The 60,948-nt window shown below is 38.7% G+C and overlaps 1 protein-coding gene across 1 annotated transcript; it reads right to left on the reverse strand.

Annotated features, from left to right (window-relative positions):
* Positions 1-25,328: 25,328 nt before the first annotated feature.
* LOC117973200 (phospholipid phosphatase 3-like) lies at positions 25,329-60,421 on the reverse strand. Its single transcript, XM_059035120.1, has 6 exons — positions 59,809-60,421; positions 43,247-43,404; positions 41,266-41,546; positions 41,009-41,066; positions 36,011-36,187; positions 25,329-29,591 (listed from the first exon to the last, which is right to left on the reverse strand). The coding sequence occupies exons 1-6, from the start codon at positions 59,948-59,950 to the stop codon at positions 29,463-29,465; spliced, it is 945 nt and encodes a 314-aa protein (XP_058891103.1). The 5' UTR covers positions 59,951-60,421; the 3' UTR covers positions 25,329-29,462.
* Positions 60,422-60,948: the final 527 nt, after the last annotated feature.

The raw sequence follows: 60,948 nt of genomic DNA on the forward strand, positions 1-60,948 counted from the left end.
AGGGCACAGTAATGATAAAGGGGTACAATCCTCTTTATCGCAAATACAAACTAAGGACAACCAACAGCACTCTTCCTATTACTCTGCTGCTGCATGGTGCCCCATGTATTAGTGATATATTTTGAGTGTGCCTATGCAATATCCTCTATGAAATATATTATGTGGCAGATTAGGAGCTATCCTGTTTTCCACAGTATATTTCAGGAAGGATGCAGTTGCTTCTGAAAATACTCGTGTACTGCAGACTATAGTGCTTATTTTAAAAATTAGAAGAGAGATAAACTCGTGAATAACCCTCTGAGGAATAGGAAGTGTCAGAGAGCTGATCCTGGGATGCGTGACGTAGAGGATGCCCCCATATCAGCGTTATCGACTCCACATCAATACAAGGGGACCTCAATCATGCGCTGTTCGAACCACAACTTTATTCGCTTGGAGGATCTCCAACATCTGGGTCACGGCTGTAAGTAAACCTTCTATAGCGTGGATTTCAAACAAAGGAAATCCTACTTATCTCTTTCCTTTACCAATGGCTGATGGCACCATTGTACCACAGCAACTCCCTTAATAAACCATAAACATTAAAAGGATCTATTGTACATGGTGAGAACTGTGGTACATCAAGTAGACAGACATTGATGGCATTAGCCAAAACAATTGACTATGTTAGCCAAAATGATATCTGGGAGTGAGGGTAGTGAGCAAACATTGTCTTGCGCACTGAATCAATCCTGCTGTTTGAAGTGTACTGTGAGTTCAGTTTTAAACAAGACTTGAATGCTCTGCAATCATACATTTGGAATTATACAAGATTATGTTACTAAACCGTGGGTAGATTGATTTTCTACAGAAACACATTGCTGACGAAACCAGGCAAGGGTTAAAAAGGATTAAAGTGCAGTGCCGGATTTCTTATCTGTGTCTACTTCTCTAGCTGTACTGTTGTGGTTGTTTTTCCTTCCTATAATAAACGATAAGGATTTAATGTCATATCATTTCTTTGTACTTTCCAGAAAAACAACAATTGCTTCTGAATGTAACTATTGTCCAATATGTTAAACAGATCATATCTGAATGCAAAGCTGACTACAGGGGCTAAATGGCTCTGCATTTATCTCTTTACTTTAATCTTTGTCAGTTCAGCTAATCTGTAATGACTCTTTTAAGCATACAGTAGGCAATACACTAATGGTTCCTTTTGATAAGAGGGCACTGAAAACTTACTACTACTTATTTTAAGTAAGTGTCTGATACAGGATTTGATTATATTGCCATTGCCTTCATGCAAGTGGAAGACGATTAAATTTTCTTACAGGCAAGTTAGTAAGCAATGGAAGATATAGCTCTTCAAATACATAACCAAACTACATGTGTAAAACATGGAAATGCAGGCTTGTTGTAGTCTTTAGATACATGTTACACTTCTTACACAAATCTATTTCTATATCTTCGATGGATTAAATCGTAGCCGTATCCATCCAGAGATGATAGACAAAGAGAAGGAGATATGATACCTTTTATTTGACTAGACGTCTTTCCCAGTGTCTACAATGATCTGCTGGGTATCCAGTAGGAAACCAGTAATGCTTGCTCCACTTCCCAACTGTTTCTGGTCACCAGCACCCAGGAACTTTCAGCAGGAAAGTAAAGTAAAGTACAGGTCCAATTTACTGTCAGCATGGATCAACTGTGAATAAACTGACTTAGTGAAGGAGAATGGGAACCACATGACAAACTTTAATAAGAGATCCCTGCCAAATGACATCGTCAGCTCTGCAGATTTTGTAAATTCCCCAAAATAAAATGTGCCTAATACATTGTAATTTTCCATCAATGTATTTTCTGTAACAAGTTTAATGGGATGATTGATATTGACAAAGAGATAAAGCATGCAACCAATGCCTCAGTAATGATGCATTAATAAGAGACACGGCTGCTTCTTCGGATATTGTACAACATGTACTTTAGCTTCTGCAAGTAGCTTTCATTTCCCAGCAATGCAGAGAAAGCTGTTGCATACTTTGCCTTGTATTGATCAGGTTCCAGAATGTTTTCCATTCATTTATTGATTGTTCTGCATGTTTCATGGTCTGGGGGAGTCAGTCAGCTTGTTTGATTTATGCTTATATGCCTTCCGGTCATTTATTATTTAGGTGATAACAGCCCTGACTCTCACTTAATTCCACTGAACCAAAAAAACTAAAAGATGAACTTCATCAGTATTTTAAGGTAACCTTTTAAGAATTAAGAAGACAAAGTATTTAATTTTAAAAGCTATGTATTTGTTAATATGTTGTTAAGTTCAATGGTGTTAGTGGTCACTTTAGAAATGGAGAATGCTCTCTAGACCTAGAAATACAGGTTCAGACAGTGACCATAAGTGGTGCCTGTAAGTATTGAAAACCTCGGTCCATAATCGGGAAGAATGTAAAACTGAACTAAACTGAAACCAAAAAACTCATTTCATGTGTGACTCGAGCTAGTGTTACCATATGACTCCATGCACACTAGGACAGTTTGAGACACTTCTTATGGAATGTTTAGCAATGATAGACAACCTGTTACATCTGTATTGTTTAATATACAGTACATTGTGCAATTAGTTAGTAGTCAAAATTAGCTTCCATACTGTAGTTTACAATGACAGCTGAACAGTATCATGTAGGCTATGTACACAGTAGCCATTTATTATGTGTATGAAATGTCCTTTTAAAATCACTGTGGTTACAATTTAATGACATTAATATACCCAATGCCAAAAAACATAAACATATATTGTCTTTACATGGGAAACGCTACCAAATACCATAACCCACATAGATGAGCAATGATTTTCATCTACAGTAGGTCTGTTTTCAATATATTTCAAGGGTCTCTTAATAACTAACAAACAAAACAACATCCAATCTGATTCTCATTTTCAGACATGCCTAGCAGTTGCAATTCAAAATAATCTTGAGGTCACAGCATCCAATTCACGTCTAGCTTGAACTTAATCAACATACGCAGTAACACTATCCTTGTACTTGAACCCTCATTGATTAGAATTTGATCTTTACTGTGCACATGGTTCAGAGTCAGTGACCTGTTATAGAACTTACACCCAAGTGTGTCCCAGTAGACATGTTGTCCTCCTGAGCATTTAGTGCATTTTAAAACGATTTTCACTCCCTATATACTGTATCACATGTTTATTCTTTATAGATATTATACCGAAATAGTAACCAGGCAGTCTGAAATGGTAAAATTGTATATTCAATACTAAACCAATGTTGCACCCTTTAATTAATTAATGATAGAGCTTTGAACACAGGTCATGTCCTGTTCAAGGTCATAGGTCAGTCCTTCCTAAGTGCATTTGCAGAGCTGCTCAGTAATAATCTCCACATGGCAGAAGAAAGAGAATGGCATGAAAACTGCCTTGTGTCTCTAACAGTCCCAGAAACCATTGGAACCATCAAAAAGGCTTTAACACATGATTCCATAAGTACTTGATATAATGTTGTAATCATTTTTTTTATTAACTTTTGGGTAAAATTGCTTTTAGAGACAAACATTTTTTTAAAATTTCAGTTTTAGTTTTACTTTTTAAATATGATTTCAGTAAAAATAAATGGTTAAATGGAGTTACTTTTTTAAATTATTATTTTTTTTAGCTTGTGTTTTCCATTTTTAACCCCTCTCATCCCCTCCCTTGAAAAAGGCTGCCCTCAAACAACCTTCCCTAATTGGTAAGAGCTGGATAAAGATGTGTAGAGTGTCCTCCAGCAGTAGTCCAGAGTTGTAACTGCAACTTGATTGGAAGGTTTGGGGACTGATTTATTATGGGTTGCTGAGCTGCAACATCAAAACTAACCTTTAAGGGTGAATGAGGACACTGCAGTCAAACAGTCCAAAACTCCCTATGACTATTACAAATATAGCTGGATTTATTGTACATGCTATATATGGAAGAGGTGATATTAATAAAACATAATAAATAAATGAATAAGGAGTGATACCTTCTACATCCACAAATTACGGAATGATTTTTTTTTGGCAGGTTATTTGCCATATTGGTATATGATTTCTGGTAATTCCGGATGGAGAGATAATTATTGCAATTATGAGCCCTATTCATAAAAATTTCAGGACTGTTTTTTAAAGAAAGTTAAACAGTGTTTTGAACAATGGGAATAAATGAACAGGTTTCATGATCCGTAAACCTTTAGTAACTAATCTAAATGGACTTTAAAAGATATTAAAAGAGTATTATATATATTCTCTAGATCCGTGCACATGGAATAGATGTTATACCCAGTTATACTACTCACTGCATCACAAGAAAGCACCCCCTTCTTTAAAAGATGTTATACACAGTTATACTACTCACTGCATCACAAGAAAGCACCCCCCCTTCCCTCTTTATTTTGATGCAAAATAAGTTGAAGTTTTGACGCTAAATGACTCGTCTGAAGGCCAAACTTTATTATCTGTAATAATCAATACGCAATACACTCCCCACCTCCTGGAGAATGTGTGAAATGAGGAATGATGAAAACGAACCTGCTGAGGGGCTAGCAATGCCAAGGTACAGCTGCCTCGTTTCAGCAGACCTTTCCACTCACTCAGAGTGCCCAGCTGTCAACCCCCAATTTAGCAACTCATTCACACTTTCAAAAGTGCTGACGCCTGCATTCAGATAACCTGGTGTTAAACCAATGGACTTTGAAGTAAAGTGGTACAATACTGAAAAAAGATATATAATGTTCAAATAAAATAAATAAATACATTAAAAAACTAAAAACTAAAATCTCTTTACTACAAATCCTTTGGGCTCACAAGGACAACATTAGCACAATTTGTTTTTCACTGCCCTATGCTGACATGTAAATTTTTTTTAAGTAAAGGTTTACCTGGGTTGTTCTCATTCTTGCTTGGGGTTGGGGGGGTCCTCCTACATTATGTTTGATTGAACCATAAAACTGGGTAAGGACACGGGTCATATAGCAATGCTGCAATTTAGTTCAGCAACTTTCCCTCTCGGTTTCACAGCGACATGCACTCCCAGCAAGGGCCCTGTGAAAGCTCTCATTATAGCTGCCCTCTTGACCAAAGCTGCTGCCTCACCTGCTTGCTGGTCTATAGCAGGGGTTTTTCCAACAGTTGCACTCTGCACCAGATATGTGTGCTCTAGGTCACCTGCAACAGGTGCTCTCTTTTTACAGCAGGTCTAAGTGAAAGCACTACTGCTGTGGTTCCAAATCTGTTCTCAAGACAACTGCTATTTTAAAACAGGTGAAGGAGGGGCTTGATCATTAACAAGGCAGGTCAAATTTCAAATCACTGTAGCAAATTAATCACATACATGCACCCTCTCTAGTAGCTGTTCATTTAAATAGTTTACATACCGGAACCCACGGCAAGTAAATAGCAGACAACCAACAAGACATAAAGTTAATATTTGCTCCATAGTTCAGAAGGGACTGTACACTATTCCCATTGCTCTTGTGATGAACTGCGTTCCAGTTGCCTACTCTGTGGTACGTTGTTTCTATGCAGTATGCTTTTAGCAATCTCTACCATAAGAACAGAAAATAGGAGGCACTTTTTTACACAGAGAATTGTGAGGGTCTGGAACCAACTCCCCAGTAATGTTGTTGAAGCTGATACCCTGGGATCCTTCAAGAAGCTGCTTGATGAGATTCTGGGATCAATAAGCTACTAACAACCAAACGAGCAAGATGGGCTGAATGGCCTCCTCTCATTTGTAAACTTTCTTATGTTCTTATGTTCTTATGTTCTTATGTTCTTATAACTGAGACACATTAATAATATAAGCATGCATCAGTAAACTACTGCTGGAATATGAGATGAAAATACAACATGATGTTATTGGACATATTTGTTAGCAAGATCAACAGAAAAACAGCCTACATTACAATGCTAAACTGTATATATTTTCCTCTAATAGGTAAATGTTAGATACAGCTTGTCAGGGGGTTGTATAAGTAACAAAGGAAGCCAATTACTTGTATAACAAAGACTTTTGGAGCAGGGTGTAATTCAACCCAACTGGAGCATGGCCCTGCTGCTTAACACTGGCAGCTGTTTCCACTTTTTATTAGATCCTTGGTGAAATAAATAAAAGCCGTCTTAACCTTTACCTTTCAACTTTGACAGAACATTAGAGGTGAGTTTGTTTGCAAAGGAGGGGGCCCTGAATTATCACAACACTAATTAGCGCCCTCTCAAAGAGACATGGGAAGGGTCTCCCGAGAGCTTACCTCCCAGCATCATGCTTGAAATGAGAGGGGAACGGGACAAAACTGTGCAAGAGAAGCTCTGATCCCTGTGAACCAGGCTTGAGTATATGTTGCTACCATTACCTGTCATGAAACATTAACGAAGTCTAGTATCAAAGTGTTAAATGGAGAAAAGCAAACAATCCCTCATCCATACAAGAACATATGCTAGTTGTAATGTTTAAATTATTGGCTATTATTGTGTTATTTAAATTGATAGTGGTTAAAGCACATTTATTTGTGTTTAATTTGTTTAAATGTGTCAGCAATATTAAATCACTATATAACAGGTGTTTACTGAGCATGAATGTTATTGTTTATGTTTAGGATAGCTGCTTCCAGGCTATTGAGGTTAATGTGTATCTATAAGTGACGTCAGTGCAAATACCCCACGGCCTTGTTCTCTTTAATAAGATAAGATTTTTAGCTATTAAATTACCAAGCAACATGAGTAGGACACATTTTATAGACTAAATAGCATAAATATATACCTATAGTCTGTCTGTGCTTTGTTTGGACAGAGATGTTGATGCTTTGGGCTTCCACTTTACCTAATCAAGTTGAAAATGCCCCTTGACTTAGGGTGCACCACAGTTTAGGAGAATGTATGACAATAAATGTCATTTCAGCTGAAAGGGAATATATGAAACAGATGTAATTACAGAAAATGCGATTATAGCATAATGACTAAATGTAGTAAGTCTTATGCCTTATCATTACAGCACAGAGAATAGGGAGTTGCAGTATGTTTCAGAGATAACAAAAGTACGTTATTTGTGACCTCGAGCTTGACTAAAATTCTTGAATGATAACTGCACCTAAAGGATTTCACAGTATAACAGGTTTCAATGTCTTTTTCTGTAGGGGCTTGGCGAGAGAGAGGGGACCGTGGATCTGTTTCTGTTTGGTTTGTTGGTTCCAATCTGCACAGCATGCCATACATTAAATCAAGAATGCATTCTGGTTTGGACCTATGGTTTATTAACCTTAAGTGGTTTGCATATGAAAATGATTAAATAATACGTTCAGTTAGAACAAGCAAATGCAAAAATAATGCTCTGTTTACAAGGATCATATTTTTCTGGCACTGCAATGCTTGACCCCTTTGAGAGCAACCACACGCGCTAGCTGAAATTAAAAGCAGCTTGGGGAAATGATTTACTGTATCTCCTCTGACATCGATAACTGTAAGGATATTTTATCCTCCCCTGTGTCTCGGCCCTGGGGTTTATTAGGAAATAGCATGTGTGATAATCATCTGTCTTATTCTTCCAAGGAAAAATTGTTATGCGTCAAAGAAGCAACATATACTATACAGTCGAACATTCTTTACATTTTGGGTCAGCGCTATCTCATTTTTTAAAATAATGTAGCAATGCTTTCTTTTTGTTTACGTCACAGCAGGTTGGTGGTATGGTTGTAGTTTCTAGTGAGTACGTTCTCCTGATCTGTCTTCTATAAGATGGGTACTATGCCTATTAGGGGGATGCTGATTTGTTGCTATTCATGTTTGCATTAAGTTCAGACAATCAGTGAGGTGTTAAAGCGTGACTCTTGTACTCATTTACACTCTCTGATTGTAACATTGTAGAAAAGATTCATTCAATTATTTCAGAAGGAACTGGCTGAATATTTAGTATTTGCTAGCACTCATGGTATTGTTTCTGCAGCTTTTGATTTGGTGTGCCATTAAATGGACCTTTCCAGTCATACAGTCTGCTCCCAGGAACAACATGTGGATGGCACTGTCTACATGAATCAGATTAAAATTTGTGTTCGGGATTAGCCCTCACCCTTCAAGGTAATATAATTCTATATTACATTTTATCAGGATTAGCCCTCATCCTTCAAGGTAATATAATTCTATATTACATTGTATCAGGATTAGCCCTCACCTTTCAAGATAATATAATTATATATTACATTGTATCAGGATTAGCCCTCACCTTTCAAGATAATATAATTCTATATTACATTGTACTGCTGTTCTCATCATTATACCTTTATAATACCTTCTAAGGAGTACTTTCTGACTTCTGCTCAGCTGGGTGCTTACCATGCAAGTTGTGCATTAGTTAAATAACGATGTGTGATTATACTGCAAAGTCGGCTGTAAAGCAGATAAGGTCTACTTCTGCATTTCTTATTCGAACACCATTCAATCAGTCTCACTACAAAGGCATGCGTTTCAAATGGGTTCAGTCTGGGGAGGGTGAGCAGACACCACAGTAGCCTTCATGAATAGCACAAGGATGAGAGGCATTAACCTGAAAGAACAGTTTCTTAGAAGATATTTTCTCTTCCATAAAGCCCTAATCTTCCCCCTCGCCACAGTGACGCCAATGGTCAATAGCAGACAGGGTCCGTGCAACTGTCCAATTTAAACATTTGCAGAGTCTGCTAGTGTAGCCATTCTCTAAGCTATTGCCTTTCAGGGATTTTGTTTTCCATGTAAATAAATAAATAAATAAATAAAAGACTATACAATATGCGCAGCCCCCCAGAGAAACATTTTGGTTGTCCTTTTTATTATCATTCTGCAATCTTCTGCTACTCAGCAACAGTGGTTCGATTCTTGTTTTGCGTTCTGTCTCACTGCACCGACAGATCAAGCAGACACAGGATTTCCGGTTGAATTGATTGCGATACCTGTCTTGGGGTAAAATGACAGTCGTTCTGTTTTGCTTATATTTTGAAGAAGGGGTGATTATCAGGATACTAAGTGGGGTATATAATTAAATGGGCATCATATGTGACACCACCAGCACCCCAGACTTAAACAGCACAGGTTTAAATGTTTTGGTTGGCCAAGGCATGTTCTTTCATCGCCATAACTTAAGACAAGCATGAGCTGCTAGTCAAAGATTTTTTAAATACTGAGAACCCTGATGTCGCCAAGTACAGAGCCAAGTTACCAGAGATAAGCTCTGAGAGGCAGTATACAACTTTTGAAGATATGGCTCACATCCCTGGTGCAGTTCCTCTACTTGTCCATCTTCCTTCCAGGTAAAGCAAGTCAGGGTGAAGCTTGCAACAAAGGGTCAGCAGTTCAATAACAGCCTTCAGTAAGGAAACCAGAGCACATTACTCAGTCTAGGATATTGCATCCTTTCTAGAGCTTTGTTGTGGGTCTACAGAATTGGTTTACACTTAAGGAGTTACATTCCTGAAGTGGGTGTCAACGGTGAGATGGAGTAGCTGTAATTTGAGCTTCACTTGGATAAACAGTTTACAGAACTGTGTTCACTGATTTAAAACACAAAGGCTGCAAGTCATTCTCCTCATCACCAGGATGAGTAATGTATACAGTATGTTGGCATGTTTAAGACAGAAGAGCTTAAACTGTGAGTAGTAAATTGTTGGCAAACCCATTTGATAAGATTTATTTGAAAACTGATTTGTTAAGATGCTTTTTGTTTGTTCTTTGTAGCTAAACTAAAAATGATCATTTTTTGAAATGACTCCCACGTGCACCTGGATGTATTTATTTATTCTATTTGGGGGGGGGGGGGGGGGGGGTTTCAACAACACGACTGTGCTAATTTTTATATATATATATATATATATATATATCAAAATTAGCACAGTCCTGTTGTAAATAGCAAATAACATATATATATAAGTGTATATCTATCTATCTATCTACCTATCTATCTATCTATCTATCTATCTATCTATCTATCTATATATATATATATATATAGATAGATAGATAGATAGATAGATAGATATACACTTGTAAATGCCCTTGTTTTCTTGTTTTAGTACAATCTCCCATATTTAACTCCCTCCCTCTTAACCCCATTATTATTATTATTATTATTATTATCAGGCATCCTCTAGAATGTCCTTCCCCTCTTAATGCCTGTTGGTTAATCACAGTATATATATATATATATATATATATATATATATATATATATATATATATCTTTTTAATTGTGGAATTCTGTGTCATTATCTGGTGTAAATCCTGTCGCAGCCCTGCACTCAGTCTGCAGACTGCAGGGAGGTCAGACGCACCTCAGCTACAGGGGGAGTCCCTGGGACACATTTAATAAAAACACATGACCTTTCACCTGCCCCTTCTGCTCCTTGCCTAAAACTCCACTGAATCCTGTCTGACAGTAAATATCAAGTTTGTTTGTTTTTACTCTTTTGAGAACAAAGTGTGGCCCCTCCCCTGGGGATACTCAGAACAGCGACAACACATGAAAGCAAGCGGGAGGATTAAAACCCAGGAGGGCAACGACTTCAGGCAACCCTGTATTATTTATTGCAAACTCGTTGCTTGCAAACTAAAGTATGTAACACCTGTGTCAATCAGACACAGAATGCAACTATACATGGGCTGTGGGATTTCTGATCTGAGAAAATGTTTAGTGCAGTCCTGGCACCTGCACCCTTCAAATTATACCATGCAAGAAAGGAAACTCATTATTTAAACTACAGAGGACTTTTATACGTGTCACTGTTAAGAGTTAACTTACTACTAATGTGCACATCTGGAATGTACAAGGCATAGCTAGTTCAGAATGATCACTTGTTCATAAAAGAAAAAAAGAAAAAAGTGTAACATTCACGCTATGTAGATAGAATAATTGCATTTTTTTAATGTGCTTAAATGCAGTGGTGTTTGTAAATGTGGGATTCATTGAGCCCCTCCACAACTTTTCCCACGCTCCACCAACCTCCCAAAGGGGTTTACTGTTTGGAATATAAAGTACAAAACGGTTCATTTTGTGGGAGCACAACCTCACACCATAGGTGTTTAATGAAGATTGGCTTTAGTAATCCAATACTAAACACACATGGATGCAGGGTTATTGATGGGCTATTGATTACAAAATCAAATAGATTAGTTAACAATGATATACCTTGCTGTGCTTGACAAGCTGGATAGATAATTAACTACAGTTAACTGGTTGGGTGTGGCTCTGTGAGTGAGGCTCAAGCCTGAGGGAGGAGGCTGGGAGACTGGGGAGGGAGGGAGGGAGGGAGGGGGTGGCGGGAGGGGTGGTTGGGACTCTCTGGGAGAGTCTCTAAAGGTTGAATTTATTTGAGTTGTGGTGTGACTGATTGGGTGATTGATGGGTTGATTGATTAACTGATGAATGGGGTGTAAATGACCTCTTCCCCCAAATGCAGTCCTTGTGTCTAATTCATAGTTTTGGACATTTCCAAGTCCCTGTTAAAAAAAAGATGATGAAATGACAATTGCTTATTTTACTGGTGCAGAAAGACAGCGCTTTTGTAGAGTGTACTGTTACACAACCCATGTGGTGAATCAGCTTATAAAGTGCACATTGTCCCCTGTGTTTAATATACAACACGTATGGTATAAATTGGATCAGTGTAACACAGTATGCTTCTGGTTGTGGACTGGTGGCCAGACTGGCCTCAGAAGTAAAGAGGTTAAAGGGACACATTGTCTCTCAGTCCTGGGTTCGAATCCCCTTGGTTTAAATCATTTTAAACAGGCGCCTAAATCTCTTCCATCTTGGGATAAGGCAAAGCATCTTAGTCTTATTAAGCTACAGACTCTGATCACGTGGTGTTTGTTCAAAAGCATTCTAGCGGTTTGAGATTTGAGATGAGTAGAATGGAGACGATTCAAGTCGACACAATGGCATTTTTAATCAAATGAATCAAAGATGCCTGCAATGACACATTTTTTTCTATGCTTGTTTTAACACGGTAAACCACATTTGCAATATTTATGCCTTTTTTCCCAGTCAGTCTTGAAATAAACCAAATAAAACTTCAATTAAAACACCACAGAGAACCTAATTTCAATTAACACATCACAGGGAGCACAAGTGTTATTTTTCCACATACGAAATAAGGAGTAGCGAAGGGGGGTTCCCGTGGCAACTGTGGTTACTTCATCTGACGAATGGCATTAGGATAAATAGTGTGGATAAAATAACAATTGATTTAGATTCAATAAGAACCACATGACAAAAAAAAAAGAAAACTCAGTCATATATCAAATTACTGCTCCAAAAAAAATACTGCAGCCTTTTTCATGTCAGTTTCAATCAAGCAGTGTTGCCGCTAGTAGATGTGTGAAGTTACAGGGAGGGAATCATTTCTGTACCCACTGATGATTTTTACAGACAAACTTCAAAATAAGTAGCGTTGGCTGTTCTTATGAACACCGTTTTCATTTAGTTTGAGGTTTTGTCTGTATTTATCAATTAAAACCTGAAATCTCAAGCCTGCAGGCCAGTAATGTGTTTTTCTGAATGCATAGTAAACCAAGTTCATGGGAGGTTTGCATTTTACTGAGTGATGGGTTGTTTGACTGGAAAGCCGCTCTCCTCCACTCAATTTACAAAAGAAAAAACAAATCTGCAGTAAAATACCCACAGACTGTAAACTAGTTAACCACTAAATCCAATGGAATTCAGTGCGTGGGGGACAGCTGCTCCCCTGAATTACCCCCAGAATAATGCAGTTCATTCTGTCAATTGAGTTTACACTCATAATCCTAAACATGGATGGAATGTTTTCTGAATCACAATGATTAAGCCCACAAATGACCAAATCAGCTGGGTAAATGGATCTTTTGTGACTGTAATTATGGAAATATCCGAGGACGCTGCTCATCTAATTGCTTTACAAGAAGTCTTTTTGTGACAAATATACATACCAGCACCCCATACTCTCACAGTGACTTCATGAGATTCTTTGTATTTTAGTAGTTATGTACAGAACAAGAAGCTATTTTGGTGCTGATGATGACCTCAGATAGATATATAAAGCCCTTCATATACAATGTTGTGGGCATCTGCTGCTTTTACCAATAGCCAAGCACAAAATGTTAACAATACAGACCCTTATGCACTAATAGCGTGTGTCCATCCGTCTGTCTGTCTGTCAGTCTCTACATGGTCAACACGATAACGGCCTTGATTTGGCATTAATCTTCATCAAGCTTTCATCGTACACTCCTAGCCTCCTAGAGTCATTTCAGATTGCATTTGTCTTTAACCCAATTAACTCTCAATTGTATGCAAATATTTTTTTTATTGCACAATCACTGTGTGAGTACCCTCTGTATGTACGTGCACTGTTTTTGCTCTCTACACTAAATTGTATTTACGGTGATGCTTTCTGGCCATGACTTGAAACAAACTTAAAAGAAATCCATTCCCTTCCCTATTAAATATGACAGGGGATTTTGCAAACTCCATATATGCATTTCCAGTAATAGATACAAAACACATTTTAAAGACTTTCTGCTTAGCCATTAATGAAGGTTAATGGAAATACAACCTAATACATTGTGAGGAAATGTCTGAATCATATATGGGACCCACTATGCAACTATGCAATTGACTGTGAAATTCCTGATTTAACTAAATTACACACTTATCTTACTGGGCTTCATGTTGTCGTCATTTTCTCTATACAGCAGCAAACGTCCACGACAGACAGACACCTCTCTGTTTTATAAAGTTATAGTATGTGTGAGTGTACTGTATTCTATTGATCTTAACAACGACAGATCTAAATGGGGCCTTTGTGTAGCAAAGGTTATGAAACACAAATGTTCAACAGTGTAATTAAGTATCTTTATGTCTGTGCTGAAAGCTATCAACTAACGCGTTTGAATTTTCATCCTTCTAATAAAATGTAAAATGAATGCACGAAACATCAGTTTTTTGCCTTCACCCACTTAATGTAGATTTAGTACAAGGCAGATAATTCGGTAGCGCTAGCAATATTGTCAGCCAACATGCAAACCACATGTGGAACACTTTTTCGATGGAAAGGTGGGCATTTTACTGAACACAAACTTTGGTCTGTTCCTAGAACAACAACAATAAAACACTCTCTGCCTTTCATCCACATCTGGCCACCACTGAAACACTGACCTATGGCGTCCCAGGATTCATACACCTCTGCCAAAAGAACCACAGGCAGGAGCTGGCCCGTCTCTGTTTATCATGGAGCTGGGGCTGTCACTGTGGAATGCCTGATGTGTGAGGGATGCATGTTGGTGAACACATGACGCGAGCTGTATTGTACTGTACGTTATTCACATGTCCCAGAAGAAAGAAAGTGAACCCTATTGACAAATAATGCTATAAAAGTAGGACTGGCCAATGGTCATACTGTAACTGTGCAACAGGGAAGAGGCTGGGTGCAAACTCTCAACCCCGAGCACCGCAAGTGAGCGTCTTAACCACAATGCCAAAGATCCTTCTGAATTCGTGGTTTTAGATCTTTTAATTTCATCTCATCTCACCGACAGGGGACTGGGCAGAATCCATAACTGCAGTGTATCACACAACACTATCCGTTACAGATGACCTGAAGATCAAGCCACACTGTATCGTTCTTCAGTGTTTTCAGTGTCTCTGCAGCACCAGCGGGATGCTGTCTGTTGAGGTAAACAGTCATTTTCTGTTCTCTGGGTTTAAATTGGGTTGTAAAAAGTGTGAATGGCAAATTTCGTAGACCACTAACAAGAACTTAAAGACGACTTCACTTTAACTATTTTCACCTATGGCATCGTTTTGGTTGCAAGTGCTCTAAGAATTGAGTCCAAGAAATGTGTCATCCCATAACTTCTATGACATCATCTGTCTGCAAATTTACTGTAGGAGGAATACCTAGTAAACAGCATTTTTATTGTTTTGAAGATTATAAATATGTCTCTGCTATCTACTCCCGCAGCAAACCAATTGCACTGGGAAGTTATTCAATGTCTAAAACAAGCTTTCCTGATTGAAGGTTTCAGCACGTATAACTAACTGTCTGCATAGGCTGTTAATGCCCAACATAGACAAAAAGTAGGTGACTCAACAATAGTCCAATAGACATTTTACTTAAAGAATTACAGTATGCATGAAACAACATATTTTGCAAGAACATCAATTGTCCAAAAGGGTAATTTGAATCACCAGAAGAACAAAACCCTTTGGTAAAGCATCCATTGCAAAGCAGACCTCTGTGTGGAATGAGTCATTGCTTTTCTAGTAATATTATCATTTTCCTGGAAGGACCTGGTGTGATCTTGAAGCAATAAACTTTGGGATATTTAAGAAGGATTCTAAGTCCCTGGGAAAATTCTTCTTTCCGGCTGGTGAAAATTGACGTGTTGCTTTGTAACCGAGTCAGTTTGCAACACAGTTAAGGGGTTCTCTAGTATCTGTAAAACACAAATGAATATGGAGAGTGTGCAATCACCAGGGAACCGGGTATGTTACTCCAGTCATCCCCCCCAAAAAATGATGTTGTAAATAATGTGCTACTTCAGTACAGAGTATCTGTTTCATAGATGTTTTCACAGGTCCTGGTTCCATTAAACCGTATAATGCACTGGAAAAAAAGCCAATCTCACTGTCACACTTGGTTTCTCCTAGATTTCAGAAGTCTACAACTGACCCTTTTGTCCATCGGGGTCCCTGTAAAGATAACTAAAAGCCCCTGTTGTTATTTTAAAATTTTAAATAATTGACATCAATTTAGGCAACTTGAATAGTTAGTCACACAAAGAAACTTCCTGCCCCCCTGGGCTGGAGAAGAGTCTAATTCTGGGAAAATTCATGAGCAGAAAATGTGTTTTGTTATCAGCTTTCACTCCATTGTAGGGAGCGTGAAATTGACCGTGAAGTACAGGCGCACTCGTAGAATGGATTCCATATTGGTAATTCAGCAGGGGCTAATGCGTTTTGCCTATATGCCAAATACAATTCAACTGAATAATCCTGTTGTGTCTTTGGCATAAAAAAATGTGTGTATTGGGGTTACAAGCACAGCTGTTTTTCAACAGTTGTCTCCAATGCCTTTAGCATTCTTCATTTGTATATTTTATATTTCATTCCTTTTTTTTAGTTGGAAAGATCGTTAAGCAGCCTCCTCTGGGACGATGAGATAACCTCATCACTTGAGACATTCCTCCAGCCATCTGGCCTTAGAGCAGCTGCCAGGGTTCTGCTTCCAGGATGAAGCCTCAACCTGCAGTATCACACACAATGCAGATGTCTTTGGTCATGATTTATTTTAGGTATTACTTTTTAACTGTTAACAGCTAACTTACCAACATGTTAACAAACGTTTTTTTTTTTTTTGCAAGAGTTTGTTTTAGTTAATATATAATAAACTAATATTTATTAAAAAAAAAAAAAAAAAAAAGATCAGCAAAAAAATGGTCAGCACGCATCAGACCCCTACTTTTTAGCAATTGTTTGCAGGATCAATTAGAACTCATGCACACACACACACATTGATCAATCAGGCAGATCGCACAGCAAAAGTAAATTACCGATGAAGAGCAGGTGCATTTTCTTTTGAAGAGATCTTTTACAAAAAGGATAGCCACTGGACTGTTTTGCTTACAATGTATTGAAACTATTCCAATCTTGTCTTTACACTGAACTTTCTTTTTCTGCTTAACTAAATACCGACCCCTCTTTGTTAGTCCGAAACCAACTGAAACCACTGGTAAGAGCCAGTGGGACTAAAATCTATAATAATTAGCAACTTTAACAAGGGTTAGGACAACCATCTCTGTAGCTTACCAAAGAGTCCAACACTCTACTTTATGAAGCTTCAAAACCCATAAGTTTGTTGTGGGGTGCAGGAACCAATTCAATTAAATATAGGATTATTCCTGTGCAATGTTCAGCAGTTGATGCGGTATCTTCAGGTTTTAGAAAGATTAATCACACCCTGATTAAACAGCAGAAGAACATTTTGGAATGTTACATGTAATGATGTAATTATAGAACAGGACAGCTCCGACAGTCAGGGTTCCCTGAGCCAAACACATTAAACACATGCTTTAATTTAGCTATGGACTGTGAGTCTGAAAGGGATACACTAGTTCCCCTATACAAAGCTGGAAAGACATATTGGACACCCGTAGAGACAAGAAGCAGAAAGATCAATCCTTTACTAAAAACTCCAGGCAAGCAAAAGAAAGACTAAGATGACTTGGCAGCTTCTTTATATTGTATATATGAACCAAGGCCTCACATTATCAAGAAACCCACACTTAGACTTTATTATCTTTAGCAAAGAATGGACACAAACTGTGTACAATGTACTGCAGAATTGGCAGTCCTTTAAGTTTGGCGATTAAACGGCCAATAGATATGAGCTCACGTGAAAAGGCATGCAGTTTGCAGAATATCAGCTGAACATAAAAACTCATTACAGTTACAAAATCTTAGTTCCTAAAACTTAACAGAGTGGGCCTTTCTATGCAGTGTATCAATATAGGGGACACTTTGGCCACTTACCCGAGATGATGTCATGAAAGTCAGAGTTCAAGAACATTTCATCAGACAGTAACATCATTAGGCTCTCCACTGAAGATCAGATCAGCAGAAAACATCGATACAACTTCAGAATGCTCAATTGGAATTAAACTATATGAATCCTAAAAGTAGCATACAAATGTACTGTTCACACATAGCTCTCACAGGCTGGGGCTACCCCTTCCTAACTAATATAAAAATACTTCTGTACAGCTCTTAATTAAAGTACTGAAGAAGGACCTAGACGAAGCGTTTCTACATAACGTCTACCTTAAACATGTGAAACCCACAGTCTGCAATGTATTAGCCTCTGATTGTAGGTGAGAAGGAATCGTTACAACGATGCTGGATCTTGTTGCTGTGCGTGAGTAGTCAGCCCTAGAGTATTGGGCCCGAAGCTGGAAAAGTGCCAGGATTTCATTAAAACTTCTCGTAAAGCCAATATACTCTCCTGTGAGGCCACATCTGTAGCAGGGGACGGGGGGAAGGTTGAGGGGATGCGGGGGGCAGGGACGGGGGATGAGGGGGATTGTGTTGGCCATCTACTTCCAGTCCAACAAAACGACATAAGTGTGAATAGACTGTGCTGTCCGCTCATCTGGGGTAACTTGTGAGTCAGTGTTTTGATGATTTATACAGGTCTGTGCATGATGACTTAATCCACTATACGAGCAGTTCTCAAACCACATCTGTAAACTTTAGCCTAGTTCTTGTTGGTCAGGATTCACATTGTCTTGTTTATATGGGGAGCGTTATAGAACCATGGGATGCAATGCTTTTAAGTGGCGGTGTGTGTTATATGTTTTGAATTGTTCCCCCCCTCTCCATCCCCATTATGTTAATGCACTATGTTTATTGAAAACACATTGGTCATTTGAAACTGAACCATTTGAATGCATTACCTAATTCAACTCTGAAAACATGCTTGATTCATGTCTTCTGCAATTACTCTAATGACGTTTAAGTATCACAAATATTACTGGATACTATATATATATATATATATATCAACTAGTCAGGACTCTACTGTGCAGTTAAAAGCTCTATAATCAAAATAGTTTCAAAATGTTAAAAGCCATTTCTTAACTATAAATCACAGCCGCATGGAAAACATTCACACTCTACCTACCCCAGCTATACTATGTACACGCAATACAATATGCTTTTACACCTGCATCTAAAAAAAAAGAGAATTTATAAAAATGTACTAGCAATCCAAGATGTGAATCAACATGAAATATTCAGGAGCAGAAGGTTGAATGGAAACAAACATATGCATTTGATCGAAGCAGTTAGCTTTAAAAGTTCATTTTAACAACCCCGGGGAACTGACTCGTGGAATTGGAGACTGTACAGGTTTCCTAGGGTAATGGAAAACTTGTCAATATGGATTTTCTTTTTTCATCATAAACTGTGTGTCCAAGATGGGGCTAATGGTCAGGCATACTGGTCATGTTACACACATAAACCCATTCACCATGCTGTGAGAGTTCTGTGCAATATGCTGAGGTGCTGTTGCTGTTGTTTTCTAATTGGGGCATTTACTGTAGGAGGCTCATCACTAAGTAAGTGGAAATGCCCACAATTAGTGGGGAGAACAAAGCAGGTATCCGAGGTGACATTACTTTAATGAGTCTAGAATCTGACCCACTCGACCCAACTTCACTGTTTGTCACAAAGCATTGCCACTGATTTTATTAGGTCCTGGGTTTGACCTGGGTTCAAAGGACTGCACTTTGAATGATAATCTGCAAGTTAACATCAACACCGTTCACACATAAGGTCTTTCATTCTAGCTCACTGAACCTTAAACTCCAAACCAGCTCATGAAATCTTTTCAGCCACAGCAGTTGAAAATATAGGAATGTTATTAAAAAAGACAAAGAGGTCAAGAAGATTCCCTTATAAAAGTTTACATGGTACATGTGTAGTTTACTATGTGCTTGCTAGTGATTTACTGCACATTGCATGGCTTTTACCCTGTACGTTACTAAACTTTGAAGACTTTACCCATGGTACACCGAAGATTACTTATACTGGTACTAGCATGTAATTGCGGTCAGGGCAAACTCCCAAACTGCATCAGCTGCTAAGCTGTACAGTGATCTTAACTAAGGGGGGCCAAGGAATACAGTTTTAATATAGAGCTTGTTTGCTTGGCCTAACTTATCACAGCTGTTTAGTTCCGTTAACCATCACAGCAGATGGTTTCAGCCACATGAAATATAATTACTACAGAACTTCATCAAAGAATAATAAAAGTTCTTATTTTCTCTCTGCTGTAAACCTTCTGTACTTTATGCAGTCACATTTTCAGTGAAATGTGAAGGAACAGGTTGGACCAAAAGGATGAGAAACTGATCAAATATGAATTTATCAAAGCATGACATACTGAATTCTATAAAACATAGGAAAAGCATATCTTCAGCAGAATACAGGAAATCGCACAGTTCAGGGTCAATTTAAAAATGAAATTCCCGGAAAGGGATTAGAGTGGAGAGATTCTGAATTCCAGCTGTTTAAAAGCTAGGCTTGAATAATAAAAACACGAACACATTCACATTAGAGCAGGATGTTTTTGCGATTCTTACCAATGTTTACATTGTTCAGTAATACATGACTTTGTGGCAAGATTAACCTCTGGAAAGATACACAGGGAAAGTGAGGATTAGGATTTTAACTGCCGACATTAAATTGTCAGACCATACTCTCCTGAGGCATTTCTGGTGTTTTAAATTTGACCATTTAAATAACTACCACCAAAGAGTACAGCCACTGCTCAGTGGTGGAGGAAGAGGAAGATGAGCCCTGGTGCAGGACCTTATTGTGGGTCTAACCTTTATGTATCGTATTTTGTCATATACTTGTACTTGCTAGAACCTAAGTCATTGTATTTTATCTTGCTCTTAATTGTATTAATACTTGTACTGTGATTCTTGAAATGAATAATATATTTTTGTTTATGACTGCAAGTCTCCCTGGTTAAGGGCGTCTGCTAAGAAATAAATAAATAATAATAATAATAATAATAATAATAATAATAATAATAATAATAATAATAATAATAATAATAATAATAATGTAATACTTTTATAAACATAAAACATGCCAAGTCAAGTATTCAGTTTTTAACAATATTTTATTTTCAGAATGTTAGCAGACATTCACAGAAATGTTCTTACACAGAAAATCTTTTTTTCCCCCCCAATAAGAAATACAGGCATGTTAATTTGCTTTAGTTTATTTTGGTCCCCAGCAGCCCTTGTTAACTAGTTTCCCCCTAAACTATAGGATAAATCATGCACACAGAATATAACTGCAAAAGACTGCTGAACAGTACCCCAAAAACTTCCATGAAGACTGTAGGAAATTGTTTTGCAATATTGAGAGACCACTAGGCTAAAATACAAGTGGTCGAGCAGTTCGAAAAAGAGATGCCAACGAATCATAAAACAGTGCCTCATAGCAGCATCCAAGCAAAAACAGTTATGAGGAGGAAAAAAAGTTAGGAAACTAATTTGTGAGTGCGTGGGCCCCTGTGCAGTTGCCCCGGCTGCACGGAGTATTCCTCCACCACTGCCACTGCTGGTCACCCTTCACTGGGTTGTGTTTTGCCATTTCCTGGCTGTCACTGGGATTGTGGTTCGTGGGTAAATCAATCAGTCAAGCAGGAGAGAAGGATTCATTAATGCTGATACCTGTAATTGACTCTGCTGGAGATAAATGAAATAATGAAGGACTTGGTTTGAACAAAGTCATGCAATGGAATGAACAGGAAGAGCCAAGGATGAAGTTGCAACTGAGATTGCGTCAGCAAAGACTAGTCAAGATTTCATTGAGGCTTAAATAAGTTAGGGACGAGGGTTCGATAGGAGAAGCAAGCCCCTGTGAGAAAAATAGAGACACATGCTGAAAGGCACAAAAGGAATAGCGGTCCTTAAATAGAGAATAAAAGCTTGAAATTAAATGTGTGGCATTTTAATAAATCCTTGCAAGAATCAACTTACACCCTAATAATAACTTCAGTCAGCTAATGAATGACCTGCGGTTCTAACATATGACAGCTGCTGTTTAATATATTGCACCCCCCCCACCCCTCCTTTTTCTCTCCATAAGCCAGCCTTACACACCTCATTTTTAAAGAAATCACACCAAATCCACGGGACGTTAGACGTTGCCAGGCAACATGGTGACTTTTCACAGTCTATTAATCAGACCGCAGTTCAGGCATGTGAAGCCGTCCCAATGACAGTTCGATGGCTATTAGCGGTTGTGCAGCTGCAAACCTGTTTTATTGCTGCTCAAAAAAACGTGCTTGTGTGTTGTTCTCAAAAGGAAAAAGTCCTGTTAGAAACCTAGAATACTTTTGATCTTTGTGTGCCTTGGCAAAATGAACGGTACTTTTAGACCTCTTTTTAAACAATAGCTGACACGTTTCTGTACTCAGGTATATGTACTAAGAATGAGAGAAGGGTTAGGGGAGGATTGTTCAAATGAAGCCTGAAGAATAATAACACAACAAAAAGCACTTTGGCATCATTTTTGTTTCTGTGTGGGAGAATAATTGGATTGAAAGTGAACTGTTTTCAAATGTAGGTGCCATTTTGTCATGTCTTCACCTGGAAAGTGTATAAACAGAGTAGGATTTAAAATGGAAATTTCCACAGAAGCTGTTCTTTTTGCTTTCTGTGTCCTGTATGTGATTACACCTGCATCATCAAAGAGCTTCAAACTGGGTTAAAAACACAGACGGGCAGCAGAGCAAGTTTTATTTTATTTATGTATTTATTTTTTCAGCCATAAAATATAAATAAACTCCCCTGGCTGGAATGTCATCTGTGCATAAATGCAGCTATTAAAAACAATCCCCCAGATATTACAGTGCGCAGATAAAAAGACACCTTTGTTCCATATTTGTTGAATTGAGGCTGCTTCTTGTGCTATCTCCAAATGCTTGAACAAACGCTCTGAGAAAGGCTGCTGTTTCCTGCTTAAGGAGGCACCCATGTTTGCATTAGAATTAAATAAATATCACTGCCTTTCCTTAATTTAATTTAAGATTGCAGCTTTCCCAGACATCTTCCCAGTGCTAACGCTGTCACTTCGGATGCTTCCACCCTCAGTTTATCGTCCCACTTGGAATGTCTATGATTTCCCTTTAGGAAGTGCTGGGGCCGGCCAAGGCTGTGTTCCTATACCTGGGTCTGTGAGACCGAGGCAACGCTCTTTACACTGTGACCTGCGCTGCTCCAACACCCAGGGTCCTCAGGGAGGAACCGGACCTTGATTCAAGTCTGTCTGCACTATAGCACCCATTTACAGGGAGTCTGGGTCTCTTCAGTTGTTTATGCCTCTGTGTTTGGCCCTGATTGTTTTGTTTAATTAGTCTCACTGCATGAGAGGTATGATTGTGATAAGCTTGGTTGAGTCTATTGATGACTGAGAGCCTCTGGTAATCATTAGATTGGATATTATGTGGGTATTACTTTACCTAACCCCGCGGCAGCTTCCTCAAGATGCCTACCCAGTAAGTTGTCTCAGACTTTGAGGGCTTCCACTCCTCTTTTGACAGTTTAGTCGACCCACCGATTAAATCCCAGACTGATAAACAGCTTCTAGCTTTGCTCAAATCCTCCGGATTAGCGGCTCATTTAGTTACAAATTATTCCTTCATCTGTTTGCGGTTTCACGCTAATCCTAGTCCATGATTAATTTATTACAGCCTGGATTTCAATTACATTGGACACCAGGGTATGTTTACTGTTTTATTACAGTTTATTATTATTGGTGGAGAACAAATATGATTAGCCCCTTGGCAGTGTTGTAGTCAGAGCCAATGGTCAAGGTTAACATGAGAAGACTCAAGTGTTTTTTTCTCAATATCCCATGCCCCTCAAACAACCTGTTATTATGTAGCAGGACCCCAGGGTCAGGCTTTAGCAGGACCTTGGTGACCTTTTCCCGGGCAGTGTGGGTGGCTTGGCAGCTGACAGTATTGACAACCTGCATTGTCAATGTGCAATATGCTGTGTCAAAGACTTCGGTGAGCTCACAGTGGCACAGCAGAATTGACTTCAACCGGTGAAATCCTTGTAAAAATATTCAAGCAGATGGATAACTAAAATAAATTAATAAATAAATAAATATTAATTTCTTAGCAGATGCCCTTATCCAGGGCGACTTACAATTGTTACAAGATATCACATTATTTTTACATACAATTACATTATTTTTACATACAATTACCCATTTATACAGTTGGGTTTTTACTGGAGCAATCTAGGTAAAGTACCTTGTTCAAGGGTACAACAGCAGTGTCCACCACCTGGGATTGAACCCACAACCCTCCAGTTAAGAGTCCAGAGCCCTAACCACTACTCCACACTGCTGCCATAATCAATGAATATTTCTGAAAGAAAAGCCTTATATGTCACCAAAGCAGAGGTGTGTAGAAATGCAAAATCATCCAAGAGAGAGATTTGAAAATATAATATAATTTAATGAGTGTAGTTACCAGGGCATCACAAGTCTATAAGCACCTCCACTGCTAGTTTTCAAACACACTATGCTGGCTAGTTCATTTTAATTCTGGTGTCTTTCTATGCGTGTGTTGTGAAAATAACACAACACAAAACGCAGTATCATTTTATTTCTTAATTCAGTGTTATCTTGTTGACTCCACCATGTAATACATATGTTTTTAAATATCTAATACACAAATGTAAAACTAATCAACAAAAAAAAGAAAAAAGTGGCTTATTAACTAGTGTTTGCTCTAAAGTACATGGCCAGATCCATTTTAATAGACATAAATAGATAATATAATATAGAGTTATATCCATATTCAGTATATATGTATATATGTTATTATAATAACATATATCTGTTACTTTACATTTGTACATTGAATGTTTCACTGGAAAATCGGAAAAAAATAGAAACTGATTTACATGGGATACAATAGTGTATTCGACTGTGCTTTAATCACATTAGCACACTGTGTGTGGGTCAGGAATGGTGTCCTTGCAGCTTGTTAGGACAGGCAATGCCTGATAAGAGCTCATTGTCAAGATGGGATGAAAGAGTAATATAACTGTTGAGGGTCACAGAACAAACTGATGAGTTGTATTCAGCTGCCATACCTGTCCAGGCATAGCAGTAGGCCAGTAGTCAATATTTAACTGTTGCACGAGAGAACCACGATTACTAGTATCTCTTTGCAGGCTCGTTTTCAAACCTTTTTTCTTACAGCATTGCATTGCCGCAACACTTTACACTGTCTCTAATTACTATGTATTTCCACAGTAGTTACTTAGTAAATCAATGTGTAATTACACATAATTATAATGTTATTATGCATAGTTACAATGTACTTAATGTGTGAATGTTTTTGCATGATATGTGTAAGTACACAATTGTATCAGAAAAGGGTCATGGTTAGGTTTAGAGTTAGGTTTAGGGTTATATAATGCACAAGGATTTACACATTAAGCACATTGTAACTATGCATAATAACACTGCAATTATGGGTAAGCACACTTGTATTTACTTAGTAACTACTATGTAAATAGACAGTAATTAAAGACACATGACGTAAAGTATTACCAAACTTACTTAATTCTCCTCAGCAGTGCTTTCATATTTTAGAATCATTAACTTTGAACCACTCAGTGACACTGTACCTCACTTCAGAGATATAGGACTCAGTTTTCCAAACTTTTGCTGCAGTCTATGAAACAGTAAAAAAAAAAAAAACATTTAAAGTCTGTTTTCATGTTATTATTTTTATTATTAATTTCTTAGCAGATGCCCTTATCCAGGGCGACTTACAATTTATCACATTATTTTTACATACAATTACCCATTTATACAGTTGGGTTTTTACTGGAGCAATCTAGGTAAAGCACCTTGCTCAAGGGTACAGCAGCAGTGTCCCCACCTAGGATTGAACCCACAACCCTCTGGTCAAGAGTCCAGAGCCCTGACCACTACTCCACACTGCTGTGAAAATGAAATATGATGCAAATTATTTGTGAGAACAGGGTCCCGGTGGGCTGCATTCTCAGAATTTTAAAGAGTTTTATGTTCCAGTGGTAGATTTTTTTTAAATTTGTATGAACAGGAATAAGGGAGTGGCCAAAAGACTGAATCATTGCTGGAAGGAGGCAGCTGTATTATATACACTCCAATACTCCAATTCGAGTTTTATGTAAATCGTTTTTTTCGGGGCTTTCGTTTTTGATATACTGTATGAAATTAGTGTTTTTTTCAGTTACTTTTCAAAATACGTGAGGATTTTTTTTTTTTTTTTTGTCGAAATTTGTATAGTAGTAACTCGACAGTACTTGCACACTTAAGTTGTACATTCTTTCCTTTGCTGTCTTCCACAACGAAATCTCTATGGTCACAGGCACATTCTTCTGGGGTTTTTGTGTGTGGGCATTTTTGTACATTTCGCCACAATTCTGTTTTAAGTCTTCCGTATCCACGCTACCAAGCCTCCATCCTGATTGTAATCTCGTTTTAAATCTTGCAAGCGGAGTCTCCAATAGAAATGTAGGAATGTGCTGCCCTTCAGTAGCTGGGGTGGGTTTAAAGTATTGAGAACGAATCAATGATAGATGCAAGTCAGGAAGGCAGGACATTGCCCAGCAGCACTGAGAAATGTATTTATTATTATTTTTGTAGTAGGTTTTATTTTTTAATGGGAATTTGGTAAAGTCAACGAGAATTGGTTACCCATTTCCACAGTTTTTCTGGTGCTTTCCGGTGTTTATTGGCTATCCACCGATTTCATTTTTTTTGTATCGGGGGTGTTTTATCGGTTAAAACCAAAAATCAGAAGCCCTAAATATAATGAACTAATTATTATTATTTATTGCTTAGCAGACACCCTTATCCAGAGCGACTTACAATTGTTACAAGATATCACATTATACATTATTTCACATTATCTTACATACAATTAGCCATTTATACAGTTGTTGTTTTTTTTTTTTTTTTTCTGGAGCAATCTAGGGAAAATACCTTGCTCACGGGTACAACAGCAGTGTCCCCCACTGGGGATTGAACCCACAACCCTCTGGTCAAGAGTCCAGAGCCCTAACCACTACTCCACACTACTGCCCTAATGAAGTTACTTTCTGTATAAACATTACATTTTCATAAAGGTTAACAATGAGAATAACCAAATTAACTCTCAAACAGTTGAAAGGGGTTTCATTAATTGCAAAACTGATTTAATAATTCAAAATGGCTTTGAATTTTTTCTTTTTTTTTAAGTTTCACAGAATCTGAGAAGCAAGTTTATTTAGTTTAAAAACTGCTGGGAAGGTTGAACACCACTCAATATATTGCACTACAGTGTCAGTATAAAATGAACCACACTTCCAGCCGGCAGTGCAATACCTATCACAGTTTATAAATACATATATATATGGACAACCTCCTGTTTCTCCACTGTGATGGACTCAAAAAATTCAATACATAAAATGTCATTGATAACAAGCTTCTTTTTTATTATTTAAAAAGCACATGTAGTATAGCTAAATACATTTAGCAGAAACACATTTTGCTAATATATTTCTTTTGTACAAAAAGAGACAATACAAAAATACTAAAAGTGTTTTTTTTTAATACAATTGTAGGTGTAATTTGATTTTTTTATTATTAAAAATGACTAACTCAAATCTACAATATTGTAGTAACTACATACAAAAAAAAAACCTTTCAATCAATGCTTCCTTTAAGCAGCATATTGTAAATAACACAGGTCATGAAAAACAGTTTTTATTATTCATAGTGGATACAATATCTAAAAAAGTTCACAAATAATATTTTACATAGTTAATTTTTAGTGTTCTATACATTATTTATATATTTATATAAAAACATAGCTTGCTGTGGTTGAAATGAGAGGACAGACTATACAATGAAAGGGATGCGCAATAGTTTGAGTGTTTAATGGTCTTCTATATGTATACTGTATATTGTGGTTAGCATTTTATTTGATATATATATATATATATTTTACCATATCCAGATTGTTAAAATCACAGAAATAACATTGTTTAATGTAAAAAAAGAAAGACATTTTCAGAAAACAGAAAATCCAGTTTTTGTAGATCTTTATATGTGTTGCGGGGCTGCCTGTTACTCTCTCGCAAAACATTTGTATGTGAATGATGACGTAGTCCAGCAACATATATGAACATATTAAAAAAAAAAACATGTTGCTACAAAAACACCAGTATATAAAGAAAACTTAAATGCCAATAAAACCTGTAGAAATTAGATGAAAAAAATTGTAAGTGCAAAAGTATTGACAGCTTGCCTTTTGGTTTCATTTATATCAGATTCTGTACAGGCTACTGTAGCTGTTCTTCATATAATATTGTGTCAAGAAAGATATATTTTTTTATTTTTTAACTCACAGTTTGCCGTTTACAAGTAAGGAATTGCATATTTATTAACGTCTTTGTGCAGGAGACACCACTCTTAACAGATCTGCAGGTGTAGCTGAACAGGATAGGTTCAAGTGGGTACATGACTTATAGTATTAAAAACATGTATTTTTTCTTCATCTTTACAACCTGGTATTGCCCACCGCTTTCCCACAGCCCAGGTCAACCTGCTCAACAGTCACAGGTCATCGCATGAGAAACCAAGCTACAGGTCATGAAAAACAAGCAGCTCTCAAAAGGCGGGTTCTTGTCGAAGCAGCAGTTGGGGTTGTGTGGTGAATACCTAGAATACGTGTAATTCTGTGCAAGTGTGAGGAGTGTCACAGGACTTTTCCTGCCAGCGGAAAATGCCCTGAAGCTGGTGTGTGCCTCCGAACCCCAGGGCTCAGCCCCAGACACGGCACGTCACAGCTCAGCACAAAGAATATGAGCAGGGCACAGCCCCCGTTCTACAGGTCTGTTTGTGATGGGATGTATTATGATAACTTCACGTCACCCTCAAACAAAAAAAAAAATGGTTTTAAGAAGTATCTTTTAGTCCACTTGATTGTATGCTTTTTTTTTTTTTTTTTAAACAGAACTCCCCGACCCTCCTAATCAGGTAGCATCAGCAGGCGACAATCCTTTGTGATGTGTTTTGACAGCTTTATATGCCAATTCATTTCTAAGTCTATAAAGATGGCATTAGGTGGCTCTCTGTGGTTACCTTTACGGTAAACAGCCGATGAAAGATAAACTTTTACATTCTTAGTTTGTTTGTTGCAGTTCTATGGGCAGGATTAAGCCTATGCTATCAACAGCTTGGTTTACTTACATTTAAAAATAATAAAAATAAAAAGTAACTTTCAATTCATGTTCTCTGGGTTTGGTATAAACCTTGCCATGGTCAAACCAATATACATAAACAAGCTTGGTTCTTAATAGTGGAGAGTGATGTGAGTCGACAAGGAGTTTGAATATAGTGCTATAAGTTATTTTATATTGATAATAGATCTGTGCTAGTAACATTGTAAAAAAAAAAAAAAAAAAGATTAAAAATCCATTCCTACAACTAAGGAATTTGTTGTCCAAAAATCAAGGCGGCCACAAAGTGTATTGCGTCCCAGTGAAAGAGCACATCCTCAGTTTGGGTCCATGCATATATATATATATATATATATATATATATATATATATATATATATATATATATATATATATATATATATATATATATATATATATTTGCTTTTCTTTCTATATGCTGGTTGAGATCCATTCCAGGTGAATTTGCAAGCTCTAGGCTCCAAATTCCACACCTTGCAGTCCATCTTGAATTGTGGGTTAAAAGTTTCTCTTCCCTACATTCTACTGTCAGATAAGGTTTGAGTGCAGCAGGCACTTGCTGTTCACCAGTCACATTGTTAGCTCTTGCCCCTTGATTGTCCTCCCAGGCTCTCTCACACCATGTTGTGGTGGTTGTTGCGCTCAATCATGTCCGTGCAAGGAAGGATCTCCTTTTTAATGGGTGGTGGTGGTGGAGGAGTTGTCTTTGTTTTAGGCTTGAAGAGGTCAGACACATAAAACACCTGCAAAACATAAGAATTTGTTTTTATTAAAAATACACAGACATTAGGGCTGGATTGTAGAGTGAAGCTTCAATTTGCTCAGTTCCTACGAGATTACGACTTTTGGGAGTTAGACAAAATAAGTCACCCTGGTTGCTTTGACACACACTTCTTGTGCTGATGTGCAAACACTTATAGAATAAATACAGGGCTCTTGTTAAAGTCATGCCAGCTTAAATTTTCAGTTGGAGATCTGTTGGATGCAGAGTTAAGATGGAAACATTTACACATTGACTAGTCACCTGGTTGACTTTTTAAAATGTTAAAGTCTATCTATAGATTGCAGTTGTCAGTTGGCCTCCTCCTGACACACAAAAGCCATGTAATGTTGTCAACAGAAAAGTTCACATGCCCTTTCTGATAACGAAGCCCTACCAGACAAGTGAGCAATACTCTGAAGGAAGGAAGGAAGTGATGAGAGTCGCTGCTGCTGCCCACTTGACGAGCCATTCTAACAGTCATGTGATCTTTCCACTGCTGCGCATTTGTAGATTAGGAACTGGGTCATCTTAAAAACAACCCCCAGACGGTGAGATTAACTTTTTTAATTAGTCATTCATTTCTCTCTCTCTCGGTTTTTTATATCATTAATATACCCCACTTCCCTCCGAGCATCAGAGGTCAGAGGTCACCAAGCTAGCTTCTAATCAGCTGCACATGGGAGAGGCAGGGAGGGAGGAAAAGATGCATAAAGGCTGCTTTTCCTGAATTCAACGACATCATACCCCGACAGGATGTGAAGGAACAGCTACCTGACAATACAGGCGGGGTGGGGTCAAACAGGAAAAGTACCATTGTTGGGAAAGGGTTACAGCTTCCCTGAAGCCTTAACATCTCAAGATTGTTTTTCCTAGTTCCTTCCCTGTTTTCTTTTCTATAGCTGTTAAGGGCTCTGCTCCTGTTCCTCAAGATATCCTCCCAATAATGCAGTAGAAAATAACAGAACCCTAACAGTTTTTATATACTAAAATATTCAACAAATTAGTTTTTTTTTTTTTAAACAAGGACTGAGTGTTTGTATTTATGTATGTATGTATGTATGTATGTATGTATGAATGAATGTATGAATGCTCGATCTTCAGCTGCCTTAAGGGCGACTTGTATGCATTGCCCTTTTAAAGATTCTCATAGAGCCAAATCTACTTGGCTAGACTGGTTTAAAACAGAACTAAAAAGATTTAGTTTTTGCTTCCAGCTATCTTGGCTGCAAAAAGTGCCAGTAATGTTTCTCTTTTCCTACAATACCCTCCTCACTGCATGCAATGTACTCGGCTGGTTTCTTGCTTATAAATGACATTTAAAGACACAATGTGAAATTTGAAAAAGCCTTGAGACATTTATTATCTGCAGGCACTCTATTCTTCCTGTAACGGCTCCCACCTATTGAGCACACCGGCTATGCCGACATGCCTTGAGCATTTAATCCCAGCATTTAACCAGTTCGAAACAGTGCCTTACAAATGCTTTCAGTACTTCAATGTGGATCTCCAAGACAACTCTTTTTTATAACGTGATTGAGTGCTGCATGACATCCTTTTTAAAAGATCAGGAAAAAATATATAAAAATCTTAACACACAAACATGCAGTGCCATTGTTTTATATCATTTTATTCATAACATTTTAGCTTTTTGTTTTTAATCGAATGTGACATGTCCAAAGAACAATAGTATTACAATTTCTTTAAAGTCCTAAGGCAATTGAAATGGAGATATTGTCTGTGATTCGTTTATTGATTTATTTATGTATGTATTTCTTTATTTACAGGCTACAGTGGAAGTGTGGGAGACTGGCCACTGTTAGTATCACAGATACTTTCACACTGTTTAGAATTTTGTTTCACAGAATGTATTTTAGTCTCTTATTATGTGTCCTTCATCTCTGCGTGTTTACAGTTACATACAATGCATGGAGAAAGCGGAAAGGTTGTCTATTTTTGTCAAGTCTGTGTGTTGGCTCAAGACGCTTGTCATGCTTCCTGCTGCAAGCCATCGCCCTTGTCAAGTCATTACCCTTGCCTGTCATAAAATGAACACTAAAAATGGAGTTCTCTTTCCTTTAATAAAATTAACAGGACCTTGTACGAGCCGACCATTTGTGTGGCAAAGCTGCAGATCCTGTGAAATTCTTCCCATAGCAGAATAGAGTTATTATTCTGAACACTGTGTTTTTTTTATTACGTGATACATACACCATAACCAGCTGGATGGCGACTTTCTGACAAATACGTATTCAAATTCAGCAGCATTTTAATACAATTAGCGTTTAGTGAGGGCAGCTGTTTCTTGGGTCTGCCTTTCAATTTAGATCATGATGTTGACCTCTGCCGCCCTTACGTAATGACAAGATGAATGAAATACAAGAGGTCTTCTCATTCTAAATGAGTAATTTGGGGCCTCAGCTGCAGAGTTTTGGGAAGCACGCGTCTATGAATCATCTATACAAGGGGTGAGCCCTCTCCACCACACACATCAGATCCAGCATAACAATATGGGATAACAATACGGGATAGGAACACGATGCTGGAGCAAACCCTTTATTAAATCAATACGGGATAGGAACACGATGCTGGAGCAAACCCTTTATTAAATCAATACGGGATAGGGACACGATGCTGGAGCAAACCCTTTATTAAATCAATACGGGATAGGAACACGATGCTGGAGCAAACCCTTTATTAAATCAATACGGGATAGGAACATGATGCTGGAGCAAACCCTTTATTAAATCAATACGGGATAGGGACACGATGCTGGAGCAAACCCTTTATTAAATCAATACGGGATAGGAACACGATGCTGGAGCAAACCCTTTATCAAATCAATACGGGATAGGAACACGATGCTGCAGCAAACCCTTTATTAAATCAATACGGGATAGGAACACGATGCTGGAGCAAACCCTTTATTAAATCAATACGGGATAGGGACACGATGCTGGAGCAAACCCTTTATTAAATCAATACGGGATAGGCACATAGAGCTGGAGCAAACCCTTTATCAAATCAATACGGGATAGAAACATGATGCTGGAGCAAACCCTTTATAAAATCAATACGGGATAGGAACACGATGCTGGAGCAAACCCTTTATTAAATCAATACGGGATAGGAACACGATGCTGGAGCAAACCCTTTATTAAATCAATACGGGATAGGAACACGATGCTGGATCAAACCCTTTATTAAATCAATACGGGATAGGAACACGATGCTGGATCAAACCCTTTATTAAATCAATACGGGATAGGAACACGATGCTGGAGCAAACCCTTTATTAAATCAATACGGGATAGGAACACGATGCTGGAGCAAACCCTTTATTAAATCAATACGGGATAGGAACACGATGCTGGAGCAAACCCTTTATCAAATCAATACATAAATGAAGAAAAATGTGATTAAACTCATGATAATCATTTAAGCACTTAAGAGCTCTTAACTCCTGCTGGTCTCATCTTGGGAGAAGCCCTCTACTTAGCACATTATATTGACAATAAACTCTTAAGGAATTATGGGATGCACAGGACAGGAAACACGGAGGCCTTTCAGCTCAGGGTTTCAATTTAAAAGAAGGCCAATGTCGACCTGCTTTTACACAGCTGCTTCCTAGACACTGTCCTTGTTCACTGTGCTGCAGGAAAAGCCCATGACTGCTAGTATCAACTCTACCCACCTACTGCCCCTACAGTACAGAGTATGCCATCTGTCCAGGGGCACAAAGGAAATACAGAGGAATCAATCCCAGCATCTAGAGCCCTGAAAAACAAAGAGTTCCTGCTGGACTGCAATGACCTTCCCTACCGTATCTATGTATTAATGAATTGCTACTGTATACAGGGCCACCTGTGAACTGACATTACTGAAGATGTTTATTATTATAGCATTCCCGCAGTCTATGCCTATTTCATACAACTGTGTAATAAAGTGCTTCCTGCCTTCTGTTCTAAGCTTCCTTTTATGCCCTCTTGTTCTCTCTGTGCTAAACTTGTAGTGTCTTGGGTTAACTTTATTGATACCATTTATGATTTTAAAGACCTCAATCAAGTCCCTTCTTTCTCTTCTTTAATTATTTTAACCTGTCTTCGTAGCTCCAGAACTATCCATTATCCTGTACTGGAACGGAATACATTAGATCCACAGTCTTCAACAAAATGTTTTCCCCTAACAATCTTTCACAATTGTGGCTAAGCACACAATGTACTGCAATACATTATTTGATTCATCATGTTTTTTAAAGTGAATACATCTGGGTGCGACTTATGCAATAGCTACGCAGTAATGTAATGTAACTCCACAGATGTGTGCTGTAGCAGCATCTCTCGCTCAAGACTTGGGAGACTCATTTCTCAATGAGATTGTAGAGAGGAATCGCAAACTTGTGCTGTGAATGTCCAAGCAATGTTTGATCCTCAATGAGTGAGTGGTTCTCTTGATACATCTACATGCTGTATGCAAGTGTGATGAGAGGTGCATGGATCTCTACGCCAGGGAAATGCATCCCCAGCAAGGAAGAATGAACAGCAGCTGCTGACGGCCACAGAACCACATGGGGCCATTACCGTGGCAGACTGGAAGTCGTGATTATGGGCTGGTTCTAAAATTGTGGAGAGATGCCAGTCTGATTGCTGTAACTGGAGGCAACCTCAAATAACTGTTAATATTGGGGACCAGCTTTCACTCCACACAAGGTTTTAATTGTACCATAGATAAAACCATTAATGGTCTGGAGTCTAGTTCGGCAATACTTCAAATATGCTGCGAGAAACTTAAGCTTAATTGCTGGTAAACTAGATTTTATGCTTTAATAACTTTTTACAGCTTGGTACTTAGTAAAAATAAAGAATGTAAATAGTTTACTGGCACATAAAAAGCTGATTTAATCCAAGACCTACAATCACTTATTTGATGAATCAATAAGCCAGCTTGAGTGAAAAGGTCACAGCAAACCATGGCCTGTCTAGTCAACAAGCTGCTACTACTGCTACTAGCGGGTAGAGACAATATTTGTAACATATCATATGTCAGTCGCAGACGTCATACCAAATCCATGCCACGCCTGCCAAGCTGAACTGTGCATTTGTGACCATAATGACACAAAAGCACGGGCTCACAATTAACAGGCTGCAATAACATTCTCATACCTCATTTTCTCTTCTTCAAAAGAAGAAAAAAAATAAGCTCAAAACTAGAACGCTGACCCCAAAACTTTGTCAGTGCTCCAGAAATGTAGAAACTAATTTTTCCATGCTATTAAGACCAGGAGGTTACTGCCAAAGCCCCCCTAAAAAAATGGGCAAAGTGACAGTAGCTCTGCCAAGACTGGCAGCAGCAACAACTTAAATAAATCTATATACTTTAGAGCTCTCGGTGAAAGCACACAGATTTTAGCAAACAATTTCCACATTTGTTTTGGCCTCCCCTCACGATAGAGTTTCTGCAGTGTGGTTCGTTTCCAAGGCATCTTAACTAAACCAGTTTGTTTAACAAAAAAAAACACACACACACACAAAATAAAAAAAGACCTGAAGCCATAAAGAAAAGACTAACAAACGAGCCACTTCATGAGATTTCTGACACACTAACACTTTACAGAATGATTCTGGATTTCAGCAGTGCCCACACATGCCCGCGGCATATAGCAGGCTTCTGCTAGCCTTCACTTAATCACAATTGAGCCCTTTGTGGAGCAGGTTCAGGACACAGGTGTGCGCTGCGGTTCTCCAAGCTATCTGTCCAGCAGCTCACAGAAAGGCTATCATAGATGCAATACTGTTACGACTGAAATGCTGTCAATATCTCGTGTGTTGCTGATCTGTTCCAAGCAATCTGCAATTAATTAGTGTGGATTTTATTTTCTACACTCAGCTAACATTAGGATTCCATAGAGGAATAAATTCCCTGATTAGTTGCCAGTGCACTTTGTGGTTAAGTTCATTGCTACAGCCAGCGACTAATCAGGAACATACTGCTCTGTTTTCTATCTATCTATCCATCTATGGCCAAAGGTTTTACATCACCTTATATAATTAACTAATTTTGCTTCATAAAGTCAAATGAAACCTGCTGAATAATGTTACGTTAATATATTGAATTACATACCGCTTTGTAGTTTTCCATATGGTTAACGAAAAACGGACAGAAAACTATTATGTATGGCCATAACTGTATATGTAAATAAAAAAATTCAACAGTAAGTGATATAACTTGTATTTAGTATTCTTTGCCATTAGAGATGCCATATCCCATTCATGGACAGAACCAGTGCGTACCCTGTTTTATGACTTGGTTCACCGAGTGATCAGATGCATTTCTGGAGCAATAATGAAACAATCCAGCCCCTCTGTTTTGGGTTGGAGATCGGGGAGGGTTTGTTGTACTTACTATGCAGTACGCCACCAGGGCCCCCTGTGCAAACCCTGCCAGTATGTCAGTGGGGTGGTGCTTGTGGTCGGAGACGCGGGACAGGCCAGTGTAGAACGCCATCATGATGAGGGTGAACTGGAGCAGTGGACGGAGCAGACGGGCTCCTCGCCATGTGAACCGGGACTGCAGGTAGAACTGGAATAAAAAACAAAAACAGAACACACACATGAGAATGCCGGCCATGCAACGAACAGCGCAACATGCCTTGCATTGTTGCATTGTGTCTTGCTTTTATTCTGCAATCAAAAACCTGCGGGGACTGGACTTGAGTCAGAGTGGTTTTCTATTACTGGAAATTACTGTTCACATTGCTATAGACATTTTATTTTCTGCATTGTCAGAAACCAACGTTGCAGTGCAAAAAGTAAAAATTCTCATTACAGTTTCAGCTCCTGATTGAAAGAGCAGTACTTTGAAGACAGGGCAAAGGGTGCCCATTATTCTTCTTCCTTCCTTCCTTAAAGTAATAAAAACTTACTTTAAAAACGAACAAGAAACAACTAAGGACTACAGTTGTGTTTTGCGTTTTATAATTTGTTACCTATCTTTGTAATTCAAACAGAGGCCAGTGTGTTTGCTGATCTTTATACTGTAGCGCTCACTTCTCTATCACATTTCAACACGTTTGTTTTGGCTACAGTGTTACAGAGAGAGGGGGTTCACTGTGTTCATGAAGCAGCTCAGATCTGAACGGGTCTAAACTCCTCATCAGCAAAGTGCCGTGACAGAGAAGCTTCAGCTCCAGATACAAGTTGCTCATGACGTCAAACAGAGACCCATTGTCTTTTATGATTTATCCCACACTCAACATCCGATGGAATCTGTAGGCATGCATGTTTCCAGGTTCCTGTGGGAATGCTACGGGAAGGGGCCAGCAGGAAACCCAACGATGATCCTCCATCTCATCTAAAAGGAAAGCATGGACAGACCCGTCCGAAGATGGAGGGGTCTTTGCGGGAGAGTGTCAGCTCATTCACACTGTCAGCTGTCTTGCTAGCCAGGGGTGTGGAGGGTGCGGGCAAGGTTAATGCTATTTTTATCAGAATCTCTTAAATGGATTTATATTTTGTGGGAAACCTTTCAACAACTTTCGTTTAGTCCCTTGATAAGCATATTGTTCAGGACGGTGGGGCTGTAATTAGTGTGTTTTAAGCACTCTGCTACAAAGCTGGGTGAAACCAAGGCTTGTAAGTCTGGAGTGTGCATGGGAGAAAGTGTTCCTCTGACAAACAAAACAAGATTTTGTTTAAAAGGGAAACAAACACACAAACAATTCTATGAACACACTGGAAACCACAGAGACAGGCAAGTTATCCATTCCACACTGATGCAGGCATCTAACTGCAACTCGTCTGTGCTTGCATGTCTGCCGGATTTAAAACATAATTTAAAAACCAAGAAATAAATAGTCATCTTTTTTCTTTTTAAAGATGTAAAGTGAGTGTTGGTCTTCTTGTAACATGTAATATTTCTCTTTGACCAAAGCACCCAAAGTGCATGTTATGAACTGAGACCCCAAGTGTTCTTTGGAGTTAAGCAAGCTCTTTGATCATTTATGGAGCATGCTTGTAGGAACACGTTTGAAACTGCTGACCCACTTCAAGCAGCCGTCCTTGCAGACTGGGGCGGCCAAGCGTTTCAGGATGCTGGCCAGGTGGAATGTGAGGGCAAGTAAACGTTACTGTTCACCCTCAGCAACGTCCGTAAATATTCTCTTATTCTGCTCCTGTCCCAAAGGACCATGGCTTTACAACCAAGTGAGCATGTCCTGCTATCTCAATTCAGACTGTTTAGTAATTAGCAACTGATAGGAGGACTTCTAAAATAATCACTCCTCCCTGCTCTTCAGCGCAGAACTCTTTTCTCAGTGATAATTGTACAAATTCAAAGCTAGAGACCTCGCTCCTTTTTAAGGGCTATTTAGGGTCTGAATGGAGTGTATGATTCTGTTATAGCTTAATAGAAGACTTTTCTTATATTTGCCAAGCTCCTCCTTTTAAACTTCCTGGCTGTTACTTCTGTAAAGCACTGTCCCTTTGCCAGAATTTCTAACTTTTAAATTGTTTACTAGGTTAAGTTTTGATTACTAGTTTCCTCTCTCCAGAGACAATTATGGTCACTAAAATCCCCATAGGAAACAATAATAAACATTCCTTGAATTCACAGCAATGAAACCCAGAATTCAACACTCTACAAAAGTAACACTGTGCGACACACTAAAGCAACCTGCCCACAAATGCAAAGCCCCGTGCTGTAGCCAGGATCTCTGAAGGAACTGCACATTTAAAAAATGAAATGTTTGAGCAATGCCTCCTTCCCTTAAATTCCCCTTTCTAGTTTTACACAGACCACTTAATGAATGTGATTTACAGCTCACTTGTCACACAACATATGCCTACTGGACCTAATCACATAAGCAGGCCCCAGGATCAAAAAGAGTCCAGCTCGGAAAGTTTAATCAGCTGTAATGATCAAGCACTCCCCCCCCCCCCCAATTACTTTGTACTACTGCTCAGAGCTGTCTGTAACTGTACTGCTTCAGACTCACAGTGTAAGCCCTGGGATAACATGGGCCTGTTGCGTCTCTAACCACAGCGACAAAATCAGGAGTGCCTTTCTAGAACACACAGCAGTCAACGATAAGGAGTACCGGAATGCTGGGCCACAAAAGCAAGTGGAGGAGCCCTTGCCAAGCCTCACATAGGCCATGGGACCTTCAACAACGCGGGGCTGGATAAGCAGCAGTGGACTGCCCTTCACGGCACATTAACAACTATTCATAATGTTTATTTCCAGCCTTTCCAGCATTAAATGGGAGCAGGGAGGCGGCCATTAGCAGGTGATGACAGAAATGCTTCCATATGGCCTGACAAAGGCAATCTCCAAAGCCTACAGAAGATAGCATCGTTTGAATGCGCACCAGAGGGCAGGCGTCACTCTCATGTCCTTGGCATATCTCAGCTGTGTCAAGTGGTGTGCAAAGTGCTGCGGGGACACAGGCTGTCGCAGGAGAGGAACTCTGCTTTGTTCTTCTCTTCAAGTACCCGAAAGAGGCTTTTTACACCTAGCGCGTATTAACTAAACACAGTGAGCAAACCTAAACCCAGGATTAAATCACTAGTGCTTACCCAGGCTGATATCACTTTCAATTTCCAGGTAGTTTTCGGAAGCAGAATTAAACTTAAGTATGAATTACAGTAACTGTCTAATCCATTCTGTTTTTTTTAACCAGACTTTCTATTTTCACTTTTTCTAGAAATCTCATTCTCATTCTAGAAGTCTAGGTTGCTTGTTCCTCTTTCGAATCACACACACACACACACACACACACACACACACACACACACACACTTGCGTGGTTACAGTTCAAATCCTTCCTGCAAATGCAATTTAGAGGATTGGCAAAAGCTTTCACATCACTGTGTGGTCAAGACACCCACAACCAAAAGACATATGCTGTAATGGTGAGCTTGTCTGTCTGGAGGTTACTACAAGGCTGGGAAATACCCAATATGCATGAGTTCTGAACCACACACACTGATGTCATCCTTATCATGGTTACACTATACTTAAAATAACTAGCAAGGGGATTCCAGTATTGGAAGATACAGGATCCTTTTCCTTTTAGTACCATGGCACTAGTTATATCTGCAGTGACTTATTTCAAAATGTATGTATTGGAAAGGCAGTGCAAGACCCAATTTAAAAAAAAAAAAAAAAAAAAAACACCATACATTTACATACAGCTTTACAACCGAATACAACACAAGACTAGTTCAAATCAAAGAGACACGCAAAAGAAAAAAAGAAGCCATATAGCTGATATGGGGACGGGGAGGGAGGGAAGAGACAATACTATTCTGTTTCTGCAAGACAGGAAGTAGATGCTAACACTGCTTTAATGACAGTGAGCCCGATCACTACTGTCATCTTCACTTTTGTCTTTCAGTAACAAGCTCCGAATGCAGGGAGGTCATTAGCGAGTATCCAGTGACAAGAATCCCTTTATAGGATAAATTACAGGCAAAATGCATTCATCATTCTCCGGGGCCTCCAGTGAAAACAATGGCTCGTTTCATAGCAGCCCCATCCCGGAAGAATGCCACAGCTTTCCAAAGCCGACAATTAGTATTTTAAAAGCAAGTAAAGCATTTGAGTTATTGCAGGCTTGCTGCCACTCGTGCAGGGGAGGCTGGGACTCTGTTTCAATGGCTTTGTAAATCACCTATTTCAGACGAGGTGGCTTGTAAACCCGGCTGGAACTCTCATGTGGATGACCCTGTAGTTTTTGTCTGACCTTTAGCCTTTCGACGGCTGCTTTTCTGAAGAACCCAAGTACCTCTCTCGGGTCTATGGGGAGTTTGTCTGGTAAGTGGAGTAAGAGATGTATACTGGAGAGGAATCAATTTGGAATTCTTTTTACTTTAAGCTAAAAAAAATATTTAAACTTTTACTCCACACACCTTATTTTATTTTCAATATTTTTTAGCCTTTAACTGCTATAATAGTACGCTTTTCCGGTTACTGTAATATTTATTACAGTTTCAGGTTTCACTTGGCGGCTCTTTCATAGTTAGCAAGTCAGTAATAAAATATTACTGCTTAAAATATCTTGAATCTGCTGTATGTACATTAAATAACAGGAATATAATGCAGGCGGGTTTAGATCCTGATCTGGCAGGGGTGTAACTTTACTGAGTACTCTCAACACACACATGGCAATACAGCAGGACCAGATGCTTGTCTAAGGTCATTTTTTGGCAAAACTGAACTCTTAAAGGAGTGGATGCATAAGAGTGAAGCTACAGCAAGGGATTACTGGATCCCACCCCCACAGCACAGGTGAGCAGGAGCACTGGGGAGCTGCACTCTTCCAAATCCTTAAAGCTTCGCAAACGGTAACAGAGTTCAGCAGATGGGAGAGTGGGAGTCTACGAGCAGAGAGAGAGGACTTACTGTGAGATACAGCATGGTGTACATGGAGAACGAGGCGTGGCCGGAGAAGAAGGATTTCCTGCAGGGAAAGAAATAGAAAGTATGAATATATAATAATAATAATAATAATAATAATAATAATAATAATAATAATAATAATTTCATTTTAAAATGATGTATTGAAGTTGCTGGGGTACGCTGGCTCGATCTTTCTGGTCTATCAGCTAAACTTGTTTGGCTATGTACTACAAGTAGTTTAACACAAGCGACAGACCCACCTTGCTTCCTGTATTTTGCTCTCGTCACCCAAACAGCTGTAGTTGTCAATGTAGCCCAGTGAGCAGTTGATTGTGGTGAAGTCTGGCTTGCACACTGCCAGGAAGTGAGGGCGCATGCGGCCGACTGACACTTTGGCAATGTCGGTGAAGGACTGGCTGATGGCACAGCCGAAGATGAAGACCCCGACTTGCTTGTAGAGGGTGGAAACATAGAGGTTGTTAATGAAGGACCTTGAGCTCTCTTTCAGGTAGCAAATCCGGTAACATTCCCCAATGATTATCTAGAAAGCAAAAATCAAGAGAGGTTTTAAAATTCTGCAGTGGATTTGTTTGTGCGCTTAGGTATACAAATCTTTTCTCATCCGCTGTGCTGTGGGACAGGTAAATAAAAATCATTCAAAACAAACAGGAAGTCTTTAACCCAGCAAGCTGAAATAGTGCTGATGTAAACCCATTTGATTACAAATGTACTGCAGGATTCTCAGGGTCTTTAAATAATTAACATACAATGAAGTCCACAAAGGTAACTATGTGGATACAGGGGTAATAATCCTCACCACGTTAATCTGACAATGAGCACCTAATTAGAGGAGAGTTCAAATACCAATGGCTGGCCTTTTTATTTGGTTTAAGGTTGACACATGGAACGAGAAGGTGAAACTCAAAAGAATTAAGGAGAGTTGAAACTGAAAGCATGACCTGGCTGTGTATGTGACTGCACTGTGGGTCACCATATAGATATTAAACTCTCCAACATCTTCAAGTTTCCAATTATCAGTAGAGTTATGTGAGCTGGTCTACAGAAGCAGCGCTGTAGCTGGATTACCAGGCAGCGGTGGTCATGCACAAATGGGGTCAAGACCTTTCAGCCAGCCAAGTTTCAAAGAAGCAGGCAGGCATAAAAACGTGCGCCCAGGTGCTCTTGGGGCATCACCTGGGCCACCAGAACAAGTAACCCAAAAAGTGTTGTGCTATACAGCTATTGTTCACAGGAAGGGTTTCCTATAATTCATGGGACTGAAGAAGTCCAGGCAAAACTTTTTACAGAAACGTGCGTTTCTTTTAGTAACGCTTAAAATGTAATGACTATTTAACTTCTAACGAACCCTATGATTTCATAATCCCTATGCTCTTTCTTTGGTGGTCTTTGTGAACATGAACAAAACAGGGCTGTATTAGTGTGTAACTGAGAATGCCTCCCCCAAGAGCAGGGGGCACAGGTGCATGCAGTTTCAGGGTATCCGACAGACAGCAAGCAACTGATCAATAAAGCGCAAAACAAAAAGAACATTATCGGGAATGAGAGCCACTGGGGTGTCTAATTCAGCACAGCTGTTTTAAAAAATGATACCACAGCAAGAGCTGTAACATAAACTAAACATGCAGCTTCCAAAATATGTTTTCAATAAGCAGAGTGCTGCAGTCTTAAGCATCCCCCCATGCCCTTATTATTATTATTATTATTATTATTATTATTATTATTATTATTATTATTAGCCTTTTCATTTTAATAATAAAGTTACCAAACCAGAAAAAAAGAACAACTCAAGACATTTCTAATGTGCACTTGTGAGTATTGTAAGTATTAAACTGACTTGCAGTACCACAAAGACAGCTGCACACAGAAAGCAGAGGCACACACAGCAGAACCCCACCCCCCCCCCCCCCAAAAAAAGAAAACATTAGTGTCATTCTTCTTCAAATGGGTAATAAAAGGTGTAGATGGGGAAAAAAAGTTCCAGATTAAATCAAACAATATTTTACATAAATATTATCAGATCTGTTCTGAAAAATCGTGGTACTCTCTGTGATGATGCCATTTTCTGGTATCATTGTCAATGTTATGATGTTATTTTTATTTCAGGCTTTGGAAATGTATTTTGTAATCTGCTACTTGTATTAAAATAATAAAGTAAAAAAGATAATGCCAGAACACATCTTGAAACAAAAAGGCAGTGAAATACATTGAAAAGAGACTTACAGAAAGGACAGCAATAAGAATGCCGGCCGCAGAAAGCAGTCCGTCGCTTATGGTGTCTCCATTTTTGTACGGGTACCGGATTGATTCGTCATTGCAGTAAAACCCCCGTTGGTATGGCTTGATAGTGCTAGTTTCAATGATCAGGAAGGGGAGGCCAGCTATTGAGACAGTGAAAGAAGAGACACAAGAACAAAACAAAATAAATCAATCAGGTTACAAGGAAAAAACACGAGACCACAGAGTGTACATTGTAGCTACAGGGAAATGCAAAGGAGACATTTCATTTCAGAGCAAAACATAGGGAATAATTAAAAGATGAACTCTATCTCAAAGAAGGGGAAGCTGGGTGTGTTCAACACCCACTGAGCAAACAAGCAATGAAACATCATGTTAACTTACCATTGGCAATGCTTATAGGACAGCATTAGTGCAAAGCACTGTAATACATTGCTGCTTATAACACAAGAAAACTGCATAACCGAACATTCAGTGCAATATATGAATGTTGCTGTGCATTAAATCAACGTCAAGCTGTGAATGTGTAATGTGCTTCTGGTAATTAAAACATTAAACAAAACAGTAACGGTCTTTATTCAATTTAACCATCTCTAACTAAAATTAAATAGGTAGAGGTATCGAAGTACTATACTTCAGGGACGTCCGTGGCATTAACTCTGCAATGACCTTACTCTGTCAGCTGGGATTGTGGGCACCAGGGTTGGATTCAATTCAAACCTTTCCTTTGCCGTCAAGATAAGTACCAACAGCAGCTTGATCTGTCCGCACGTTCATTGTCATCTTGGAACAATCTATACCTGATGACAAACTCTGGAGCCTAGAAAGGCGTAGCTTTCAACATGGAAACTCAAGGCCAAGCATCATCAGGATTATCATCATTCCTGCAGGAACTTCTTACATCCTTCTGATCTTACACTGCTTACTTCTTTGGGACTTGCATCCAGTTAGCAATGCATTGTGTATTAAGAGTTTAGTCTCAGAAGCGGATCAGTAATTGGCTGTAATACAGTATTGATATTTAATCTACAATGAGAAATGGAAAAACAGTTGTATTCTTGTTTTGGGTTGGTTTAGTGTATTTCAATTACCGTCCGATTTCTGTAATAACTTGATGACAAGTTGCACGCAGATGTGTATGTTTGCTAAACGAAAGATCCAAGAAACAGTGTTTTCCCAAGATCTGAACCTACTTAAACAAAACACTGAGGTTCTTCTGTTATGCCAATTTACCAGTAACATGTAATGTTAACCACCCTAAATTCTAGGTCTAGAGAGAACAGCAACCAAGACAATCTGTGTCACATGTTTTTGTTTTTCTCTCAACACAATTTTGTGGCATTTTATTCCCAGAAGGACTCGCAAGCACCAGGTTCACAGGCAGTGAAAGAGACGGAGGACACAAAGAACGACCATTTCAGTGATGTTTGGCATTCAAGATGTTGAAACAGTCTCTAACAGCAACAGCCTGATGCAGCACCGTACAATGCCAGAGCTAATCTTTTAGGGGGGTCTTGAAACACTGACCATTATACCCACCAACACCCCCTTCTCAGTCAAATTTCAGTGTTGACTTAATTTCTGTATGCTCCTTTGTCCTGTCCTAACTAACCGATTATTTGAATGTTTATTTTTTTATGGGTTTCTTTGTAAAGAATTAAACATTGTAACAAGTGTACAGGATAAAAACAAACACTGTGCTAAACACCCTGAAGTATATCAAGGCCCCAGTGTAAACTATACTGTACCTGTAAGGAATGTGTTTCACTAATACTAACAGTGTACATGATGTCAGTGAAAACCAAGTCTCCTCCCTCTCAAATCACAGGTTTAATTGAGGATGCTCATTGGGGGAATTAACCAAACCAATTAAATGCAAGTGGATTTGAGGCATCTCCTAGATCTTGGTATGTGGTACGGACGTATTTAAAAGTATAAAAAAATAAACTAAATCAAGAGAAGTATAAGACTATGAATGTGAAAGTACATTCCTGCTAAGCGAGTGGTGTCCAATAACACTGCACTGAAAAACATAAGCAATGCATTTCATCAGTGCAGTCTCGGGTATTTGGACACAATATCAAATTAGCTTTATGCTTTTTGATCGTCTATACATATAGCAGCTGGTTAAGCTCTGCTTACTCCCTTCATGCTCCTTAATAAATACAAATGCATATTATTTATGTGTTTGTGCAAAGTCTGCCAGGATCAGAAGGCTGCCACCTGCATAAATATAGCAGAGAACGTGGCTTTCTAATGAAACTCAAACCCAGAGACTGCAGGGGTCACAGAAAAGAACTGGAAAACACGAAGATGGGTGCAAAACATTATGCACTATGTAACTGCATGCTGTCTGATGGGCTCGGAGAGGACCTGGGATAAACGTAGTTGATTGATATCTTAATCAATGCACACCCTGAGTGCTTTTTTTCTGATTCAAATGAATTCCACACCGTCAGAATTTAATATATAGCAATACTTTGGAAGCATCGGCTAACACTGAAACTTCTAGAATCTTAAAAACAAACACTTCCAAGATTGTTCTTCATCTGGCACCGCTTGCTTTGTGCGTCAAGATATTCAGATCACAAGAGCTGGATATCCACTGACAAATGATGATGCAAATGAAGTGGTTAGGTTGAAAGATAATTCAGTAGAGGCGAGAGTTTCACAAGCACAACGGTACGCTCCGGACTGCAGAATGAGGAACTCAATGAAATAACGATGGGTTTTCACACTGAAAACTGTAGTGCCCTAGAGTGACAGCACAGGCAACAAAGCGAGCAAATCAAAGTGCACCCTGTCCCTTTAAGAATCAAATAAAGGCCAATTCCAACTTCCATTATGAGACCTTCAGCAACAATGGAGTGCCCTGCTGTTGAACAATATGTGAAAGGGACGTTATAAAAAGGGTCCAAGCAGCCTGAGGGAATGGCAGCCCCTTTCTCCGCATTGTGATTTCTTTTTACAAAAGCCCCACTGTTCTGCCCCACTCCTCTGCGAACAGAAGCCACAATGCCAGGGAACGCGGTTTCATTCTATCCGCCTATGGCATTGCCATGAGAGCTGCCTGGTATGTTAAGATTTCTTGAAAGGGGAAAACAACAAGTGTCTTTGTGTAATTCACAGAAACAAAACACACACACACACACACACAGACCCAACAAAAATGTTAAAGAGATTCCGCAAATCAAGGCTTTTAAGCTGTAGCGTTTTGAGGAGTGGGAAACGAGTGTGTGTGTAAGGAGTGGGGGGTGGGGGGTTTAAAAATAGGGAGGCTCAACTAGGCAGCCCTTTATACAAACAATGGATTACAGCATTGCTGTTTGTAAACTAGAAGAATACAAATATATAACTTAACTATAATTTATAAGTCGCTTAAGGCATTTGGATAAATCAACCCCACACTTGTGTTGAGACTGTGGTATTTATTGCAACAAACACGGAGTCGGAGAAATACATGCGAAAGAAAAACTTCTAAAATCATAGCAAACAGAAAGCAACGACAACCAGCTGGTTGCCATGAAGAAGTCCAGACCTAATAGCTGAAATGTTGGCTGGGTTTGTGTTTTTGTGAATTCATCCTCTGTGCTTCAATTAAATCAGTCCCCTCACGCCTGCTGTTATGAAAAAAATGAATAATGCAAGTGCCATAATTAGAGCTGAACCAACCCTAATGTAGTAAAAATGCGTGTTAAACCAAATATTGTTAAAAGGGAAAAAGCATGGGGCGGTTTGGATTTTCTTTGCATGTACAGCTCGTTTCAAAATAGGCAACACTGAAGAAATGAGCTCTTGCATAGCAACAAAACAACAAGACTAGACCGGGTAGACTCAACCATCAATGCATTTACAGTACGGTATGTATTTACATTATAAAACTTCAGCATGCATAATTACTATATTTGCTTATCAGCCCCCCGAATGCAATTGACTCTTTGTCAGACAGTGAAACATGTTTTTCTTAATCACGATTAAAGTTTATTTTCAAAAGCAGCGGAGTGCCCCGCTCGTTAGATGGTCATGCCTCTTGAAAATGCTGAATACTAAAAGTGAAACACATAAAATCTGGGAAATTAAGTTTGATTTTGGCAGAAGTTTATCTTGTGGAGTTGGAACTCGGCTGAGGCTGTGCGTGTGGTTCTGTGATAACATGCAAACCAGGTTCTTGCACAATGCAACTGTCGGGTGTGCAGGGGACTGGGGACCAGCACAGCCTTCTTTCACAGACCAGACCAGCCACTGGGGGGGGGGTAGGCAATGTTACTGGAGCATGTGAACCGAGAAACCCTTCAGAGAGTAAACAGCCAAAATAAATATCCTTCAGACCAAAGAATGCCCCATTATCAGCAAACAGTACTTTTTCTACTGTTATAGTTTACACTAACGCCTTAAATCAAGGGGGGGGGGGGGGGGGGGGGGGTGAATAAACTGAAACAAAAAGAAAAGAAGAGAAGAATATTTATTCTGAGACTTTTCTGGAATTCAAATTTCAAGCTAGGTGGCCGTGTTTTAGTTTAGCTGAACCATTTGTTTTTCCATGTTTGTGTCTCTGGATGCTATTCTTGTAACACCCTGTTAGGATATCCTCTTTTTATTCTTCCTTCTTTGACACTTTCTCCAGAAGAAAAAAACACACACACAAAACAAAAAACATTGCAATGGAAACATGGCATTCTGAACTCTGACAGTCTATTAACCCAGACATCCTTCTCACATCCCTGCCCGACAGCACAATGACTGATTAATCAGGTCATGGATCAAACGGTGACCTCACAGGCCTTCAGAAGGAAAAGGCCATGAACATGACCAGATATGCAGGTCCTCCACAGAGGTGCACTAAACCCGAGGAACTCTGTTCAAGTCTCTCCCTTTCCGTGACCCTTCAGTGTGAGTTTACGTTTAACCCTTTCTCTTTTCTCCAAGCAACCAGCTTCCCAACAGGGCGCCTTCCCACCACCACGCCACTATCCATATGACCTTTCACCTTTCAGCTGCACAGAAACAATGAGCAATAAATGGCCACTCTTTGTCTACCCGTCCCACTGCAGGCTGTGCGTTCACACACACGTTCTGTTCCGAGGTGTCATTTCAGCTCTGTACTGTACCTGTATATGGGTGCAGTGATCTCAGCTCCTCTAAAGCTAGCAGGGCAGGTTCAGCTGCTCATGTGACCTGAATCTGGTAACTGAGACCCTTATTTGTAACACGGATCAGAAGCCATCCAGCCTGTCAGTTGCTAGGAATGGAGAGAATAAACACACAGAAGGGCTGGCATTTTGTTGGAATGTGCTTAACTGCAACATTTTATGTTTGTGAAAGATATGAAGGGCCTCTGCCCAATTTCTGTTGTTTTCTACATTAAATTAAAAACAATTCAACCTTTTTTTCCCCAGTGATGATGACATTTCCTAGAGCTGGTTCTTAAATCCAATTCAAATGAATTTCACAAATTAAAAAAAAATAAAAAATAAAAATAAATAAATAAATAAATAAATAAAATCGGGCTTTTGACAAACTGTGAAGATTTTCTATTTGTGACAAGTATCTCACCAGAAAAATAAGCTACAAAATAGTGATTTGTGAGACATATTCGTTTTTAAATGTTGTTTTTTTCTTTATCATCATTAAATTACATTAATCAATGGCAATCTTTGTATTACACTAGTTCCCAGTGTCTGCTGCTGAGAAGCACTGGGATTTTTTTGGGTTGTAAATTGGCAGTATGCCAACAAGTTTCTTGTCAGTTTTTGCTTATTGTTAAGCACACCAACAGCTCAAAACCGAACAAAAGGGAGACTAAGGGAATGGAAGCTGGGAAATGTGCATTAATTAGTAAACTTCACAGACTTTAAAAGGGAATAACGAGGAGAAGGGACACGTGTTAAGTATCACCAGGACGCCTAGTCCTGACAAGGAAGGTGGTGCAGATTGAGACGTCTGCATCTTCTTGTGTCACATTCCGCATGTCGGAGAGACAGGCTCAGTAGGAAGATTAGCATGAGGAATCCATGTTGCGATTATGGGAGAGTGGATGGTAACTTCTACACCCAAACCCACAGATTAAATGTTGCTATGGCCCTGACCTCTCACCCCTCTGCTGAAAGTGGGTGGGTTTTAAGGAACTCCATTAAAAAGATAATTCTTTACTCAGCAGGACAGAGCGCTGGACTGATGTGACATGCTGGTCTTTGCGGCCTTTTAAACCTGAGGTTTACACCACCTTCACTGGAATGCATGGCAGGGTTTGCCCTTCACAGGAAACCAGTGCTTGTGTGACAGAATGCTAAGGTGACACTCCTCACAGGCAGGACAAAGTACGGCTTTGTTGAAGCATAACCACTAAAAGCACTGAATCAGATAAACACACGAGCCAGAAGGAAGGCTGAGCTGTATCACTGGTACACCAGCAAGAGAATTCTGCCGCCAAGATTAATTCCCACAAACAGAATCTTAAAAACCATTATAAACGGGTGTGTTACACTGGCTAGATCTCGAATGCCTCTGTGTTTATTGATTTTATTAGCTGGCTGAGCCAGGGGTATGGTTAGGAGCTGTGGTTTTGTTTCTTACAAATCACATGTGAAAAATCACTGGTAAGGATTTGTCAAAATTTCATTACATCTTATGCTTGTGTCTAAATGGCATTCCGTGCATAGAACACACAGCATAGTTCTAAAGGTAAAAAAAAAAGACAACACTTTCATTCTATGTTTAATAATGGTGGGAGGCAGCCAGTCCCTTCCTTTTGGATTCTCTCAATACATTAAACAGGATATAGGGCCAGTCCAGTCATGAAAACATTTGCTTACAAAGATATATATTATATATATATATATATATATATATATATATATATATATATATATATATATATATTGTAATAGAAATAAAAAAAAAAGTAGCTACCCGTTCACAGACCCCTATAGGTGGTTGTGTTGATTTAATGATACAGCTCTGTACAGTTTTATCTACACAATCTATCCACATGCATTCCCTTTAGTTAGATCTAGAGTGCTGCTTGCTGTTTTAGGCACAGTAGCACACGGAGGCTTAATACTAATCATTTTTTAAATGTTTGCCAAGTCATAATGCAATGCTAATGAATGCTGCAACCAACAGAATTGGACTGCCTAAGAACTGTTAAATAGATTTGAGTAGATACAAAAGTTCTACCAAAGAATTTGATCTATTAATCTCTATTCAATATTTACATAATCCTTTGCAACATTTGGTTCATTTTTATACAAGTATTTAGTTCTTTATTTTTGACACTGTAAACTCTATGCAGTATTCCCCATCCAGACGAAGACTTGCGTGAGAGAATATTTCTTGGAGTGCAGAACAGTCCTCAATCAATTACTGCATGCTGCCAGTCCTTCAATTGAAATGCCTTGGACATTCCCCAGTGAGGGAGAGTGTACCCTCTAAGACCCAGGACTCTTCACTAACCTGAACTCTTGCATGGTTCAGACATAGTGAAAGATGTCTTTGTCCCCCCCCCCCTTTCCAGTCCCTTTGCTGAGCAGGTGATTGCCTGCCTCTTCACTGCAACATCATCGCTCGCAACCCTAAGAACTTCAGCGCCAACGGTTTCCAGGGAATACAGTACTTTTTCATTTCAAGAAAAAAAAAAAAAAAAAAAAACTTCACGAAATGACTCCGAATTGTTTGCAGCACTACTTCTTGTGTGGCAGTTTAATAATAATTGCAGCTTTAATCAAAATACATAATACACTACAGAGGAGCACGCCAAGCAAAGTCTTATCAAGCGTTCAATTAGAACGGGACTGGATCTCTTTAATCTTGTTTGAAATGGCGTGAGAGATTTAGCATTTTTAGAAAATGGTTTTAATAATTTCATTTAACCTACTTTATTACGTCAATAGAGATAAACAGGATAATACTAACTATCAAGATAAAACATTGAAACCAGTAGAGTGTGTGTGTTCAACTATACAAGAATTAAAACTAATGAAACTTTCTGCTCGTACAGTAATTTAAACAGAGTAGAAATTCAATACTCGTGAAACTCTCTCCTTTAGTCCACAAGCAAAGTAAAATAGAAGTTTTTTTTTTAGGATAACAATAGTGTAATTTGTTGGATAAAGTACTGTGTGTTTAGGGGATATTAAGAATGTGTGTTTTTATTGTGTCAAGCAGTGTGTGCTTCAAAAAAATGGGGTCAAATGTATTTATAAAGCCATTAAGTATGAAATGTATTTTTCTTTGAAAAAAAAATAAAAATCAGAACACAAGCTGTTTTCATGTCATTTGATACATTGCATTTAGACTTAAATTTTGCGGTTAACAAAACCAGAGTATGTTATCATAACAATAGAGTTAAAGAGAAAATTGAAATAACAGGTAAGATGCCAGTTAAAAATGATGCTCCAAATACATTACAAAGTAACCTGTCCTCAGATGAGGACGATGGCACTGAGTGGGTTAAAGCAGTACTGAGGGGGGGAGATGTGTACAGTCTATTGCAACTTTTACTACTGTGAGGAACAGCTGGCAGCCTCCTCGGTTATATGGTCATTCCCACTTAATGTGCCAGAGGGTTCATGACCCTGAAACTAATTATTCTGGGACAGCATGCAATTCTGTCTGTGTGTGGCTGGAGATTAAAACCCTGCTTTGTCTTAACAATAATAATAATAATAATAATAATAATAATAATAATAATAATAATAATAATAATAATTAATTTATTTATTTACTGTTTTAAGAAAGTTCTCAGAACACACACACATAAGAAATCCCCTTCAATTGACACTGTTTTTCAGCTGCTAAATCTGTAAAGCCACAAATAAAAAACAAAAAAAACACACACATCTGAAAAGAAGGACAGTTCTCAAGCAAGCACTTCACTTTTCAAAAAAATTATGGAATTATCCTGGTCAGCCCATCCAAAAGGAATGCCTCAGATCTTTCATACAAAGCCACTGCATTCGTCTACTTAAAATGCTTAGAGTGATTTTGAAAATCAGTTACAATTGCCAAAGCACTACAGGCTTTGTGGGTAGAATTACAATTAGGGTTCAAAAAAAAAAAAACCCCCACAAGAGCAATTGTGAGTAGATGCTTTGTATCCAGATACAGATCTGTACAGTGAAACAGCTCTCTTCTACAACTGCAAGACAACTAGACAGAGATGCTGTACCATGGCAAGAAGAGCTGCTACTTCACCTGCCCTATCAAGTGATAAAAAACACAGTATGCCTACTTGGGCTGTATTGCCTTCTTGGGATGAAAAAACGTAACAAACTAATTTTTCAAAACGTGTGTTTCTAAATACTGTGTCTGCATCTGTCAATTTATAAATGGGAACCATATATTGTAATGTCTACAGGAAATTGGCAAACGAACATCAGATACAATTCCTGTGTGCCTGTTTTACATTCTTTTCATTGATACAGGGGCCACATTATGAATCGTGGGTCAGAGAACACAACAAATGGATCAATCGACAGACCTGCTGCTCAGATTCAATGTCTGCATTTGTGCAACCACTTCTTAACAATCTAGGATCGTTCTGCTAAAACCTTTGCTCAAATAGCTCTGATGATTGTTTAGCAATTAAAGCTATGGGAAAACCCTTGGTTCACCTTAGGTTTAGCCTGGTTTACAATGGGAGAAGTATGCGAGCCCCACATACCTAGACCCAGGTGGTCAGCAGGGATAATGACACTTTGCTCCTCTGATACAGCTAAGCTTCCAGAAGCAAACATAAAAAACATAGAAATCAAGCAATCGCAAAGCGGGACAATAGCTTGCGTCTGGGATGTCCCAAATGTTGGGTAAATTAGGGCCTCAGCTCCTGAATCTAGTAGATTGTTAAGATGAAATAATCCACAGCGTTCAATATTCTTGACTGGCTGCAAAACGTGATTGTGCAAACAGCTAAGGGAATGGACAGTGCGAACAGGTGGTGCTTTAAAACACTTGTTTAGAAGAAAAAGTAAAGATTGTATGATAACAATGGCTGTCACCAGTGATGCATCACAGAACCATTCAGGGCTTAATCAAAATAAATAAACGGCAGGGTTTAATGATTTGCGAAAGTGACCTCCTTTGAAACAATGAAGTGGATTTAGCAACAATAGCACATTAGCTTGTGCAGTGATTATGTTTGTGAAGGTGGGAAACTAAAGTGGCCACTTCCTTTTTCGTGGTAACTCCCTTTTACCACAACTTAACCAGAATTGCATGAAGGATGATGATTGATGTTGCTTATTGCCACTAGCAAGGGGGTGCACCCAGGGGCCTCTAAACCAAAAAGAAGAACTTTGCTTTAATTAAAGTGACTGATGTAAAAAGGGATGTCCTGCCTTCATTTTAGCTTGGGACTGCTGACAAGGTGCACAGCCCATTGATAAACTAATTAAGAGTCATTACATGGGCTGGGAAAGACAATCACCACCTTCACCCTTTAATATACAACTTTTTTTTCAGCTTCTGCTGATATGATAAAGCAGACATTCCACTGCCAAGAAGTGCTAAAGCAGAAAATAAATATATACACAGGTGAATAAGCCTTTGTCTGTAGCTCATGCTTTCGTTAATGTGAATCATGCATGCCATACAGAGAAAAAACAATGTTTAGATTTCTTAATGTAAAATTAACACAGACACACACGTCCTTCCTTTATGTTACCTATAAAGCTTGTTAGAATGAACAGGCTCTGATCTTTCTAGCTACATTCAGTTTTGCTGCAGCACATGCAAAAGCACACTGTATATTGAGCGAGTTGCAAATGCCATGCAAGAAACACTCTAATAAAAGGTTCTGAGTGATTAGCAGTGGCTGCTCTGAAATGAATATATCTGAGCTAAAGGCAGAGCAACATGGGGGCTATTTTCACATGCTAATGTAGGTAATTCACTATCTGTGACGACACAAAAGAATCCATTGTGTACATTGATGTGCCTCTAACTGTCCTCTGAGTTATTGTTCAGGGGACTGAATTCCACCGCTGTGATCCCAAAGGGGTAAGACAGTTTACTAATTTAAGGGATGCTGAGTCAACTCCTGAATCACACTGTCAAAGCATCAGCAATGAGTTATCTTTAGCTTGCAGCATTTCATCAACTAACACCAGGAAACTAATTCTTCTGTCATGGTGTACCTTTAGTTTCATTGAGATCGTTGACAGTCAAGAGGAAGATATCCAGGGTCTGCCGATTTCACTTTAGCCACACTGCTTTGCTCATGGTGTACTGAACTCTGTTCTGGACACAACCTTTCAGACCATGCTGTCGAGTCGGCTTGTGGTTTTTGCAAGCAAAGGCAGAAAAGGGCAACAATTCGTTTTGCAATCCGGCCAAACAATTTCTTTCCACTTCCTTTAAGGTCAAGTCTGGGTTTTTAGCAGATTTTTCTCCAAATGTAAAGATTTCTCTGGATCTTTATTGTCATGTTTTTTTTTTTCTCCCCAGATACATCTGCACCACTAGCCTCATGTTTCTGTGGCTGAAAGGGGTTACTGTCCACAGGTCAATGGTGTGGGCAACAAAATAAATAAATCTAGGAGTAAAATTGAGTTCTTGACAGGTGGCTAGAGGTCAACTAGGAGGGAATTCCATCGACACAGGGAAAACAACCGATTTAACCATGTTAAAAAAGATAAGAAAAATAAGAAATTGCAACATATCCCTAAAGAGCAGTTATTTATTTGTCTTATAAATAGTAGATAAAGCACGCTGCAACATTTACTTTCCATGACATTTACATTGGTTACAAGTTTTGAGTGCATTTCAGTTTCTAAAACCTTAAGAGGGTTATCAACCTTTTTTTAAAACAAGCTATTTTTTAGTGTGTGGTGTATAGAGTTTTTTTTTTAAAGGCACAATGTAAAACAATTGATTTGAAATTAAATCTAAAATCAAGAAACCTGTGCCTTCAAAGGATACCTGATATATTTTAAAAAGCAACGTTTTGCACCGTGGTCATGTCGATTAGCTGCGCTAAGAACATGTGGTCCTGGAACACCACTTATGTCACCTGTAACATTTCCTTGGTATCTAGACACGCTCATTCTCAACAGTGTTCAGAATCCTGAATACACCAGTATCTAGTAAGGTCAAAATAAACAGAGGTGTAAACCTTACAGACCAGCGGAACAGGAAACACATACAAACATCCCATATACTTGCTGTAAATGCCTTTTTAATTACAATGTTAAGTAAAGCTTCTTCACTTGTAAATCTCTGTAGGTATATAATTTAGTCATGTTCTAACTAACCTCAAAACCAAAGGCTTTTTAAACCAGCACGCTGCTTATGAAGTGCATGTGAGTCCCCATGTGTTAGAGAAGGAGCACACAGCACTACCGTGCAGCAGCATGCATTATCATAAAGAAACCTAGCTGTTAAAACTAGCTGTACATTCCCATAAAACAAGAGAGCACGGCCCCTCCAGCACCCTTTACATGTCCTAGTATTGGGAGTATTAGTTTGCAAAGCGGTGCAGGAACCACTCTGCTGTACAGAGCCGTGCTCAACAGGTTTCAGAGATTTCTGCTGCAATTTTACAGCAGCCTTTTGTCATGCAACCTAACTGGACGGTGTGGACAGTGTAGTCAGAATTAGGTCTAATTTAAATAACGTGCACAGCACATAAGCTTATTCGGATGTTAATGCTATAAGTGGTGTGTGTAATAATAATAATAATAATAATAATAATAATAATAATAATAATAATAATAACGAAACCTCTTTAAAGAGGCTGTGGTTTTGTGCAGCACTGTGTAGCTATGGCCATATCGGATCTCAATGCATACAGCGTTTTGGCCACCCAAGCCTCCTAAAATGTGAAGCATTTCATTTCAATTGCAGCAGAACAAGGTCTTGTTCATAGTAGCTGGAGGCTTGATATCAACATTTTGCTCAGCCATCAGACCACTAAATCTGCAGATGTCAATGCCGAGATGTATAAATCAAGCGCTTAAGGGTCTATAAACCTATTAAAGCCTTTGAATTCCTCCTTGAAGAAAGTTGTATCGGATTACAGTCCGAGCAATTATCCAGCAATTAAGCGAGGGTGCAGTGGAAATAGGCTCACCAATAAAGTTTCACATTTCTGACCAAACTTGGCCACACCTCAGTCCAGACCGAGACATTGTTTTTGTTTTTACCTACAGTATACCAGCCTTTCCTGAAATACCCCCTTTAAAATTATTCCAGATGTCACATCAAGAGGGGTCCCTGGCCACTGGAATTGAGGAATGTCAGAAATGTGGGAAATATTTATAGAATGGGGCTGTGAAAGCAACAGTAACTCTTCTGAGCACAGCTTAAAATGAGAAAGTGTTTTCTGAGAGCTGCTAGACAACCAGGAAACAGAATTACATTTAAAACATTAAATTTAAAAAAAATAAAAAAAATAAAAAATTACCAGGACAATAATTTAACTGAAAAAAATATGAAGATTTAAACCACTAAGTAGCCTAAACTTCATACACAGAAAAAAATTACAGTTCCTTATAATCTCCAAATTGCAGTTGGGTAAATAAGCACTGAAAGCCTCTGAATGATTATTTCATTAATACTGCAAACTGCATTGGAAATACCCTTTTTAAAAGATACTATGGACCATAGGCACATTTGTCTTTCTATGTTCACTGCTACTACTTTATAACTGTTGCTTTAGCAACCAAATGGTTGGTTTTATTTTGTTTAAAATCCCTTTCCTGTCAGAGTTAGTTATTAGAATCTTGTACCTATTTAATTCTGGAACATATTAAACTTGGGTACAGTACTCACATTTGAACCAATAACATGTTGCTAAGTATCACCCTTGATGGGGTGGGTGGTGGGGGGGGGGCAGCACAAACCTTAAGTTTTTGTAGAAAGGGCAAATGGGTGATATATTCTGTAAACAAACTTTACAGGAATATATCACACAACAACTCTGACCTGCTTTCAAGATTCAGTTCAAGCTTGAATGAGTTCCCTGTTGCTTTTGTGTTGCGGGAGAAAGAAGCGAACACAATGATCCTGTAGGTGAAAGGCATTAGTGGAGCTGGAGTAGTAACTCAACCCCAGCGATCAGCTTTCCGAGGTAATAAACATCTAACAGATCCCGGTGTCAGAAATCCTCCCAGCAGGAGAAGCCGGCTACCCAGAGCAAACACTAAAATGAACTGTGCTGGGTCTGCTGGAGACCCCGCCGTCATCAACAGAGATCAAAGACAACACCCAATAATGAGGTTTGGAGGGCAGAGACCACTTTCATTACAGCAGTGGTTCCCAGCCTCTTCCGTGGTAGTGAGCAACCACCTTCTTACATGGACCACTGCCACTTTGAGATCAAATGTATTGGTACGTCATATATGTATGCAGGTGCACTGTGTTGGAAGTATTTCAGGGACCCTCAGGATCCTCTGCTTTACAACACCAAGATCAGATTTATAATGGGCTGCACAGTAAGACACAAGTGAAGGAGTTACTGGAAGTTCACAATACAGTCATTTGAAAGAAGTGTTTTTGTTGGGGGGTTTCCCCACAGTAAACGTCAATGGTCAGGTTAGCTAAAATAACTTCCACAGCTTCAAAGCGGTAGCTGCTGTATACACTAGAAGCAGTAATAGAAGCATCTATTGTAAATATTATCCGGAAAGGGTGAAGTCATATGTATTCTCAGTTGTACTGATGGAGAAACAACTGAGAATACATATGACTTCACTCTTACTGAATAAATTGTTTGCATGTGCGTTTTACTTTAAGTATTCGTATAATCACCTCTTTGAAGGACAGTACGAGGGATATACTGGATCAGTAAATACGTTTTTAAATGGTTTATTATAAAAAATGGTATTCAATGCATCTGTAATAGTTGCTTCTTTTTTTATTCTACTGGACAACAGAATAACTAGATATGACCTGCACACGATTCATTAGGGCTCTGATAAATGTAACATGTTTGTGTTTTGGCATCAAAAGAAAAACATAGGGTTAAGTATCTAAGAGAATACTCTGTTGATTAAGAGAACCCCTCAACAGCCTGTCTTCATCCCTCCTACCCCATTCGCAGAAGAACATAAACAAGAATTTGCAAAGCTGTGCCTCACGAAATCTCTGCAGCAGGTAATCAGAAGCAGCTGCAAAGACCATTGTGATTCAAAACATCGTGGACCAGGAATCCGGTTCCCAGCATAGAGGGAACCAAAATCAAACGCTGCCAGCCACATTGTGGCTTTTTTTTTGTTTGTACCCAAGTTCTGTGCTTTGTTTTCAATAAATACCACAACAGAAGGCATGATTTGCATCTCTTGGGCAGAGAAGGAATTAATCTTTTTTTTTTTTTTTTTTAACTAAATGTTATAAACCTGACAAACACACTTAACACCAAATGTGACAGGCCCAACATAGAGATGACATTCACAGTTACTTCCTAGAGAAATTACATTATTCCCAGTATGGGCAAGCACTTGAGCATGGGTAAGCCTGGGGTTCTAACACAGAGAAGTCTGAGATAGAATGTCTGTGATGACATCTCTAAATGACTGTTATAAAGACACATTCTTCAATAAATTTTTATATTTAAACGATTATTTATTATTTTACCTGCACATACTAAACTGCTTTTTTATTATTATTATTACTACTCATCAAGTAAAACCAGCTGATTTCTGCGGTTAACGATACCGGTACTAATATATATATATATATATATATATATATATATATATATATATATATATATATATATATATATATATATATTCATTCTTGTCTTTATAGACAGATTAAATCCTTCTACAAACAGCTCGTGTGATGCAATTACATACTGTTAGCATTAACCAGTGCTTGCCAAAGCGCGCTGTCAAAATACTGGGCGGAGATGGTACTCCGCACACTTTGCGTTAGATTAAGAACTTTCGCCGACGTAAATGTGCCCTTTTGACCCGATCAAAACTACAGTAATCAACTTCCAGGAATTAAGTTAAAGTGCTGAAACCTGCACCGCCAAAGATGAACAGCGAGTTTCTCGAATTTAAAAAAAATGTAACATGGGAATCTCAATGTCTCTACTGTCAGCAAACGTGTTAAATGAGGGATGATTTATTGCTATTACCTCGCACAATGACACCAAACGTTCACCCCTGTCAAATTGTTATTATTGTAACAAAGCATGCACCAGTGTACAGCTGCACTGCAACAAGATATTGTAATACTGTAACAAGGGAAGTTCAGCACTCTCGGACATGCAAATGTAGTTATCAGAAATCCGTGATGTGGCATGGAATTGGATCGATCGATAGAGTTGCTGTCACACATCTTAGCTGCAAGAGCAAAAATTAAAACTTCCATAGTATACCACAGATTTCTGAACAAGATTACACGGTGACATTAATTAAACTCGTACAGTTAAAAAAGAATAATAATAATAAATTAAGTAATTAAAAAAAAAAAAACATCCGTACGCAGTTTATTTATAAAAAATAAAGCATTTTAGAAAATGACCGCATCTTGTTGGTTGGTCCTGACCGTTTAATGACACGCACAATAATGGGAAACAACGTTGCATTTGTTGAACTCACCCAGAATCAAACAGAAGAGATCGAGGCACACCAGCATGCCCTTCTTGCTGTTGTCTTTCCCGTTATTGTTGTTGTTTAATGTCGGATTTCCACCGTTTCTGGTCTCTGGAGGCATTGCTTTGTCGTACTTGTAGTTTTGCATTTAAAAACGGTTTTAGGTTTGTTTTTTTTTGGTTGTTGTTGTTTGTGCTGTTGTTTTTATCCTGGACAAAACTAAAATGTAGCGGCGAGCGCGCCCCTCTTTTACCGCAAACAAAACAACAGCAACACAACTACGCGTGTGTGTTCAGAGGAACAAAGCAAGAACGTTGTTTCTCTAGCGACTTTTGTTGTCGAGCACAGGAGACTTCTGTAAATGTTCACTGCAGTAAAACTCCGCGTTGTTTCCCAGTCTTGTTGAAACTCCCGTTAGAAAAAAAGAAGCGTTTTGAAAAAAAGAACTTCAGCTTAGTTAAACGTGTTGCTGTGCCGTTCTTTTATCGTTGTAGGTGTGCTGGGCTTTTATTAAATTCACTTTAGCTGTAAGTGAATGGGTGCTGAAAATGACTTTTTGATAGTAAAGAAAGGCATGTATTTGACTGCAGCGCCTCTGGTTGTGTTTGCAGTGCGCCTTGCTCCTCCTGTTTTATGAATTCTTCATCTTCTCCTCCTCCCCCAAGTCTTAAGGTTCAGCCCCCTTTTTTCGGGAAGGTTTTATACATTATTTCAGCGGTAGCAGAACGCTCAGGATAGCTTTGACAGACAGACACACACACAGTGCAGTACAAAAGTTAATAATAGGCGTGTACTCTTTTTTTGAGGGGTGATCTCTAACGAACCTGTACTTTATATTTTCTTGAAATCAACACTCCCTAAAATAATATTACTTTTATTACTGCACTGTAAATATGAATCAATAATAACAGACACAGCAACATTTAATGTAATATTATTATTATTATTATTATTATTATTATTATTATTATTATTATTATTATTATTAATATTATTATTATTATTTCGTTTGACATTCTAGAATGTGTTGTTCATATTCGGTTACCAACCAAAAGAGAATTTATTCCACATTATCAAATATGAATATATTTTGATAATGTTAATGATTGATGTATTATTGTTTATAAATCGATTATGAAATATTTT

Source organism: Acipenser ruthenus, chromosome 12 (genome assembly GCF_902713425.1).
Source record: "Acipenser ruthenus chromosome 12, fAciRut3.2 maternal haplotype, whole genome shotgun sequence".
In the NCBI taxonomy this organism is placed as follows: Eukaryota; Metazoa; Chordata; class Actinopteri; order Acipenseriformes; family Acipenseridae; genus Acipenser; species Acipenser ruthenus.

What these genes read in the sequence shown, in the direction of transcription:
- LOC117973200 (XM_059035120.1), bottom strand. Translation starts at nt 59,950, where the DNA reads ATGCAAAACTACAAGTACGACAAAGCAATGCCTCCAGAGACCAGAAAC. An exon ending in ACACCATGCTGTATCTCACA is followed by an intron (nt 36,188 to 41,008) that starts GTAAGTCCTCTC and finishes TTTTTATTCCAG; the next exon opens with TTCTACCTGCAGTCCCGGTT. An exon ending in CCCTGGTGGCGTACTGCATA is followed by an intron (nt 29,592 to 36,010) that starts GTAAGTACAACA and finishes TATGTTTTGCAG; the next exon opens with GTGTTTTATGTGTCTGACCT.